The sequence below is a fragment of the Pagrus major genome, chromosome 6 (genome assembly GCF_040436345.1).
Source record: "Pagrus major chromosome 6, Pma_NU_1.0".
Taxonomy (NCBI): Eukaryota; Metazoa; Chordata; class Actinopteri; order Spariformes; family Sparidae; genus Pagrus; species Pagrus major.
The window spans coordinates 28,164,919-28,235,944 of NC_133220.1; the positions used below are offsets into that span (position 1 = coordinate 28,164,919).

At 41.2% G+C, this 71,026-nt stretch overlaps 5 protein-coding genes across 8 annotated transcripts in view; 3 read left to right on the forward strand and 2 right to left on the reverse strand.

Moving 5' to 3' along the window:
* Window positions 1-12,197, forward strand: part of LOC140998448 (inositol hexakisphosphate kinase 2-like) — a 20,640-nt gene extending 8,443 nt beyond the window's left edge. Inside the window, exons 3-7 of one of the 2 annotated variants that reach the window (XM_073468744.1) lie at window positions 6,982-7,459; window positions 8,575-8,809; window positions 9,484-9,665; window positions 10,124-10,299; window positions 10,752-12,197. In XM_073468744.1, coding sequence (XP_073324845.1) covers window positions 7,201-7,459; window positions 8,575-8,809; window positions 9,484-9,665; window positions 10,124-10,299; window positions 10,752-11,399 — 1,500 coding nt within the window. In that variant the 5' untranslated portion in view covers window positions 6,982-7,200 and the 3' untranslated portion in view covers window positions 11,400-12,197. Of the gene's footprint in view, window positions 1-6,752; window positions 7,460-8,574; window positions 8,810-9,483; window positions 9,666-10,123; window positions 10,300-10,751 lie in introns of those variants that run through there. The other variant, XM_073468742.1, reaches the window with a different exon arrangement.
* A 12,000-nt stretch (window positions 12,198-24,197) lies between these two features.
* LOC140998394 (protein transport protein Sec61 subunit alpha-like 1) lies at window positions 24,198-29,756 on the forward strand. Its single transcript, XM_073468675.1, has 12 exons — window positions 24,198-24,303; window positions 25,171-25,238; window positions 25,344-25,409; window positions 25,524-25,602; window positions 25,825-25,956; window positions 26,107-26,216; window positions 26,560-26,713; window positions 27,692-27,852; window positions 27,972-28,169; window positions 28,301-28,492; window positions 28,582-28,658; window positions 28,757-29,756. Exons 1-12 carry the CDS (start codon window positions 24,297-24,299, stop codon window positions 28,941-28,943), a joined length of 1,431 nt encoding a protein of 476 aa, XP_073324776.1. The 5' UTR covers window positions 24,198-24,296; the 3' UTR covers window positions 28,944-29,756.
* Window positions 29,757-30,584: 828 nt separating this feature from the next.
* Window positions 30,585-44,437, reverse strand: LOC140998393 (protein NLRC3-like). Of its 3 annotated transcripts, none has more exons than XM_073468673.1 (11): window positions 44,164-44,437; window positions 43,157-43,306; window positions 42,888-43,007; window positions 41,771-41,973; window positions 39,051-40,899; window positions 37,284-37,454; window positions 36,468-36,641; window positions 35,865-36,038; window positions 33,487-33,660; window positions 32,920-33,086; window positions 30,585-32,089 (listed from the first exon to the last, which is right to left on the reverse strand). In XM_073468673.1, exons 2-10 carry the CDS (start codon window positions 43,285-43,287, stop codon window positions 32,921-32,923), a joined length of 3,162 nt encoding a protein of 1,053 aa, XP_073324774.1. In that variant the 5' UTR covers window positions 43,288-43,306; window positions 44,164-44,437; the 3' UTR covers window positions 30,585-32,089; window position 32,920. The 3 variants fall into 3 exon arrangements, with proteins under 3 accessions (XP_073324774.1, XP_073324772.1, XP_073324775.1); XM_073468671.1 differs by having other exon boundaries at window positions 43,157-43,340; XM_073468674.1 differs by lacking the exon at window positions 42,888-43,007 and having other exon boundaries at window positions 43,157-43,340.
* Window positions 44,438-62,515: 18,078 nt separating this feature from the next.
* chchd4a (coiled-coil-helix-coiled-coil-helix domain containing 4a) lies at window positions 62,516-64,787 on the forward strand. Its single transcript, XM_073468640.1, has 3 exons — window positions 62,516-62,667; window positions 63,143-63,241; window positions 63,581-64,787. The coding sequence occupies exons 1-3, from the start codon at window positions 62,646-62,648 to the stop codon at window positions 63,940-63,942; spliced, it is 483 nt and encodes a 160-aa protein (XP_073324741.1). The 5' UTR covers window positions 62,516-62,645; the 3' UTR covers window positions 63,943-64,787.
* Window positions 64,788-65,542: 755 nt separating this feature from the next.
* The window catches only part of LOC140998592 (netrin-4), a 6,674-nt gene continuing 1,190 nt past the window's right edge, over window positions 65,543-71,026 (reverse strand). The window contains exons 2-10 of the mRNA XM_073468919.1: window positions 70,277-70,767; window positions 69,581-69,901; window positions 69,150-69,276; window positions 68,842-69,030; window positions 68,411-68,627; window positions 68,157-68,284; window positions 66,131-66,199; window positions 65,821-65,991; window positions 65,543-65,679 (exon numbers count right to left, since the gene is read on the reverse strand). Coding sequence (XP_073325020.1) covers window positions 65,543-65,679; window positions 65,821-65,991; window positions 66,131-66,199; window positions 68,157-68,284; window positions 68,411-68,627; window positions 68,842-69,030; window positions 69,150-69,276; window positions 69,581-69,901; window positions 70,277-70,767 — 1,850 coding nt within the window. The remainder of the gene's footprint in view (window positions 65,680-65,820; window positions 65,992-66,130; window positions 66,200-68,156; window positions 68,285-68,410; window positions 68,628-68,841; window positions 69,031-69,149; window positions 69,277-69,580; window positions 69,902-70,276; window positions 70,768-71,026) is intronic.

Genomic DNA, 71,026 nt, shown 5'->3' on the forward strand with positions numbered 1-71,026 from the left:
TTACTGACACCCCCCACCCATACTAAACACGTACACACACATTCTTGTTGACTGTAAGGAAGTCGTCCCCTTTCTCTAGCTGTCAAAGTTTTTTTTTTTTTTTAATTTTTTTTTAATTTTTTTCCCTTATATGCTACTGATCTAGGCATTATTATACATACAGTCCTCGGCAATAGACTCAATTGACAGGAAATAAACAAAATTAACTGTATTTGAAGTAATAATGGAATTACTGGCTCTGAATAGCTCAGCCTTTGAAGGCAAACTTGTTTTGATAGGTGGGACTTTTGTACTCTTTGTTACTGCTTTTATGTGACAACATCTTCTTTCAGCGTCGTTGCATGTTGTTTAGGTATATTCACATGCATAATAGAGACAACAAGCTCAAAAAGTAAACAAACAGGGTTGACACGTCTGTACAGTCATGGGGTCGTTGCAGGTGTAGCCACGATCTGTCACCAAGACTTGACCTATGTGTTCAGCTATGATTTCTATGTCTGCCCTCTTGGCTGCCAGTGAATTGTTTCCCTCCTGTGTGATCCCTGTGTTTATTTGTTTCTGAGTCTGGCATGGAGCAGACTTGGTGTATTAATAGCCACCCCGCAGCCTGAATTGCTGACAGCATGTGGTATTTTTAGGGGGGCTTAGGTGTTTGGTGACCCATGGGGATTTGGTTAGCAGGTTTATCTGGTTTGATGTCATGTGAGTTGATCAGTCTGCAGATCAATAAGATCAGCCTTTTTCCACTGCACCAATGCCAGGTGTTAGGCTTGGAAAAACAGCAGAGGTAGAGTGTGTGTATGTTGTTGTATGTGATTTGTGTGTATTAGTTACTCTGTTCCTGCCTGTCTGCATGTGTGATCATCATGTCTTCTGAGTGTTGTGCGTGCATGAATATGAGTCGATGTGTCATGCACATTTCCCCATGGCGTAAATAAGTCGAGGTAAATCCAAACTGATGCCACCTCACTCAGATTATTTGTCTCACCCTAAATCTTTTAAGGCTCTTGAGGTCGAGAAGGTCAGCAGTACAAAAACACACAACAAACTACTACATGTCTTAAAAACCATGAAAGAAAAACACACATAATATTTTTTGGACACATTTATGTATAAATGATTAGTTGTTTGTGTTGTGTTTACTTGAAGTACTATCCAAATGGATTTGTGTGTGTGCGTGTGCCTTCATGTCCTCCTCTAATGCCTTTATACCTGCATTTGTTTTGTATCAAGATTCACTCAGCACCTCCATGTTAGTCTCCTCCTCCAAGGTGCATAGCCACACAAGGGCAAACACACTAATTAATACAGTCATATGTGCCGATCACATTTCTAGGATGCCTGAACGTGCTGTAAAGCCTTCCGGAGCTGCTGCAGCCTTGATTCAATGAAAGATCGACCCACTTGATAACCTCAGTGACATACCTGCTCTCTCTGTCCCCTTTGCTTCCCCGTTTGTTGTTGATGGATGAAAGCTCCCAGATTAAGTTTGCTAAGTGAGTACTTTGATCTCCGTTAACGTGTTGATCGTGGTGAGGATGGCAGAACAGTTGTCTCCATGACTCTGAATAACTTTGAATGTGGAGCAGAAGGTAATGCCCAGGTCAAAGACGTTTAAGGTAAAATATTGCAGTGGAGGCTTTATGTGCCACAGTCGCTTCACCTTTACAGCAAGGAAGAAGGATTCAGGTTTAATTTCTGGACCTTTTTGTGTGTTTTTTGCGATAAAATCTTGCATCACTGCTGGTGCCCCCAGTGGGGCTACAGTTGCCCCTACAAGACAAAGACATACACGTGTAGTAAACTGTGCATGTGACCTTTAATTTTTAATGCCTCCACACCGGTGACAGCCGCGATAGGAGACATTATGTTTTTGGGTTGTCCATCCGTCCTTTCTATTCTTGTGAACGCAATATCTCAGGATGGAGTTTCTTCAAACTTGAAACAAACATTTGGACTCAAGAATGAACTGATTAGATTTGTATTTTGTCCAAGGTCACTGTGACCTCACAAAACATGTTTTTGGCCTTAAGTCAAGTATTCAAACACTAACTGCAATAGCCCAACAGTCCCTTTTAATTCAGTCAAGCTTAAAATAATGAAGTGATGATATTTAATATCCAAAAGGCCAATGGTCAACTTCACAATGACATCATAATGTATCGCAAAAACACTTTTCAGGCCATTATTCAACGTCATAACTCAGGAACAGAAGGGAAGATTGTGACCATATTTCAATAAGGTCTAATCTTCGGCACCCACCCTAAAAACTGTGGTGATTCTCGAGATCCACTGTGCTGCCAGGTCGAACATGTGTGTGAATCATACACATTTTACAATTTGTAGCTTCTTCACAGCACATCCATATTTGAGGCATTGTAGTCCACTACAAGCTTGTTGGTTTTGCTGATATTGAGCATCTATATGTATAATGTATATATACAATACATATTATGTACATTCTATTCTATATTGAGACCTCTGTACTCTGTAAAAATAGTCTCTAAGTGAAGACAGCATGTTTCACTGAAATCAATAGAATCAATAAAACTTTTAATAAAGTGATAATTTCCATTTTGCCAAAAAAAACAAACACTTTATACCTTTAATTAAATTCCTTCAAAGTCTTCACTACAAATGTGAGTATGGAAAGACATGGATCTAAACTGCAACATAACTGCAACTTCAGGCACTATTTCTAGTTTAGACTGTGTGTAACACACATCATCAATGAACCAACTCTACACTAGTTTGTGTTCCGGTGTTAAGCATAATGTGGAAGTAAGCAGCAAAAACACTGTCTCAAAGCTAATTGAACAGAATGAGTGATACTGTAAACATGTTTGTAGGCTTGTCATTTAGCTATAGCTGCTGTTTCTCTGATAGTTTGTATATTTTCCATGGCCAATGCTATAGGAGAGCGGTAACTGAGATGCTGAGCTTTGAACCTCGGCCTTGCAAACGGCTTTTGATGAAAATGTGATGGTCTGTTGTCGTTATTAATTGACTGGTGACCTTTACAATGGTGAACCATTACTTCTTCCATCTATGACCCTCCATATCATTACATACTGTATGTTTATGAGTACCATATGGACGTGCACTATATCTTGTGTGTTTTGTGGGGATTCAGATTGAGTTTTAAAATTTTTGTAGTGTCAGATACAGATACAGACTCACTTCCTAGTTGTCACAGAAGCAACTAAAATTGTAATTGACTGACCTACAATTACCAGACTGAAGAAGAGAGGACATGATCCAAGGACTTTGAAATCCAATTGTAAAGTCGTGCCTTGACCTCGTTAGACAGATTCAAATCTGTCCCCTCGCTTTTGTCAAGGCTGGAAAAACTCTCATCTTGTCAGGAGGTGTTCTTCTAACGGCACGCCTGTTGTGCTGTGTGTGGAGATGAGGGGCTGGATTCCAACTTCCTGTTGTTGTTTATGACTGGCACACTCCTCACTAGCACTGTGAAGAGCCCCTGCTAACTACCCCGTGCTGCTCTCAGCCCATTTCTTTCAAGGTCATGGCTTTCACTTCCCTGTCTCTCCTCCACTACAGTATGTCATTTCCTCTGCACGGTTCTCAGTTACTTTCCAGTTTGGGCTTCATGTTCCATCATGTGCCTGTTGAATACCTCTTCACACATTTAAAGGTTTATTGCGTATGCTGTAAATCACTTAAATGTTTGATATACATACATTTGTGATTGTTTGTGTTTGTGCCAGCTGGTCTGTGAGCTTGTTTATGTGAATCAGATCAGGGTCTGACCTCTCTGAGCTTCAAATAGTATGTGTCGTATTGCTTTAAATGTGGATGTAAATGACACCCACAGTGGTTGTTGCTATATCACTCTGCTGTCTCCAAGGTTATCCTGATTTCAGTGTAAGCCCCTTGACATTGCCAACTGTCTGTCATTTCCAACAACAATATAGCATGCAATACAGGTGGCGACACTGACATAGCTGTATGTTTACGCTGCAAGACAGGCACATGATCTTAAGCTCGGGATTACTTCTAACCTGGGTTAATAGGTTTTAATTTTCCACAATTAAATTGCAATTTTACACTTGCTGCCTTCTGACAACACAAACAGATTAATCTGTTGATTATTTTCTCGATTCATTGATTGGTTGTTTGGTCTACAACATGCTGAAAAATGTTGATCCTAAAGCCTAAAATGACGTCCTCAAACATCTTGTTTTGTTCAATTAGACAACTAATTGATTTATTGGTCCAGCTCCAGTGTTGGGCTTTCTTGAAACACAAAATGAGGTAATACAGGAAGTCGGTGTGACAATCTTATCTATGTTATCTTGCTGACACCAAGCAGGCATGTTTATCAGAGTGATCTGTCCGTTATGGTGCCCATCACATAGAAAGCTTCAGAGGTGTTTGTACACAACATACGTGCGTTTAAGTGTAACTATGTCTATTTTCTACTTGTTTGTCATGGCCTATTTTCCTCTTGTGTTCCAAGAGGCAGGATTAGAGGCAGATTAGTGCTTGGCTGTCTGACTCTGTTCCCTGCACAACCAGCCATCATCCAACTCTAATGTACAGAAACACGCATGGAAGCAGGCAAACACACATTTGCATGTACACATAAAACATGTGATGATATTTTAACACCCACAAACATGCAGCCATTCACTGATGAACATATACGTATGTTTGTTATAATGCAGCGTGCACTCATTAGTGTGTTTTCCCATTAGCAGTTAACTCACATGAATGGAGCCTGCAGTGAGTGACTGGCTTAATCAGATGTTATTTTGGCTGCTACGATAATCTGTGTCAAGAAGGGCTTGAAGAGTGCGAGATGAGGATTATAGTTTCCACTCTGGCTGCAGCACAAGCTCTCAGCAACCACTTCAGGTCACCCCATCTTATCTTCATAACACCACATCCTGACCACTGTTACTGTTTACATCTCCATATTCTACTACCTCTATTAACCCTTTAAACTCTTACTGAGCTGAATTAACTTTGCTGTGGAGGGTTTGAGTTATGTTTGCTGTGCCATGGCCTTCTGTCCTTGTCTGGAGATTTTTGGTCAGATTCAACTTGTGTAATCTTTGTTTGTTCATGTTTGAATAAGTTCGGTCAGTTTGCCTCCTTTCAGACAGACAAGTGCCCTGACAGGAGGCATAAAGTATGCACATCCATAGCAACACCATCCATAACCCTTCATGCCCAGTATTAGCAGTAACCTCATTCATATTGCCTATATGCAGTGTGTTTTGCTTTCGGACTGTGACCAGATTAAGCTTGCCTAATTGGTAGTGCTTGCCAAAAACCTCAAAGTGACCATCAGTTGCTCCTTTACAGAGATGCAGTCCCTGTAATTGGTATTTTGACATTTTATAAGTGGTGTAACCTTTTCAAGCAGGTTGTAGTACTGCTCTGGTATGACTTGAGAGATCTGTCTTCATTTTCTGGCTTACAACAAAGATGAACTCCTGGGTGTTTTGTTCTTAATAACCACAACTTGCTCTGGATTTTATTACAATATTTCCAATATTTCTGGCATGTTTGAAGATGTCCTGCCACCTTAAAAGACAATCGTACAATTGCTATCTTCTTCACTCTCCAGTTTTAGGTCATTTTTTCACTCAACTGTTTGACCTATCAAGTTTGGTCAACTGTTTTGTTTGAATTTGTCTGATTAGTGTGGCTTTAGTTGTTGATCTTTCCATCAACCGAATAGTATTTTACATATTTACTCCAGTCAGATAAAATATAAAAATTGTTTTGACCCCGTCTCTTCTTGTTCCTACAGTTGAATGTTTGAGCTTCACTGTGTAGATTAATGTATGAGCAGAGTTTGACACTAGAAGGCTGTTTTTTGCTCAAAGTGTCAATTCTATCTGTGCTAATTGAAAATCTGATTTTAAGACGTGGGCCTATGAGCATGATTTGTGACATCACAAATAGTTTGGAAGCCAATCCTGGTCCAATATTCAGCATATATTGTGATGTAGAAACTTGAAGCCTCCAGTGCACAAACAGTGAGAATGGACTTGATAGTGAAGTAGGAGACGTCTTGAGTCCAGCAGACAAACTTTTGAAAAGAAAATTATTTGCATATTCATATTTTCTAGAATTTTTAGTGAGAGAGAAGGACTAAATGCTGTTTTAAGGATTTTAACGTGGTATTGTCAGACACACATTAAATAATTTTCATGTATTTCTTTGTGTGCCTCTACATACTGTAAGTGTGACAACATTAAGATGAAGCCGTCTTTATTTTGCAGTGTAGTCAGTCAGTAACTTTATATGTGACTACTTTGTGTTTGTTTATATTTGACTACCGTGTGTTTTGTGCTGCATGTCAGTTTCTGTGTTTCTATCCCTTACTCGTTCCTACACCTCTCTCTAAATGAGGAACTAATGCTGCTTGTTCTGTCAGGTTGTTCAAACCCTGCTGACACACAGAGAGAGAAGAAATCGCTAGGTTCAGCTTTGCTCTCCCTTCTTGTTTTTATTCTTCTTTCCTCTCTCTCTCTCTCTCTCTCTCTCTCTCTCTCTCTCTCTCTCTCTCTCTCTCTCTCTCTCTCTCTCTCTTCCACCAGACTCCCCCCTCCCACCCAGTCTTTGTTTGCTCGCTCTTTTCCCTCGAAGGGTTACCACCCAACAACCTGCTTTTGGTGCTCCTGATTGGTGGGCTGCTTGTGATGGGGGCGGTCCGAGTGTCGGGCTTGTGAGAGCTTTACCAGTGGTGAGCCAGCTCTCAGCTGTCAGAGAGCATCCAGTCTGCAGTGGAGGCACAAGCAGGATCTGTCTCTGTTTGCATTATCTGCCGCTGCAGCACCTGTCCAAATATCACGTTAAAAAGACTTTCTGTGGCTCTCTGTTTCTACTCAGCTACAACAACTGCCAGACAAGGACTTAAAAGGAATTAAATATCCACTAAATCTTGGCTTTTTATTCTCTTTCTCTTCTATTTCCTCCTTCCTGTCCTTTGTTTTCGACCAGCAGAATCCCTCACAGCACAAGCGACGCAGATCATCATCACAACATCAGCTTCTGAAGACATCGTGGGAATACTTAATGCGAGATACCACAACTAGTCCTCTGTGGATCTGCAGTGTGCGAGTTAGTGTGTGCGCATCCTTGCCAGATCGGGCCCCCACCACATTGTGTGTGCGTGTGTGAGGAGGCTAATGCCCACGGCAGTGTGGTCAGGGCCAGAGGAGGATGGGTCCGGCTGTGGAGGCTCAGGCGCAGAAGGCCATGGATGCAGAGCAAAAGCAAAAGCACCAGCTGCAGGTGCAGCACCAGCAGTGCTACATGGAGAAAGGGGTGATGCTTGAGCCCTTCGTACACCAGGTGGGGGGACATTGCTGCGTCCTGCGCTTCGGGGAGCAGACCGTCTGCAAGCCCCTCATACCCCGAGAACATCAGTTCTACAAGAGTCTGCCTACTGCAATGAGGAAGTTCACCCCCCAGTACAGAGGTAATGCACACTAACCTCTTCTAACCTGTGTATGGCTGTTGTGTTTTGGTGTGTTGTTATGCATCTCTCTTTCTTTATTTCATCATTGTGCATGTGTGCAAGTCAGATCTGAATTGATTTGTTGCAGACCTGCCTTGCATTCTTGCATAGAGTGATTTATGAGATATTTGGAAACTGCCCAAGTGTTGTTGTTTGCCAGCAGCATGTCCAAATTCTGCCACAGGAGGGTGCTGCAGCTGAGACTGCAAGCGAGCCTCCTACAAACAGGCCACCCAGTTGTGATGTGCTCTTTGTAGGAGGCTGTACACAGGTAAGACAGATTCCAGGCGCTGTGGTAGGGATTAACTCATAACATAACATCCACCTTTTCAAAGCCTCAACAAAAACTCATTTTAAATCAGTATCATGTTCTCCATCTTCCCATTCCTTTGCTGTGCCATTTTTACTTTTTTCCCCTGGTCACCTCTTTAGTTTTATTTTTACTACTCTCTCAGTCCTGCTCTCCTCCTTATTTTGGCCTTGTCCCTCAGCCATATGGGAAACCAGGTTGTTTATGGTACAGACAGGCTTTGGGAATCTTCTGGACCTTAGCTTCCACGGGCTGTTATTTATTGTGTTCTGAAGCCTGTCAACTAGCATCGTATCTATTTTTCTGTGCATGTGTGTAGTGGTTTCTGTGTGCTATATATGTATAATGATCATCATTTTGTGTGAGATAAAATTTTTGGTAATAAACTGAACTGACTTAAATTTGGAGCCTTGTGTCATTTGTGTTTGGGCTGCTATTTTCTCTGAGTAGCATGATTTGTTTTCGTGTGTATGGGAAAACAATGCCCGCATATTGATATTGATTTATTTATTGATTGTTCTTTCATTCTGTCCTTTTCTGTGTTGCTTTTACTGCTCAGTATCTCTGCCCCATCCTCTCTCGTCTGTCATAGTTTTGTCTAACTGTGAGTGTAACTGCTGCAAAAAAGCAGAAAGATGGGGATAAGAGATTCTTAGCACTTGAGAGCTTGCTTTATCTTGACAGCTTTATTGTGAGACATATTCTCTTCACTGCTCTCTGACACAAATGTCTAACAGATGTCTTTCTGTCTCCCTCTTGCTCACAGGTGTGGTGTCAGTGAGCTTCGAGGAGGATGAGGAAGGGAACCTTTGCCTCATCGCTTACCCCCTCCAGAGTGACCCAGCAGCAGATCTGGAGAACAAGGACCCCTTGGCTGACTGCGAGCCCAAAAGCGAGATGCTCAAGTGGGGGAAGACAGTGTCATCCTCACTGCTTGTGGACAGCAAGAATTACAGCAAAGATGGACGAAGCCGCAACACCACTAAAGACAAAGAGAAGGGGTAAGATGTGGGAAAATGTCCCAAAAGAGACAGCAGTACACTGAGGGACCTGTTACTCATGATAAAACAGAAGGTGTAGTCGATGCATCAGCAGGCGGGGGCAAAGTGAGTCACTTTCACACTTCCATCGAGGCTCGTGTAAATTGAGTTGGACATGATGCATTGATCACTTCAGAACGATTACACAACCACAATGTATTTAAAGCGATGTTTAGTTTTCCATGAATGGTGAAGCTGTAGTCTGAAGATTGATATGAACTGACTGATGACGCACACGTTGACTTACACATTCAACCTAAGGCAAAATTGGCTCTGAATGCTGTGAGAGGCTGATCATTGGCCTTGGCAGCCAGAGGGAGAGTCACAGCCTCAAGGTTACATAACTGCAGTAGGTGCAAGTCCGTGCATACACACAAACACAAAACTTGGTCGGTGCCTGGCCTAGAGTAGCTAACAACTGGAAGGATGAAAATATGAGGAGGTTGATTTTTTAGTTTTTGATGGATGATAGAAAGTGAAAGACTTTACTCCATTGGCTGCCTCTTTGTATCCAATGTAACAGTTCATCACTGCCCTACTACCCACATACATACTATAACCATGTACACAAGCAGATACTGAGTTTGTTTTTTGTGCCTTCAACTAATGTGTGTCTTCCTCCCTCTGTCGTCCAGTCTTCACAAGCTGCAGGAGGACGTGGAGCTGGAGTGGCTGCGGCAGACCGAGGTGCTATACTACAGACTGGAGCGCAGTCACAGTAACGCTGTGCAGCTCAGACACAACCCCTGGAGCCTCAAGTGTCAACAGCATCACCTGCAGAAGATGAAGGAGAACGCCAAGCATCACAACCAGTACAGTATCCTTTCACTGCCTGAGGACTGCACTGTATTTTTTTAAATTTCTTTCTTGCCAACATTCAGTATCACAGTGGAGAGAGGCAGGATTAGTTGTTCAGTGGTTCCCTGCCAGAGGACATGGCATGTGTCCCAGCCAACTGAGCCACCAGGACACATGGACACCTGCCTAACTACAGGCAGCTGAAACCTATACATGATTATCAGTGATTCCAGCATGTAGCTGATACAATGTCTAGCTATCAATGTCTTTGTCTGGTGGAGTCGTGCTTCCAAAGCACTCCCATTAGTTACATGATATCGCTGTGACTTGCTTGTACCTATTACAATGATAATAACCTTCTATTCATGTGCACTGAAACTACATAGTGTTCTCAATTTAACTTTATCAGTTGTAAGCTGATTAGTCTATAATAGGGCCATGTTTTTTCGACTCTGGCTTCCTTGACTCAGTTTCCAGAATTCATTTTGCTGGAGAACCTAACGTGGCAGCACACAATGCCATGTGTGTTGGACCTGAAGATGGGCACACAGCAGCATGGAGACGATGCCACGGAGGAAAAAAAGGCAGTGAAGATCCGAAAGTGTCAGAGCAGCACAGCGTCCTCTTTAGGAGTCTGCCTTGCTGGCATGCAGGTGAGCTTCAAGCCAAGACTGGCCTCAGTGTTAATGGATTTGTCTTAAAGGAGAATCTCATATCTGTCTGTTGAATATAAGACCACCACCAGCAGCTGGATAGGGTAGATTAGCACAAACACTGGGAACGGGGGGAAAAAGCTTGGTTCTGTTCAAGAGTTACAAAATCGACAGAGCAGTACATCTGAAGCTGTTTAATTAACACATTATATCTTGTCTGTCTTGTTTTTGAACTATCCCTTTAAATACCTGACTACCAAGTATTGTTCAGGAATCTACCTTGTAACAAATGGCAGTGAAAATAGTGGTAACTATTTGAGAAGACATTTGTTGTACAATTAACTGTAAATTGACTATAAAACTTTATTTGGCCAGTCAAGTTTAGGTTCAATATAGTCAAACATATGAAACTAGTCACCATTCCTAATATCCATGTTTCTCTGTCCCTTCAGGTATACCAGTCTGATACGGGCCAGGTGATGTTCATGAGCAAGTTCCATGGCCGCAGGCTGACACTGCCAGACTTCAAGGAGGCTTTGTTCCAGTTCTTCCACAGTGGACGCCGTCTACGGCGTGAACTCCTCTCCCCGGTGCTGCAAAGGCTCAGAGACATGCAAGCTGCCCTGGAAGCCTGTGAATCATACCGCTTCTACTCCAGCTCCCTGCTCATCATCTATGATGGAGCGTCTCACAGGAAACACACTCGCCAGCACACAGAGGACGGTCACTCTGAAGAAGACGAAGAGGAGGAGGAAGAGTATGAGGATGAAGAGCCGGAGGCTGAACCAGAAATGGAAGAGGAAGAGGAGGAGGAGGTGGGTGAAGTAGCAGGTGCACTTGGTTTTCCTCACAGCCCCTCCACATCTAGCGAGGGCAGCAGCAGCAGTGGTGGGAGCTCGGGTGTCGGCCAGGCTCGCTTATCGCGCTCAGAGCCCCGCGGCCCCGTGGTGGATGTGAGGATGATAGATTTTGCCCACACCACCTGCAGACATTACCAAGGAGACACTGTGGTGTACGAGGGCCTGGACAGTGGCTACCTCTTTGGTCTCCAGAACCTGATCACCATTATCTCTGAGCTGGAGAACCACAGCACAGACTGAAAACCTTTGGAAGAGAAGAGCAGGACTGGACTACAGAAGGGGAGAGATATTTTTCCTCTCCCCTTCAAAATTCGACCTTGTTGTAGCTGGCCTTTCATTGGACCCATCCTTGTTTCTGCCATTGGTGCTACTCGATGTTCCTGTCGTGTGTTTCCGTCTTCGGAATATGAAACAGATTTTCACGTAACATAGAAGAGCCATCCGTGTGACTGATGCAGTGATTTACCCATTGCCATCGTTCTCTTTAACCCAGTTAGGACAAAAAAGGGTAGGCAGCAAATAAAAGCAGTTTGAAGCCTTGAGACAGTAGAAATGTTTTCCTTGTGTCCGATTCCAAAGAAAGTATCAGCATTTTGCACACACAAACATGCACTGAAACACATTCTGTTGAGCGTGTGTGTTGACACTGAGACAGGGCTACCTGAGGGAGCAGGAGTCGTATGTGTCTGAGGACAGAGTCGATGGGAGGAGAGGAAGTGAGCTCACACCCTCCATTCTTCTCTTCTGCCTGTTCATTCTGCCATCATTCTCTCCTTGTTCATCTTCACTCAAAGAGACTATATTCATAAGGCTATCAGAGACAGATGATATAGAGTTATTTCTTTATTTGACATGTTTCATAAAATAAACTAAAAGTTCAAAAACGAATGTGAATGGAGAGTACTACATTCCATGTTATTAATGTTACAATAATGATATGGATTAATATTGTTATTTGACATGTTTGGATACCTCTATCTTGTATGTTTGTGTTGTCCACAGTCTGTTGGGGGGAATTAAAGACGTGGGTTTGTGCTAGCATCTGCGTCCTCTTTCTGATTTGGTTTTCAATCATTTGCTTGAAGAAAGAAATCACAGACTTGAAATTTAAATGTTGCAGCAACCAAATTTCATTTAAATATCTGGGATCCTGCTGGAGATACACCACCTGATGTTGTGGAGTGCAGCCAAGACACAAGATTCACTCAAACAAATCGACAGGTTTCGCTCATACTAGTTGCAGGGATGTTAAAATAGAGCCGGGGGGTTGTTCTTGCAGGAGGAGGATGACGCCACCCTGAGCTGCCTCAGCCAGTCCTGGTCAACTCAAACTAGTCTGAGGCAGACAGAGCAGAGCTGAACAGTCTGCTCTCAGAGTCACAAGCTGTGGGTGATGTGAAGAGTACCTTGTGTCAACAGAGAGCACGGGCCATTACCACTTCAGTGTCTGTCTCTCTGGAATGTACCAAACCACTGGCACAGACATCCGTCTGACGCACGGATTTTAAATCAGTATCTGAAATATAAAGCACAGTTTATATTATATATGTTAATAAAGTAATATTCTAATGTTTGATGTTTTAATTTACAGCTACTAACTTTATTATTTTGTTAAATTAAAGCCTAAATATTATCCTGACACAGTTAAAACCAGTTTCACTGCTTTTGCATCCTGATTTTGTTCTCACACATTGGTTAGAGTCATCATATTATGGAGCCTGTGAGCTTGATCCAGCTGCCACATGCTTGCTGGGCTTCGGCCGTGAATAGGTTATCCCATGTGGTCTGACATATACAGACTCATACTGCCCATGAAGCAGTGGTTTGGGAACTGGTGGGTGGGGGGGGGGGGGCTATGCCATAAAAACTAAATAAAAACTGCCATAAGAACACAGGTGTAAACCCAGCATGACGTCACCCAATGGTTTGCAGACTACTTTGGCATTACGGCCGTCACCATCCTTGTTCTTCGGAGCCAGAAGTGACCATTTTTAGACGAGACATTGGAGCTGGGTAGGATATCCTGATTGGATCTGATTGAAAGCTGATGACGTGCCCTGGTGGCGACTTGTTAATCTCAACATAGCCACACAGTAAAGCATACTCTGCTTTATCATCTATTTTACTCTTAATGGGACCATAATGTATGAAATGAACATCATTCTGTATTGGAGAAGACTTGAAAATAACAAATGAGACCATAAACTCATTTGGAAACTGTTGACTGAGGTAATAATTCAAATGACAAGAAGGGTAATTTTCTCATAATCTTACATACAGTCAGACTTTTCACGATAGTAGCAGGTTTAAGGCACTTCTATGTTGGCTTCACTTTTTTAGCCCCGAAAACTTGGTCCATATTTTTATCAAATCAGTGTTAAGGCCCAGAAACAACCTGTTGAATATGGGTAATCAGAACATTGGAAGATTTTAGTATACTGTATGTATACTGAATATGGTATGTATGATGATCTTTGCAGATATCTTTCCCATAAATTATGAAAAAAAGTTTTTATTTGGTTTTATTATTTAAAATAATTGAGATAAAATACTTCTGTCCTGTTGACTGGTCCTGATGCTTAACTGTAACATGTAGGCTCCTGTTTTCTCACTGACCTCATTGGTTGACTGTGAAAACATATGCTCTTTATATAATGTATGTCATTCTCAGCTTGCTCATACTGTAATCCTGCAGTGGTTTAGGACGGTAAGATCAAGGGTCAAACCCTTTAGGCTAACCCACACACTTTAATCTTTAAGAGGATGGGTCAGGGCAGGGTTAAGTGACTTTTTTGAGCACATACTGCATTTACACGCCTCTTTCAGACCACATTTGCCGTGTTTAATAAACTGCCAGTGACCAGCTGCAGAGCCCCAGTCAGTCCTGAAGCAGGACATGCGTGTGATTGATGGAAAAACTGATAGATGAGAGGAGGTGAGACGAAGATGATAAGCTCATCCAGCGCCACTCTGCTGGGAAGAGCAGGAGGGGGTTGCTTTGGCAGCCAATGTTACGTAACAGCCTCAGGGTCAGTGGGCTACTTTTAACCATCTGAATGATCCCATTCTGTCATCATCTTGTGTGCATGTACATGTATATTAAACCACATGCACACTGTAGATTCAGTTATTCTTTACCATAGTGCTCGCATACCACTGTGTGACACGTGTGTGCATGTGCGTCCTCGTTGCCCGTTGCTTTGTGAAGGTTGCCACTGCAAGTGGAGCAGTTGCATAACAGCGGTTAATATCACTATGGCAACAGCAGCCTTTTACTGGGAATGAAATAGTGTCATAGCTTTTTGGTCGACGAGAGTCACATCCCTGTACATCAAAATATTAATACAGTCTGTCACTACTCTGCTCATTCATCATATCTGCTCCACCGCAGCAGTCACTCACTGTACATCACTCACACCTACGTACATATGGAAATACTGGTGCACACTTTCATCCACAGCACATTATGACTGATGTATTTGTCACCTCCAAAAACAAAAATTCCATTAATTTGCATTGCAAAAGTCCTCCAACGTCAGGTTCAAGGTCATGCGAGACACAAAATGAGTTTTCCTTGTTTGTTCACGACCGACTCATTTCCTCGTCTCTCAGCGGTTCACTTATTATCAACAAACTCAGGATTATCTAATAACTGTGAAGCACTTGCACTTATTACACTGTTGACAGGAAGTTGACTGTCTCTGCATGTGGAGAACCTAATTTGTGTTTCACTACCACAGCTCCACTTTCCTCTTGGATATTTCATGTTTATAGGACTTTCCCTTAACAGCCTCTCAAACACACAACAACAAACAGTGATGAGCTTTCTGTTTTTATTTCTGGGTGTTTGCGTTTTGTTTGCGTCAGTTGTTTGTGTATCATACCCTGTGTAAATCTATTTTTCATTTTCTCACACTGTGAATGTTTGCATGATTCCTGATAGATGCTACATAATTTAAGCCTAATTCCTCTTGCATAAACTCGCCCACATCCTCTTTGTTTTTCATATGCTCACACACACAGCACGGCCTAATAATATCACACAGGTCTGCCCTATTTTTTTTTTATAGATGTATTGGATTAAGAAGCGAAATAACCAACCTACATGGTGTGCATGTAACTGCCCTATGCCTCCTACATGTGATCCCCAGCACTGTGTCTCACTGCATCCTCTCACTGCCGTCTGAGAAATGCTCCATTGTCCCGTCACACAATTTGCCAGCGTACAAGCATGCAGTGGATGCTGCTGCCTCAGGCTTGAGGACAGAGTGGGGATTGAAACCAGTCAGCACTGTTGTGGCCAAGGTATGGTGCTATTCAGTTTTCCCTATTTATAGAAGACAGCACCAATCAGGCAAAACAAAAGCACTTCACTGGATGTCTTTTTCTGGGTGTCTTATTTCTGCTGAAAGTCTACCTTTAAATATTGACTGCAGGGATTAAATTTGGCCTCCTCCAATCAAGACACACGTGCCTCCAGTTTTTACACTTGGAATTAAAAAAGAGAATTATGTATGAATGCCAAAATGAGCAGCGTACTGTAGGCAAAGAGACGATGTTGTACATTGTGTGTATATTTAGTTATAAGGAGGAAACTTGCCAACATAAACAGACAACTGCATGAATCATAATTACGGCCATGCATAGTCTGACAGGTGCTAAATTGAGCTTACAGTAGTGACAAGCTCTACAAAGGCAGTTACATAAAGCGGTCGATAATGTAATGAGGGGGAGATGACAGACTGAATGTAGAGAATGCAGCTCGAGCTCATAAAGATTACAAAAGAAAAAAAGGAAAGAAAAAAAGAATTCTCATGTGATTAAGATGGTGATGCCTGAGGGGATTAATCTCCTGACCTGCTTAAAAATCTGGATATGATTTGATTAGAGTTCAGCCACCAGGGAGGTGTGTATGTGTGCACCTGCTCGGGCAAAGTTGGTTTGTAGGTCAGTTTGTGGGAGATTATCAGCAGCTGTGCTTTAGTGTGAGGATGGTGTGATGAGGAGACAGATCCACCCACAACCCTCCACTGTGGTGTGTTTGAGTGGAATATGTAAATACTGCTGGTTTGGTTACTTTCTGTCTTTCAGCATTGAATCAAAGGGGATTTAATGTGGCTTTTTAGGCACTGATCAACAGGAAAAGACCCCTTGATGTCACACAACTGTGCCAAACTCTTTCTGTTTCTTACTCGTTAATTCAACTGGACTCTAAGTGATGTTCAGTGACTTAGTGATGTTCTTGCATCGATCCCCTCACCTGTGCTTTTCAATCAAAATTTGTAGTGTACATATGATTTCATGCTGGAGGTTTTGCCTCAATGCTGCCTTGTTAGAAGTTGGACCTATCATATACAAATAAAGAATTCAAATTAAATTGTAAAAAATGTTTATTACTTCATCTTCAGCCGTAAGACACACCCGAAGCTCTGAGCCCCCCTAATGTAGGAAAACAAGTTTTCCATCCTCTCCCATACACATACAGTACGATGAAAAGTGTTTAACAAAGACATTTAACATACTAATTTTGTACAAAATATCTATTTTTAAGTTCAGCTCTCATTTGCTGCCCTGATTAAACTGCCACCAAGGGTCTTCTAATCAGGCCAACATGTCACAACTCACACAGACATGAGTTACAATTATGAAACAAGGATATGAGGCTACAGTCATGCTAATCTGTGATGCTCTACTTAGACACAGCAGTGCCTTGAGCTAAATGCAAATGTCTTTGCTAACATACTCACAGTGACACTGCTAACATGCTGATGTTTAGCAACTCCTTTGCCACCCTAGTTTACCATCTTAACATGCTAGCATTTGCTAGTTAGCATGAAAGACAATCTACCACTGAGGCTAATGGGACTGTGATTAGTTGTGCAGGTGTTAGCTCATAAAGTACTCAACTGATTGTGACCCTGGTGATGGCGTCAGATGAAAGGTTCATATAAGTTATTACTATTCATCTTAAAGTAAACAGATAAATCTGCAGTGTTCATTCAACCCCAGTGGAGTTAAATTCAACAATTTGAAAGTGTCACTGTTTATTTAACTTTGTTATGTCAATTTTATAATAAAGGTTGATCCTGCTCCTGCTGAAATCACTCACACTTCATGTTTTTCAAAATGTAACTTAAAATGTTTCAGTCTGGTCCAAATGAAAGACGGACCAACTGACACTGTCATCCTTATAGACATGCCGCTTGTGTGACTCAAAACAATTTAACTGGTGGTTTAGAGCTGAGTAAAAAAAATAGTAAGTGGACCTTATGTTATGTTTAAGTTATGTTTTTTCTTTTATTAAATCTTTTTAAGCTGGATAGTGGATCAGTGGACTGGAGAAACGGAGAAAAAAAGGGTCCTCTTCAGTTTCAAAGGATGAGAATTAACTTTCAAGCTGAAGCACCAGTTTAGCTTTAATAAATAAAAAGTGTATTACATAAAGATTTTTTTAAAATGCACTTTAAAAAAACTGAATCATAGGCGATTTACAATGCTACCAGGAATGATTTATGAAACAAATACTGCAACATGATGTAACAGAAACCAATGTTTATTTTTTCACCAGAAGATAAAATCATGCCATTATCCAATTCCAAACTAAATCACCCAGTTCATAAAATCCCTACACTTGATCCCTGCCCTCTCCGATGCTGCAGCCTCTGCAGTTAAACCATGTTAATCCTAACTGGACCTTCATCCAGTAAATATCATCAAATTGACTGTTAATAAGAACAGCAAATGATGACACAGTGTACAGAGGCTTTGTCTGCTTGTCCAGTCACAGAAAGGCAGAAAAATGGACGTCAAGGGCAAGAGAGGGAAAGCAAAATGGAGCCAAGATGTAATTAGAGTGTTACATAAGGGTGGCAGTGACGCTGTTGACCATGCGTCAGGGCTGGAGCTGGCCTGAGGCCTCTGTCGTACCCACGGCATGCCAGCCCAGTCTGTCAAAATAATTTACACTGACCTCTTAATTACTTTAATGAACCATTAGAGGCACAGATTAACACTGAACACACTTTATTCAAGCTCAGCCATGGAGTTCAAATGAAGAAAGGCTTTCTGACCTCTTGAATCGGTCCATGGGTGTTACATTACACTGCCCGGCCTCGATTGGATTAGTTGGGATTACAACAGTTTGGGTTCAGGGTTGAAAAACAGATGAATACAGTGAAAACATAAAGCCATTGTGAAACAGTTTGGCTGCGTGTCTTCCAAGCAGATCATCTGCTGTCCACAGTCTGGCATGGTGTCAGTGATAGACAGGTGCCAGACATGGTGAGAAATTTATTATGAAATCCAAATAGTCGAGCCAAGGATTAACCATAGCTCTGTCCATCCTACCAACTGTCCCCGTCCCCTACTACTTGTGGACATGCCTCTATCGTCATCGTTGGGTTTACCTAAGCGGGTCATACACATAAATAGCATTGTGTGTATGTGTGTTTTAGCCTAGATGTGTGTTAATGCTCATCCCAGCTGCTGAACGGCTCAGGACTGATGTAACCTGGGGAATGCTGATGGGCAGGACTGTGGCATGATTATCTCAGAGTTTTACTCCACACACTTCTAAAAATGTACACAAGCTGTGCATACATATGTTAAGTGTTATGTTAGTAGATTGGTGTCCACTGATAGGCCATTTATTAGACGAGAAGAAAACAAAGGGTGCAGAACACAGATGTGTGATTTTGTTCCTGATAATCTGATCCATATTCTGCTGATACACCTGCCCACTGGCTGACTAAAACTCTCTCATGCCTCCACACCCGCAGGAGCACTTCACTGTTTACATTCACTCATCTCTAAAAATAAGAGAGTAAAAGTCTGACTCATCCGGAAAAGACGCACATTCGCCGACTAGCTGTGCACCATCATCACCGACATCAGCTTCTCACACCTCAGGCTGACTGCATGTCACAACATCACTGCGTGGAGTCATATGTGTCTGGTCGTGTGTAGACGGAGGTCAATTTTGTTTCTAAAAATGAGGTCAGAACACATATGATTGGATGAAATGATATGTGATGTATTTCATGACAGTTTGTGGAGAGAAGTGGCACAAGTTAATTAACACATCAAATGAGTCCTGCTTCTTAAATCTTTTATGCAAATGTAGCGTGTGATTTAAGAAGGCCGTGCCTTTGCTTTCATTGAGAAAGAAGTTTTTGACTCAGTAGCCTTTTAAACACTCTGCTGCGTGTCAGCCACAATGAAAAGAAAGTAGTGGTATCAAAGGGGAGTGTCATTCATTCATTCAGTTTGTTTCAATCATATTTCTAGTTTCTTAATCATGTTTTAGTATCCCTTTGTCTAAAGGTCTTAGTAAGATGAGTAGTTCAAATATCTCAACCACTGTTTTGCTTTTCTTTATAAAACTTTAACATCTTTTGGCCAAGAAACTAAAGATTTGATTTTGTTTTGTTTTTTTTCTTTCGTGTCATGCACATAAAGTGCCCAAACCTCCTGGGTTGACAAGACACCGAAAATGCAGTTGCAGCAGTCAAACAGTTCATTACATTACAATACAAACAAATTACTTTGCAGCCTGGTCTTAAACAAAACATTCTGCCTTCTCTAAAGAAATATAAAGCTAATGCCAAATATTAGCGAGCAAATAACAATAAGCCAAATTCAACAGAAAAAAAAATCCAAATATTTTATTTTTAAAGGAAAAATGCCAAATGTGGTGACTCAGATTCTTAAATTTAAGAATTTGCTGCTTTCCTTTGATTTATATGATCGTAAGATGCATGTCTCTGGTTTTGAACTGCTGGACAGTGATTTTTAAAAAAAAAAAAAGTGGTATACCACCATTTGTGGCTCCAGAGGAAGCTGCATATAATCTGATAAATTCCCTTCTGTGATGTCAGCAGTTGCTAAGTGGCATTGTGGGTAATGTAGGCGCCGGGTTTTGAAAAGGAAGAAGATTTTGTGGAATAATAAAATATGATATCTCTGGTACTGCTGTGTCAATTTTGATCATTTGTTTTTAAACTGTCCATAATGAGTCCAACAGTGTTATAGGAGTGCAATGCTAGAAGAGTGGACTTCTTTTCATAACCTGGTGCCTACATTACCCAGAATGCAACTTAGCGACTGAGTGACATCACTGGAGGAAATTTATCAGATTACGTGCAGCTTCATCTGGAGACACAAAAGGCTTTATACTACTTTTTTCACCTATGCAGTAGTACTACCCAAGACCAGTAAACACACTTTAATGTGTATAAGCGGTGGAGTTACCCTTTAATTTAATTTGACATGTTGAGTTCTATACTGACATTGTGCCGCATTAACTTTACTGAATAATCACCTTGTCATAATTCTCTTTAGCAAAAGAAAAGTTCATTCATCTCATTAGTATGATTGTGATCATATTGAGAATATTTCTAGCATGATTTAAATAGAATCCTTAGAGTTGGCTTAAGGGGAAACTTTATTATATTTAATTTGAAGGACATTGTGCTGACTCATGAGTTCAGACTAAAGTTTTGTCTTAAAGCAGCCGAGCCTGAGGCACAACATGTCCTCATACTTACTCTATGCAAATTCAGAATGTAAATAGTGTAGTCCTGGGTCTGTTTCTATGGCCTGCGGGTCCATGTATTAGGTGTACACTGATTCATTTGTGCGTTTACATAACTGAAGGTTGCAGACAGACACGATGTCCTCAACAGGTAAACACAGGAACAGACATACTGGAGGGGAAACATTATTGAGTCATCAAAGAATCGGATCAGCATTCATGTTTTATTTGCGTGGGTTTTCCTTTTGTATAAAAAGATAATAGATATTTGTCGGAGCATTGCCTCAGACTATTTTTACATTATCTGGCACTGAAGCACTGATTGCACATGGTGTATTTTCTTGTTCAGTTCAATTCAAACCATTATTTAAGCCTCGAGAATCATTGAGGTTTCCCTTATTTGCAAAAAACACGCACAACTAAAACATTTCTAAAGAAAAATACAGAGTGAAAACAATGCACATTATTAGTCTGTTTCATCTTTTTCAGATCATTAAGGCACTGCAGATTAACTGTCGCATGCGTGGCGTCCACTCGGACATTTATGTAACACAAAAACACAAAGTAACACATATTGAAAAAATGTTATTGGTGTTTTTTTTTTCTCCATGTGACTGACAGTGAAGATAAGATCTTGAATATAACTGTCTATTCAAAACTGTGGGAAAGGCAGCAACTGGAGGAGGCCTGTGTGGTATTTGCTTGTCCTCACCTCTGTGTTGGCTCACAGCTCTGTGGTCATTATGTAACCACATGAACAAATATCTCTTTATCTGGGGGCAGATGAGCAGACTCCCAACCATCCTCCTTTACCACTTTGTGTGTGTGTGTGTGTGTGTGTGTGTGTGTGTGTGTGTGTGTGTGTGAGAGAGAGAGTTCTGCTTAAAAACATATCAAGGGATAGATGATAGTAGTCGAAGTTGATCACATGTACAGTACAGATGGCTGAGAGCCCCCAGTCATCATCACGCTGTTGTTTGATTATTATGGGTCAGTGGCTAAGTGTGCCACCAGGACAGTGCGGCCAAATATGCTCATCAGCATTCAGTACAATCACTGCCCCAGAATATGACAATTCCAAGAAATCTCATTACACTTACGTACTTTATTGAGCCTCTAATCCTAGAGTCTGTTATTTGGTTTGTTTTACTTTGTTTTCATCTGATTGAATTCCACTTAACATCATGCATACACACCAACGCCAGCAACACACACACACACACACACACACACAGGGTGAATATCTTTACTGGAACAACACTGAACTCTAGTGGTGAGATGGTAGCATGAGAAAAACCTAAATACATTGTGAAAGTTGGCACCACACTTTAAAAAGTCCATTTAATAGTTATTTTGCTTTCACATTATAATTTAACTTTAAACTGCTTAAACCTTTAACAGTAAATACTTTTCATATGGCCTTTACTGTGCCAACTTCACACTTATTTTAAGTGATAAAGATGCATTTATGTAATATGCGACCTTCAATCCTGAACAAAAAGGAAACTGAATCTAGTGAAACAGACAGGAAACTTGCATCACTGCGGCTCTCTAACAACACAAGCACGAGAACATCCTGTGTGCTATTTTCCACATGTGACACCAGATAGTGTTATGGTTTTTTAATGGTTTTCTTGCTTTTGGAAGAATATTTTATATGACTACCAATGAAAGTAAAAGTCCTGCATCAAAAAATTACAGAACTATTATACGAAGAATTTGCTTAAAGTATCAAAAGTAAAAGGCCTTATAATGCAGAATATTTGCCCCAGTAAATATTATTTTCACTATTTTATACCTCAGTACAGTATGTTTTGTCAATACTGGATTTACAAGATTTTTGCATCAATGTGATGAACTATTTTTATGATGGATATTCCCATCTTTATAAATAGTTATACTCTGCCCCATATGTTATTAAACTGCTGTTGAATACACTCTGATCTCTTCTAGATACATTTGTAATAATGCTAAAAAATAATATATCAACTGCTCCAGACACTGAGTGAATCACCTAAACACACCAGGGTTTACCTCACGTCCACAATATACTCTTGTGTAGTTATTATATAACATCATTTTAACAAGTAGGCTAAACTTTCAACATTTGTATTCACATATGTAAAATAAATGTAGTACTGTAAAAATTACATATATGCTTCTGAAATGTTAAGTAGAAGTAGAAAGTAAAGTATTTGGATAAAAGTACCTAGTTACATCTCACCACTGCATGTGTGCAGGAGGCTTTTTGCAATAATTAAACTTACCCAATTCTCCAGTTACTGCTTCACTGCTGTTGTGACTTGGTAAGCTACACAAATATTTGGACAGTGACCGAATTTTTTCAGTCTCATTGTGTCGTTAATCCACAATGCTCCTGCAGCGCCACAGCTGGAGAGTTGAGATAAGGTTGCTTTTGAGAAAACAAATTACCCCATGGAACAATACCCTATACAGTCATTAAAACCACAGGCATAATGTGATTACAAGCTGTATCTTGATCAAATCATCTAGAGCTAATCTAATGATGCAAGAAGAAGGCAGATAACTGCTGGGTAATGCTGGTCCATTTCTCTTGCAAAAAGACGTGTCCCGGAAAATATAACAAAGCTATTTCCTGTTAATGTAAAATATATGCTAAATGTTGACCCACTTTGCCTCTTTTGTCACCACACAGATGAAACGACAACTCGTTTTTTTAGGGACTGTGCCTTTGTTCAGATTTTTTGGTTTAAATTAGAATTAAAATGTATTTTTATTTATGTATGTTATTCATCTTATTTCCTTATTAGCAAAATTTCATATGCACCAGCAAATTTGCAAAACAGAAACCCAACCTCACTGTCTTCAAATCCTACTTAAAATCCTGCCTGGACACAATAAAATACTGCACTCATTCTAAAGCTGTGAAAACTAGAGCCTTGTGTAATAATGTTGATGTGTAATTAGTTTTATTTTGATTTTGTTTGCTTATTTATTTATCTATTTATTCATCTTTTTATGTTTTTACCTCAAGCAAGCCTTGTTTCTAGTGTTAAATGACGGACTACCTGTTGTTTCTTGCATTGTGTAAAAAAACGTTTCGGATCATCTGGTCTGCTACGAGTAATACAGTATACACACGCCAGCTGTTTTCATCAAATCTCGGCCTTATTCTGTATTGATCCACATTAGATCAAAACATCAGTGGCTCATATTCACACGTTCATAGGTGTTTCTCAGGAGGAAGGAGGGGTCAAGCATGACGCCTGACGTGTCTGCAGTAGAGCGCCCTCTGGAGGATGGGAGGCCTGTGTGTTGCAGGGGGTTGAATTATAAATGCTTAAAATTAAAATCATGCTCTTCCCGAGTTGACATGTTGTGTTAACAAGCTCAAATAACGAGTCTTGATAGATATGACCATGCACGACCTGCAGTGTGTAGTGTGACCGGTGTGTGCATGTGTGCGTGTGTGTCTCAGAGAAGTGACGTGTGTTAGCGGCTTTCTGGTGACGTGTCTCTACTGCTCTCTCTTTTCTTACGGAGAGGCTGGATGGAGCCACACTGACTCCACTGAGCAGTCAAACTGGTACCAGTAACACGGCAGGAGTCGGCCTAAGGACACCATGGGGAGTAAGTGACACTCTTCTCTTGTTTACACGTGTTGAGGGTGAACTAAAATACCTGCTGTCCTTTTTAACCTCGAACAGTTAATGGACAGAAAGCGCTCGTCGGCAAGCTAATTAGCTAACCTTGGTTAGGTTAGGTGGCAAGTTGTAGCTAGCTTATAACGGGAGCTAATTTGAAGTTTCTGTTCTCATCAAGTGTAGTAGTTAACGTCACTGTGATTTGTTTCACAATCAGAGGCCATACCTAACATCCTGCTAGTGTCTGTCAGCTAGGCTTCAAAGCTTCCTGTTTTTAAAGTGATTTCTCACTCGTCTTGTGAGTGAACGCTAGTTAGCACCAAGCTAACGGTAGTTAACGCCATCAGCATGAGCTGCTCATCTCAGAGACTTTACTGTAAAGACTAAGTGAAAGAGCTTTCTCGCTTTCCATGGGAGGACATTGATAGATTCGCCAAATTGTCTAGTCGAGGTCCAGGAACTAATTCAGGTGGCTTTAAATCGCTTTGCTGTCAAAGTCAATTTCAGTGATTGGCACAGCTGATCAACACATAGACCAAACATAAGCAGCAGCGAGGTCATAAGCGGTATAAAATGACTGCACACAGGATAGTATTACGCTCAACCCAGCTCAAGTGTATCGCTGTATGTTCACACACTTTTAGGAAAGTACTCTGCTTGTTGTTGCATTAAGAGTTGACCGCTGGCAGCTGTTCAGCTGATTGTTAGTGATGACGTAGCATGTAAGCTAACCTGGCTTCAGAAGACCAGTAACTCATAATAATACCAACATTGATGAGAAAAGCTGCTGATCTTAAGCGTGATGTAATTGCAGTGTTATTTTTGTCTTTAACCTGTTAATCTCTTTTTGCAGTCAAGTTTTTGGAGGTGATCAAGCCGTTTTGTGCGGTCTTGCCAGAAATCCAGAAACCAGAGAGAAAGGTAAGCTTTAGTCTTTGAACATATGTAATTAAGAAGCAGTATTTTTGCACTGTGTGTGTATGATTGAATATGAATGATATCTTCTTATTTTTTAAATCTTCACAGATTCAATTTAGAGAAAAAGTACTATGGACAGCCATCACACTATTCATCTTCTTGGTGTGCTGCCAGGTAAGATTCTGTTGATGAAGAGACTTCTGAAACAATCGACCCAGTGGTTCTGCTTTTGATGATAGTGGATTGTGACGCTGTTGTATAACTGTTTCTTCTCTCTTTCTAATGTAGATTCCTCTCTTTGGCATCATGTCATCAGACTCAGCAGATCCCTTCTACTGGATGAGAGTAATCCTTGCTTCCAACAGAGGTGCCTGAATTGTACATTTTTTAACAGGCTTGATTAGAGTTATTTATGTCCTCTGCAGCTCCAACAAGGAGAAATAATCTAATTCTAATGTTGTTATCAGGCCTGACCTAATCTCATTATCACCTGTGATAAGCCAAAGGTCGTAGACCCTTGCGCATTGTTTCAGGCACTGCTGCTTTTTTGTACTAACTGACACTAATGCTGTTCACCTTGTACCTCCAGGTACTCTGATGGAGCTGGGTATCTCACCCATCGTCACCTCAGGCCTTATCATGCAGCTGCTGGCTGGTGCCAAGATCATTGAGGTGGGAGACACTCCCAAAGACAGAGCCCTCTTCAACGGAGCTCAGAAATGTAGGTCTACTACTCAGTGCATTTGCTATTTTTAGGTCTTGTCATGAAACTGAAGATGAAACGCATAATACACTGTTAAGATTACAGTAACATCAGCTGTCGCTGTTCCCACAAGGTTGCAAATCATTTTTTTGTTCTGTCTTTCTGCAGTGTTTGGAATGATCATCACCATTGGACAGGCCATTGTATATGTTATGACAGGCATGTATGGAGATCCTTCAGAGATGGGTGCTGGGATATGCTTGCTCATCATCATCCAGGTTAATAAAAACTCTCACTGCTGCTCTCTAGCCTAAACTTGTAATCATGTGTCTGGATATTGCCTGCTAAAATAAGTTATTCGTCAGTCTAGAATATTTAATTTATGCTTTTTATAGTCAAATGTATGAAATAGTAGTGTGTTATCCAATCTGGTTTGAAGGTTTCTTGTGTGGTAGGAAGCAGATAAACTCAGATTAAACTGTTGTCTCCCTTTGTGACATAGGCACAAATAAAATTCAGAAAGTGAATGGTTTATTGTGACTGTCATAATGTTTTGTCATACACATCTGTTTGTCTGCCTGAATCTGCTATATATAAACCTCCTGTCTGTTTCTTCTTCAGCTCTTTGTTGCAGGTCTGATTGTCTTGCTGCTGGATGAGCTGCTCCAGAAGGGCTATGGTCTGGGCTCGGGAATCTCTCTCTTCATTGCAACCAACATCTGCGAGACAATCGTCTGGAAGGCCTTCAGCCCCACCACCGTCAACACTGGCAGAGGTATGGGTACTGGGAACCAGAGGTTGCTTTGACCTAATATTTCCTGTCATTGACTGGCCCTCAGAGTTATAATCTGTCAAAAATGATGAACAAAAATTCATCTACCCAACCGTTAGTAATTCACATGCAACACTGTCAAACCACATGTACATGATGATTGGTCCCTGACAGTATGTTGAAAAGCCATGGACTGGAGGCAATGGAGCATATCTGTGACAAGTACTGCCACAGAGGGGTACAGCTGTGCTCCTGGTAAAGAATTAGTGTATGCTGCGGGATTTCCTCCAGGTGGAGCAAGTACTTTCAGGATCAACCTCAAAACTCTAGTCTAGTGGCACTAGTACTTCCAGTCTCCTGTGTGGCAACAGACCATAAGTTCACAACAAAATTTTAAATGGCCATAAGATGTTGACGCGAAACCTAATGACAATCCCCTCTGCAGCAATTTCCCTGGATGTGTTTGATTGAACTCAAACGAGCACTCAGTTTTAAGTCCATGTGGACCAAGAGAAAGGTTTGAGTTCAAGCTGGGCTACAGCAGGTCAACTGAATTTTTAACTGTAATTAACTAATTCTATAAAATTGTGTCATTCATATTTTCCTGTAAAGGCAGGTGTTTTATAGCCCTTCGCTGTCACTGCAGGAAATAAAAAGTAATTAATCTGCTTCTTGTGGTTGTGACATGAAAACAATAGCTGTCTCTTTTCATTGTTTCTCCCCTTGCCCTCATTTTTAATCCCCTTTAATCGTTACATTGAGTTATTGCAGTCAAGTTGTTTTTAAAATTAAATGCTATTTAAGAAAATCTTCATTAACATTAGAAAAAAAATGAAAAAGACGGGTAATAATAGATTTTTACAACCCTGTCTGTCAAAAAGACGTATGGATTCTGCGCCAGAACAAATACATTTCAGCACTGGTTATGAATCTTCATTTGTATTGTAATGGCTAACCCTGTGACTCCTGTTGCTTATCCAGGTACTGAGTTTGAGGGGGCCATCATTGCTCTCTTCCATCTCCTGGCCACCCGCACGGACAAGGTACGTGCCCTGAGAGAGGCCTTCTACAGACAAAACCTGCCCAACCTCATGAACCTCATCGCCACCGTCTTCGTGTTCGCAGTGGTCATATACTTCCAGGTGAGATGGCAAGATCAAATAAACACAGTCCAGTGTCTTACCTGCTTGTTGCAGTAATTGGACGACATGTTGTGAAACAAATATCTGCTCACTGATTGGCACCATTGTCATCTCACCAGGGATTCAGGGTGGACCTACCCATCAAGTCAGCACGCTACCGTGGTCAGTACAACACCTACCCAATCAAACTATTCTACACCTCCAACATCCCCATCATCCTGCAGTCTGCCCTGGTCTCCAATCTTTACGTCATCTCTCAGATGCTCTCGACGCGTTTTAGCGGCAACTTCCTCGTCAACCTCCTGGGAACCTGGTCTGTAAGTACATGATGGCTGCTTCACCTCTTTGCAACCAGGAGATTGTATTAAGTAGACCATTCATTAAAAGGGTGCAGTCGGGCTCTGTCATGGATATACAGCATCTTGCTAACAAAAACTTATTTGTGTAGGACGCCACGAGTGGCGGACCCGCTCGGGCTTACCCAGTCGGAGGTCTCTGCTACTACCTTTCTCCTCCAGAGTCATTTGGTTCTGTTCTTGATGACCCGGTTCACGCCGTTATCTACATCGTCTTCATGCTGGGCTCCTGCGCCTTCTTCTCAAAGACCTGGATTGAGGTCTCAGGATCTTCTGCCAAAGATGTAAGTTTGTGTTTGTACAGGTATTTGCAACTTGCTTTGTGCCTGTCCCACTTGAAAATAACTTGCATTTTTCACTTTGTGTGTCTCAGGTGGCGAAGCAGCTGAAGGAGCAGCAGATGGTAATGAGGGGACACAGAGAGACCTCCATGGTTCATGAGCTTAACAGGTACAAACTAAAGAGTCTCAGGTTCAATGTTTGTTATCTGCAGCATATTGAAAGTTGTTCGCCTGAATATCAATGTATAATTGATTTTCTACTTGCAGGTACATCCCCACAGCTGCTGCCTTTGGCGGCCTCTGTATAGGAGGGCTGTCCGTTATGGCTGACTTCCTCGGTGCCATTGGTTCGGGTACAGGAATCCTCTTGGCTGTGACCATCATCTACCAGTACTTTGAAATCTTTGTGAAGGAGCAGAGCGAAGTGGGCAGCATGGGAGCACTGCTATTCTAGAAAATACCAAGCTGCTGACACACATCAGACACAAGGCATCCACCCACAATCATTTTATTTACCACCTTTGTTTTCCATCATAAATCTCTAGCATGTCAATGCTGAGAAATTGGTTTTGGTTACTCCCAGGGTTGCGCATTGTATTGTGTCTCTTCAGTCCTTTTACTCCAATAGCAATTACCCATCACTCTGCAGGCTGCCTCAGATCCCAAAGACTGTCTTATCAGCTCAAGAATGCCTAAAAGCACACAAGTGTGAAGTGCTGTCTTTGACTTGCCTCAGGCATTGTTCATCGCAGCAAGTTCACTAAACACAGAGACGGCGACAACATGTTGGTGCTTATTTCAAGCAGAAAGCACTGTGCCTGGACATTTCGGGGGAGTTAAAAGAAAGCCATGTCATATTAATCACAGGTAGCGTCATGCTTGAGGTTTGTAGGGGCCTATAGTAGGATGTGAAAAGTATAAATAAAATATGCTTGTACTCCTGATAAGGTTTCTGGTAATCTCAGACCAGCTGTTGGTGGTTTTTATTTACATTTATTTTGATATTTTAAATGACGGACTATGTTTGTATTCACTCTGGTCTTATGTAGGGCACAGTGTTTGTCCTCTGTCTCTGGGTCCTCAAAGGAAGCTGTTTGTCTGTGTCGTCATGCTCTTTTATTCCCAGACTGAATCGCTGCACAATACTGCCGAGGTGGTCGGGATGAGGGTGGGTTTGATAGGGAAGAAAAGGGGTCTCATTTTGGTTTTTACTTTATGTAACAGACATAATTGTGTTATTAAAAAAAACAGGATTTTTTTCCCAACACACTTGTGTTTCGCTTCCTATCATGTCCTTGCTGTGTTTTGCCCTGGCATGTTCTGTGATGACTACAAGATTTTATTTGGATGACAAATAATGAAGAATAACGTTGCGTAGCGACCACATGGTCTAAAACGAACTGCAACCTGCCTGGACACATTTATCAACTTACTGGGGCTGGTGTATTAAGTTTATGTCTAGGCTGTGGTTTAGTTCAGTTGCTGTATCTTCCACTAGAGGTCACTTTATCTAAGGTTATAGATAAACTTGTTTCAGATAATTCAACAGAGTAAAGTATACATTTATAAGGGGTTATTTAGTTGTGCATATGCCAAAGCCCCTCTGACAGCAACTTATTCATATTACATTAAATGTTTATATCAATGGTTAGTTAATAGAAGTTTGCCTCCAAAAATATGAAGTCACACAACCAAGAAATAAGAAAATGAGTTGATTCTACTGAGGACCTTTTCACACAGAGTGCATTTGTGCATGCTCTTTATAAAGGCAACATTAAGGAGTCATCCATTAATGATTTTTTTTCTTCCCCAAAATGTTATTTTTTGCACAATAGTATTTACTAGTTGGCAAACTTGCTGAACAGTTTGGCAATTAAAAAACAACTGTTCTGAACTGAATAACTGTAACAGCGTTATATTATACAATATTAAACTATTTACTTGAAGACATTTAAGCATGATGAAAGCTTTAAATTCAAAGAGGTTTTAGACACAAGACGCCATCCATATTACAGTCAAAGCAGCCTAAGTAGTCCACTGTGATTAAAGTTGTAAAACAATGAAACATGAAGAAAGTAAAAAGAGCAACAGTGAATTGAAGTATTGTACATAAGCCTTTTTGATGACTGGAATGTATCGTGTCTTTATATTGCTTCAAAGAAAAGTTTATATTGCATTCAAAGGAAAGGCAGTCTTTCCTCAGCATTTGTAATAATCAAAAACAATACATTCAATTGTAACAGTCACAAGATTATATATGATCTTTTTCAAAACACTATTCCAATCCTTTCCACCTCTATCTCATGATACACATAAACTTCTTATATACTTCAACCATTGGTGTGTGTCTTACGTCAAACTAAGGTCAAAACACTTATACACAGATTAGGCTTCAGCAACACCCTTCAGGATGAACTCCTTACCTAAGTTCCTTTATGTTATTTGTCATGGCACATTATACTATATTCAATACATGAATATATCCATTCATATTCTGCAAACTCATAACATCACAAGACAGAACTCATGTAGGAAACACAAACAATAATATGTCACTCTACATGAAGAATAATGTATTAATATTGTTAAGTTTCATATGTAAGATCAATATATTAAAATAAGGGTCATTTGAGAATTTATCTCACAGTACGTACCACATCAAATCTGAAGTACAGGTAAGTGTATATGATTAATTCAGTTCACATTCATCATTATGGTTGATTTTAGACATCAACCATAGTCTGTCTCTCAACTTCAGGTAGATTAGCTGTAAAGTTTGATTCGTAGAGGAAGGAAGGGTTTCCAGGAGTGTCCTGTGGTGCAGTGGGGTTGTAACAGTCTACTTTTTATTTTTAATTTTAAAGATGAAATTAGAATAATGACAAAAATGACTTTAAAAAGATTTGAATGAAAAATTTCTTAAGACCCTCTTGAAGCCTTCTTATAAAGTCTTTCTAAAAGATAATTTTAACCGTTTTTTCTTTTTTTAAATTAACAAGAGAAAGTGTTCAATTACTTACCATTAAGTAAGTCAGGCTTTTATGATTTTTTTGTACTCTTCATTTCTTATACACGTAGAAAGCAGTTTTTAAAATAAATGTGTATATTTTTGGTGTTTCGGTAGATGCTCGGTAACAGAAACAAAGGGCTTTAAGAGGGTCTGGCCCACCCTAACCCTTTACATGGGTATGTGGATATATGTATGACTGTATAAGGTTTTGGACACACAGACAATACATGTTCGGAGGATCAATTCATAGTAGGTTTTGGTCTTGGTCATGGAAGTTGTTCATATAAATAAAGTAAACAAATAAAACTACAGTATATGATATCTCACATCTCAAAAATGTCTTTTCCCATTTCTCCAGTTTCCAACCATGTTTTGCCACCAATTCTCCTCATTATTCCCAGAGGATTCAGATTAAAACCCAGTGTTTTAGTGTAGTGTTTTTTAGTGCAGTGAAGTCATTGTCCTCTTGGTCCCGTTTATCTGGGAACAGGAACTCTTCAGTGTTGAAGTCCTGAGGGTCCATCCAGGACCTTTGGGTTAGTGTCAGACTCAGCATGTTTGGATGAACATGCATAGTTATAATGGTATGTCTGCATGTACATACGAGAAACAAAAACATAAGTTAGAGACAATTATTTTCAACCATGATGAAATTAAAACAACATTATTCAAATGTGAAAAAATGGATGTGCCATGATGCATTTAATTTTGGCCAAATGAAATCAGTCAGAAAGAAAATATTCACATCCCCAGTTCAGTTAAACCACTTTCAGGGGAAACCTGTGGTGGATCTAAAATAGTGTCATTTCATGTACATTGTTAAGTAGTGCATCATGCTGAGTTGTTAGCAGGTTGTTGTTTCATGGTGATCTCAAGATTATCACTACTTAGCAGGTTGTGTCCCCTTAAGTAAAACATCAAGCTACAACAGGCCACAACATTTATTTCTTTAGAGTTCTAAGCTGTTAAAAATCAGTCACACAAGCAGGCCGTACAGTGGCCACCAGTCAGCCAAGAGTTAACCCAATAAACAAGAACTGACCCAAATCTGGGGCCAGTTCTGGTTTATTTGGTCTGCTCCTGGCTGACATGTGGCCCTGGTATGGCCTGCTTTTGGCACAGATCTGGCAAACAGGATTGGACCGCCCAAGTGCCATTATTCCATGCAGTATGTAAACCGGATAAACACATGTCTGGTACAATTTTGCTATCTGAGTGGTTACAAAATGTAATGATGGATCTTTGAAATAAGAGCCAGTGATTTGCAGGCTGCAGTCATACTGATCTTAGTCTGACACCATTCTCCTCTCACAGCTTCACTAAGGGAAAACAAGAAAAACTGGATCTGTGCTTAGTTGCGTAAGTGTTTAAGTACAATACTGCCATAACCAGCATGAACTGACTCCAACCCTCTACTGACCTCAGAATCTCCAGTCCACAGTGTGGACTCTCTCACATAGCAGCTTCACTCCTGACTCCTGGAGGTTGTTTCCTCTCAGCTCCAGCTCTCTCAGATTGGAGGGGTTGGACTTCATAGCTGAGGCCAGAGAAGCACAGCTGATCTCTGACAAACTGCACCGACTTAATCTGTATAAAGAATAAATGATGTAGATAAAAATCCATTTATAATCCAGTCAGATATGAAAATGTGAAATGTTCAGCTCAACATCACTGTGTCCTAATCAACGAGCTTCGCTCTAAAATGAGTTGAGTGACTTTGTCATTGTGTTATTGTGGATCATCATAATGTCAGCCTTCTACATACATCATCCAAATGCCAGCACAACATTCATACACCTGTTCATGTCAACAAAGATGAACCTTTATCATTAACACTTTATCAATTTAAAACAAATATTAGTGCAGAAGATCTTATGTCTACAGATGTGACCATTAATTCCAAACATTAATTTACTTTACAACTAACAGTGAGCTATGTCTTAACACATATTAGGTTCAATTGTTAATTAAGAGTCAGTGAGCTGACCTCAGAGTCTCCAGTCTACAGTGTCGACTCTGCAGAAAATCACACAGCAGCTTCACTCCTGAATCCTGCAGCATGTTGTCACTCAGGTGCAGCGCTCTCAAATAGGAGGGGTTAGACTTCAGAGCTGAGGCCAGAGAAGCACAGCTGACCTCTGACAAACTGCAGCCACTCAGTCTGAATATGAAGAATACATCATGTTACTATAAAAAACAATATTCCTGCTTGAGATCAGTCAAAGTTTAATCTGTTCAGAGCTGAAGAAGAAAATCAAAACTCCAAACACCTGAACCCAACAACACAAAAAGTGAAAAAGAGCTCTAATTAATATTGATGACAAGGTGCTGCTACTTCAATAAAGACATATTGACTTCAGCTCTTTAACTCAGCCAGTTCCACCAGAGGCCCCATTACAAGCTAACAAACTAGCATGTACAAAGTTTTGCCAACTCACTCAAGTATCTGGGTGTTTCAGTAGTCCAACAAAAACTGTCTACTCTTATTCTCAAATGTCCACTTGATCCATTTCAGTAACATATTTAGTACAAAACACAGTATTCCATGATGTGATAGTGACCAAATGGCAAAAAAACGCAATCGCAGATGCTTTTTCATGCTTATATCTGTCAAAAAATCCTCTTATTTTACAGCAGACGCCATTATCCCTCTACACCAGTAATCCTGAGATGGCAGCCGTTTGATTGACAGTTCATTTAAGCAGGTAGCAGCTTCTAAGCCTACCCTAGAGCCTACAATTGCCAACGAATGATCGTGTAGACAAGTGACCCACTCACTCTCCTTTCTCCCCTCTCCTAAGCCAATAACATGCCAGCCTCAGAATGACTGATACATCATGTAGCCAATGAGATTTCAAATTCAGTATTGTATAGTTTATTATAGTTTTTAAATCCTTTAATGTGGACATTAAGCAACTTTATGTAGTTTTATGTGTTTTGCTCTTTGAGTAGGCTGTTTTTCTACCTAAGCACTTGTTTCTGACTATTTCATATGCACAAAGTTAGTGTAAATAAGGAAATAAAGAACAACAATAGGTTTTTGACAGTTACTCTCTATTTTGAGGTCAAAGAATGACATTTTTGCCAGGTGCCTGGATATTTCCTGAGAAAAACAAGTGTTAAATAAGGTTAGAAATAATGATTTCTACTTGTAATAATGTGAAAATGTTTTACTTGATGCTTCTTGAAGCACATCCCGCAGGTTGGATTGGCTTGATGGGCACTTCTTAGGTCAATCTGCTCTCACAACAGCTCAATAGGGTTTAGTTCCTGTTATTGTGTGGCTACAGCTTTAGAGAAGTTGAAAAGAAAGTTCTATTTTTTTCTAGCTATTTAGAGACTATAATCAAAATCACAAATAATGTAGCCAGAAGGCCAATAGGAAGGCCAATTTTATTGTTTCTTTGATCAGCAGTTTTCAGCTGTGCTGAGATGACTGCAGAAGGGTTTTCTATTGATCAATTAGCCTTTTAACACTACAAACTTGAATAAGCTAATGCAACATGCCATTGGACCAAAGTAGTGATGGTTGTTGAAAATGGTCCTCTTTACACCTACAGAGATATTGCATTCAAAATCTGCCACCTCCAGCCTAAATAGTCATTTACCAGATTAAAAATGTCTACACTATTTCTGATCAAGTTAATGAAGCTCTAGCAGAAGTTCAGTCAGGAAGATAACTGTCTTACATGCTTAGCTATAGTCTTTTTTTCATACCTTCCTGTCACTCACTCTCCTACGCATGCGCACTCATTATCTCCTCACTGTAATGTAGATATCTATCTAATAGCGCAACAACATACCTACATTGTTGGCCTTTCACCTTGCGGTTGCTCCTTTTATAAATATGTTTCACTCTGCTTGTAGTTAGTTCATGCTGCTCTTCAGCCTCATCAGCCTACCATTTCTGGCAGAATCTTCAGCCACCACCAGTGTCTGAACTCCATGGGGGGATTCTTCTAGCTGCTGCTAAGTGTAGAGCACACAAATCTCCCCATAGATTCTAAGAACCAAGACTTTCTGTCAAAACTTCATCATCACAGATTATCTGCCATAATAACCATTCTCCTTTCTCATTCACGTCTCACAAACTCCAAATAAGGACATTTCTCAGTCACACCAAACTTTAAAGCGGTAGTGTATATACTTTATATTATCATATTGTAAAAATCAAAAGTTTAAGAGGTTCAGAGTGTGTTATCCGGAGTAGATTTTTCTTGTTATATGAAGGTTTTAAATGTGCAGCTCAACATTGCTCTGCCACAGTGATATCAGTATATTATCAGCCATATGTCTGCAGTTTAGTATCACCTAAATTGTCACATCATGTTAATCTGAGTACAGAAGTAAAAAATGGTGCCTGACCCAAGAGTTTCCAGTCTACAGTGTCGACTCTGCAGGAAATCACACAGCAGCTTCACTCCTGAATCCTGGAGGTTGTTTCCTCTGAGCTCCAGCTCTCTCAAATGAGAGGGGTTGGACTTCAGAGCTGAGGCCAGAAAAGCACAGCTGATCTCCGACAAACTGCATTTCCACAATCTGAATAAGGAAAAAATTATATAACTTTAGAAGACAATATTGCCACTTGCAGTCATTGAGTGTTAAATAATCTGTCCAGAGCTGAAGAGCATTTAAAATGTATAAGTTTAGAAAATAGAAACCCCTGAACCCAAAAGGTTGCAGGTTCAAAACTGTAAAATATATAAAGTGAAAAAAGAGCTCTCATGAATATTAACAACAACATGCTGCTGCTGCTACTACTGCTACTATGCTAGTAGCATATTAATACTACCAAACACAAATAAAAACCCACAGAAACTGATTTAAGTTTGAATTAAAGGGGACTGCTAGGCATTTGTGGAGGTGTGTGCTCTACTGAGTGCCAGTCTAGTTGAAATAGGGAATAATTATTTATTTAATGTTGTATTTGTGTACTTTATATTATAATGCATTTGAAACACAACTGACCTCAGAGTCTCCAGGCCACAGTGTGGACTCTGCAGAAAATCACAAAGGAGCTCCACTCCTGAATCCAGCAGCTTGTTTCCACTCAACTGCAGCTCTCTCAGATGGGAGGGGTTGGACTTCAGAGCTGAGGCCAGAGAAGCACAGCTTATCTCTGACAGACTGCAGACACTCAATCTAAATAAAGAATAAATGATGGAGATAAAAATCCATTTATAAACTGGTTAGATGTGTTCAGGTTTGAAATGTGCAGCTCAACATTACTGTGTCCTAATCAATCAGCTTTTCTCTTAAATGAGTCGAGTGACTTTGTCATTGTGTTATAGTGGATCATCATAATGTCAGCCTTCTACAAATGTCAGTATAACATTCATACACCTGTTCATGTCAACACCGATTAAAAACATGTCAAAAATTAATAATCAAATTAGACATGATGTTACTTTTGCTCCTTTCATTCCTTTCTGTTTATTTGTAGAACAATCATTTGTCATTTTATGAATATTCTGAGGGATGTTTCCTATAGATATACAAAAATCTTTTTTGTAAAGAGTATGTTTTTAAAAAGACATTATTCCTGAAAATGTGAAACTTCATTTTTTTTTTATATATTGATGTCTCATATTTCACAGCACACTGAAGGATAAATCATACAATTTCCTCACGAACACCAATCCAATTTGAGTACAAACTCATTTCTGAACCAAACTTTAAAACTGTTGTGATTTGTGAAGACAACTGAAAGGAATTTAAACCTTCTGTTATGGATTTAAGTTTGGTAGATTTACACTGTACACAAACAAACACACATGAACTGACCTCAGAGTCTCCAGTTTGCAGTGTGGATTCTGTAGTCCAGCTGACAGCAGCTTCACTGAATCCTTGAGGTCGTTTTCACTCAGATCCAGCTCTGTCAGATGGGAGGGGTTCGACTTCAGAGCTGAGGCCACAACCTCACAGTGAGTCTCTGAGAGTCCACAGTTAGAAAGTCTGGGAATACAGATAATAACATTTAAAATATAATAAAATCTAACCCTTTACTATGACAATAAATATGTGCATTTTACATCCAAAAGCACAACATGAGTAGCTATAGCTCAGCTGGTAAGTTGGTCAGCCTGAGCTGGTCAGTAGTTGATCACAAGATTTGTAGTTTGAAAGTTGAGCTCCTCCTGTACACATGTTGACATGTCCTTGAGGAAAATAATTAACCCCAAATTGCTGTTTTTGGACAAAAGTGCTGTAGCTGTAATGTAAGCATGTGTCAGATGTTGATTTACAGCGTGCTGTGATTTGTTTTTGTTAAACTTTAACGTGATGTTCAATGAAAATCACTGCAAAGTCACGGTAGGTTTTAGAACTGTGTATGTATTTACCTCATGCGCTTGTTTGTATTTTGTGCATCTTTGATGGATCTTATTATGTCACTTCATCTGCTTTTTATCTTTTTTGAAATTAGTTTTATTGCCTCCTGATCAGTACAAACTTTTCTCAAGTGGAGTTTAACCGTTTAATATAATTCCTTCTCTGAGCTTGGTGATAATAAAAACCCTCCACAAACGAATGGCACAACACAGGAGGGCCAACTCCTCTGGTCAACACTGTGCTGTCCACTTACATCTGAAGGAGAAAAATCATTCCTTTGAGGACAACAATGTAAACATCTTGGCCAGAGAAGACAGATGGTTTGAAAGAGGAGTAAAATAATCAATCTATGTCAACCTGGAATGACTGTCTTTGAACAGAGGAGGTGGCCTAAGACATTACTTATCACCCACCTACAATACAGTACTTACTGTACTGAGTAGTACTGAGTTCCCTCCCCAGACAGCTTAACAACCATTCACACCTGGGCTCACCTAGCCCTAGCAACCCCCATGAAGGCTGGTTGGGTCAACGACCCACAATTGGCCCTGACAACTCTGTAAGGACACTCCCATACAGGGTTTAAAAGCCTGCAACTCCCCTCCAGTTAGTTAGAACTGAAGAAGCCTCTTGGATGAGAGGTGAAACATCTTCAAGGAACTGAAACACGTCCAGTTGCCTACAATACAGCAATTAGAATCCTCCAGTGAACTGAACCTGCTGAGCTCTCCTTCACTGGCAGAATGACCCTGGAGGCCGTCCCAGGAGCTCACTGTGTCATCAGCTGCTGTCTGAGGAAATCAGCTGCTAAATACACAAAGACTGTGGCTGCAATGAAAACCACAGTGCAAATGTGTGCTGCTGTTTTCTCTGCATATCCTGCCTTTAGTGTTCCTCTTGTGACTGATATATCGATATCTGAAATTCTTTGCTCCCTAGTATTGGTATCGGCTCCAGTTATAGCCACTTGTGCGTTCATATAAGCAGAAAACAGCTTTTTAAGTATATTTCATTAATACAGTCCTACCACTAGTCAAATTATTAGGCTTATTGTTTATAGCCTAATTGTAATTGTAGGCATTTGTAGTTTAACACAAGCATAATTATTTCAACAAGCAGGATTAATTTTCGTTTATGAAAACTTTGATAATGTCAATTTTTTACACTGTGCATGTGTGTCAGTTTAGGTTGCTCTATAATGTTGATCACATCTAGACTTACCGGGCCTTTCTACAGTTCCTCACAGCTGGAATCAGTCTCCGTTGTCCTTCCACTGTTGTGTTGTACTTCTTTAGGTCCAGCTCATCCAGAACCTCCTCTAACATCTGTAGCATGTAGGCCAGAGCTGAGCAGTGGATCTCAGAGAGTTCCTCCTTTAATCTGTTCTTTGACTTCAGAAACTCCTGGATCTTCTGATGTACTGAGTGGTCGTTCATTTCTGTCAGACAGTGGAAGATGTTGATGCTTCTGTCAGGAGAGATCTTAGACATGTTCATCTCTTTCAGGTTGTTGATGGCTTGTCGGATGATTTCTGGGCTGTTGTCTGTCTGACCCAGCAGGCCTCCTAAGAGTCTCTGGTTGGACTTTAGAGAGAGGCCATGAAGGAAGCGAACAAACAGGTCCAGGTGGCCATTTTTACTTTTGAGGGATTTCTCCATGGTGGTCCTAAGAAAGATGTCCAAGGATAAGTTCATTCGTTCGAAGGCTCTCCTAATAATTGAATCCAGAGACTGGCTGCTGTTTTCACTCTCCCTCCAGTCTCCCAGGAAGTTCTCCAGTACCTCTGTGTTTCCTTTGGTGTAACAGCGGTACATGTAGACTGCAGCCAGAAACTCCTGAACGCTCAGATGAACAAAGCAGTAGACTGTTTTCTGGAAGATCACACTCTCTCTTCTGAAGATCTCCGTACAAACTCCTGAGTACACAGAGGCCTCGGTGACATTAAGACCACACCGCTCCAGGTCTTCTTGGTAGAACATGATGTTTCCTTCCTCCAGATGTTCAAACGCCAGCCTCCCCAGCTTCAGAAGAACTTCTCTGTCTGCCATTGTCAGCTCCTGTGGACTCGTCTTATGTCCATTATCATACTTCTGCCTCTTCCTCTTTGTCTGAACCAGCAAGAAGTGTGAGTACATGTCAGTCAGGGTCTTGGGCAGCTCTCCTCTCTGGTCTGTAGTCAACATGTGGTCCAGAACTGTAGCAGTGATCCAGCAGAAGACTGGGATCAGACACATGATGTGGAGGCTCTTGGAGGTCTTGATGTGTGAGATGACCCTGCTGGACAGATCTTTATCACTGAATCTCCTCCTGAAGTACTCCTCCTTCTGGACGTCAGTGAAGCCTCGTACTTCTGTTACCCTGTCAACACATGAAGAAGGGATGTGATTGGCGGCTGCCGGTCTGGAAGTTATCCAGATGAGAGCTGAAGGAAGCAGATTTCCCTGAATGAGATTTGTCAACAGAACATTGACTGATGACTTCTGTGCGACATCAGACACGACCTCATTGTTTTGGAAATCCAATGAAAGTCTGCTTTCATCCAGGCCATCAAAGATGAACAAAGGTTTACAGACAGCGAGCTTCTCTGCTGTCACCTTCTGTAATGTTGGATGGAAAACATGGAGTAGCATGAGAAGACTGTACTGCTCATCTCTGATCAAGTTCAGCTCCCTGAAAGACAGTAGAATCAGCAGACTGACATCTTGGTTTTCCGAGCCCTCTGCCCAGTCCAGGGTGAACTTCTGCACGGAGAAGGTTTTTCCAACGCCAGCAACGCCGTTCGTGAGAACGACTCTGATGGGTCTCTGTTGGTCAGGTAGGGCTTTAAAGATGTCGTGGCACTTGATTGGAGTTTCATTGAAGGTCTTCTTCTTGGCAGCTGTCTCAAGCTGCCTCACCTCATGTTGGGTATTCACCTCTTCACTCTGTCCCTCTGTGATGTAGAGCTCAGTGTAGATCCTGTTGAGGAGGGTTCCAGTTCCTGTTTTATCAGTTCCTTCAGTCACACGTTCACATCTCCTCTTCAGACTGATCTTATGTTCATCTAAAACCTCCCGCAGATCAACATTCACTAAAAAAGAGACACAAGTTTGAGACAAAACAAAGAAAATGTTACAATCCGGTGATTATTTTCATTACTAATAAAAAACAATCCTAAGAATATATAAACATATACAATAAAGAAGTAAAGTGTATAAACTCCAGTTCTGAGGAATCTCACAGCGGAGGCAACATATGTAGTGAAGACTTTATAAAAAAGGTATTAAATGTAGTTCTTGGGGAAATGGAAGTTATCACAGTTATACATTATATTATACTCCAGTAAGAAATATGCTGTCTTCATTTAGAATCTCCCCTTGTTGTCACCTTTCTGTGTTTCCCTCCTGTGTGATTACCTGCCCAGCCCTAATCGATCCCACGTGTGTCTCATCGTCTTCCCTCCCGAGTATTTAGTTTCAGTGTTCCTCTCCCGTGGTGCCAGTTTGCCTTGTTCCCCTGTGAAAGCATCCGACTGATTTCCCTTGTGTGGATCTTTGAGCGAGTGTGAGTGAGTGTTAGTTGCTGACCAGTTGAATTTGAACTTGTCTGTTCCTCAGTTATGGTGTTGAACGATGGCCAAATGTTGTCAGTTCATCATTTTAGCCAATAAGACATTTGTGTGAAATTTTGTCAGAATTAGTGTATGAATTATGAATTGTTACACTGTACATACACATATACTGTGATTATCTGTGCATGTGTGTTGTGGTAACAGCTGTTAATATTCCATAAATATATTCATTTTAAGTGAACATCCTTCCTTTGAGACAGGTTCCTGTTTGGTTATTGGTCCTTGGTTCCAGGATAGTGCCCCATAAGTATTGATTTATAATATTATTTATTATTGTCTTAATAGTCACCATTAGTAATTGTCAACTGCTAAGAACCAAACCTTCCCCTACCAGTGGACAAACATCTGGATCTTTTTCCACACTGAGGACAGGAGGAGTCTCCAGGTGAAGAAAACTGGTCCGAGCATGAAGTGATGCACTGCCTGCAGAACCAGTGTCCACAGCTGGTAGAGACTGGATCCTTCAGGATGTCCTGACACAAAACACAGCAGGACGGCTGCTCCTCCACAGAAACATTACTCCTCTTCCTCCCTCTGTGAAGACATTTCTTTATTACTAAAATGATTTGTCGATTGTTGAAAAATATCAGATGATCACAGAGAACAATAAGTGTCATTCAGCATTCAGGAAAAAAAAAATCATGAAAATGATTGTTTCTTTAATTCCCTTTTACTTCAACTCTCCTGCTTTTATTAACATAATCAACTGCTTTTCCTCTCTGACTGTCTCATTACACATTTAATGATGTACCTGTAGTTTGTATCAATACAAACTCAACACTTTCTGCAGCTTATTCACAGTAAAAGTCCTCGATGAAAGAGAGCTGATTATGTTCTTCACTGTTTCACGGTGAATTAGCCAGCTTTGAACTGAGGTTAGAAGTGGTAAAAAATAATTGTGACAGACAAGCAGTCAAAGCATGAAACAGTGATTTCACCGGTTCAAGTCCAGATGATTTTCTTGTGAAATATGGAAAGTGTTTTTGCAGAAAATGATGTCACAGTGAAGTCAACCTTTGACCTTTAGGATATGAAATGTCATCATTTCATCATTGTATCCTATTAGACATTGTGTACAATTTTGTCAGAATAAGCGTATAATCTGAGGTATGGTCAGAACGATGTTTTTTGAGATCACAGTGACCCAGTGACCATCAAAATCTAATCAGTTGATCCCTGAGTCCAAGTGGACATTTTATGTCAGATCTAAATGTGTATCTGTACACATTCAAAGCAGATTCACTCAGAATAGTTATTAAACTAATTTATATTATTATTGATTATTAATAGTTTTACAACAACTTCAACATAAGGGGAAATATATGAACTTATTCTTAATGTTTAAATTCTGAAATGGTAGTTCTCAGGTGTTTTGATAAAGAAATCAAAATAAACTCCTCAATTCATCATCTTCCATCAGGTCAGTTTAAATTAAACCAGTGTCTTACTTTGTGTCTGAGGGTCCAGGTTCATTGCTGAAGTGTTCAGGTAGATCTTTGGACCAGTCACTCTTCATAGACAGACAGCTGGACACTGGAGACACTGCTCTCTGTCTGTTGCACTGACCTCTGCAAACACCAACATGTTTTTATTCATATAACATGAATCCTTGATAAATTTGCTGATGTACACTCACACTTTCGGGCAACTTGTACAACAGGATGTATGATGTTGTTATCACTCTTGATTATGAAATAGATCTGGTCAGTTTTCTTACTTTGTGTCTGAGGGTCCAGGTTCATTACTGAAGTGTTCAGGTAGATCTTTGGACCAGTCACTCTTCATAGACAGACAGCTGGACACTTGAGACTTTGTTCTGTCCTCCTCTTCCTCCACACTAACACTCATCTTCTGGTCTGAAGTCAGTCTGAGAGGTAACAGTAGAACTGACTGTGAGCTGTCTGAACAGAATGTGTATTAACTCCAGCATTCAACAGGGACGGTCGGAGAGATTACAAACTGCAAGAGGTTGCACCAGATAGCCTAATGAGTCCTGATGACAAGTGCTGGCAGAAAAAAAGTGTCAGAGTTTCAATCAGAAGATACTTTAATAGTTCCATTTATGTTACCTGCATATTAAAATTAGGTAAACGTTAGAGGAAAGTGGGGGTTAAAAAAATCTGTGATTCTAAGATACAGCTATGTTCACAGCAAATTTCAAGGGGCCACAATGCACTCACACTTAGTGCATGTGCCTTGAAATGAATGTGTTTAATCCAAAAACTGTAATTACTGTGAAAATGGACTAAAAATGCCAGTTGTGGGCTCCACCATATATTTCCTAAAGATTTTAGGACATTTATGGTATGTGCACTTTATGATACCTTGAACAAATACACCACTAATCTAACTAAAAAAGAACAGATTTTTAAAACGTGAATTATTCAGTTTGGGCAAACCATGAACCTTTAGCTGACCTATGACACAGAGTTGCTCAGAGCAGCTCAGCTCCGTGTGGAGGTGTTTTCTCCCTCGATACAATTTCTGATAGTTAGCAGTAGTAGTCTGAGATAGTTAAAAATAACTTGTGACTCCCAGATTCCATTTTACATTTTTAAACTTTGAGCACAAAACTATTTGTCAAAAAAAATATCTGTGTATATCTGTGTCACTTTGTGTCACAGATGAATCAACCTGTTGAGTTCACTCTATCATTTCTCTCCTCTACAGTCCACAGGGAGCAAACTGACAGTAAAATAGCACAAATGCTGTATTAACACTCACCTCTCCTCATACTTTTTTCTCCACCGTCTTCCTTGTTTTCTGTACACGCAACATGGAGTCTGACCTGCAGTCTAATAACTTTCGGTTTCAGTTTTACGCCCTGCTCTCCTGGGCCTGTTGGTTCGGATCAAATCAGCTGGAGCGGCGGACACGCAGGTCTTCAGATTCATTTGAGGAGTATGTTTCGGCTGCGGCGGTGCTGACCGCAGGGGGCTCCGAAAAAAAGCAGCCAGCTGCGGCGAAAAAAACGGCATATACCGATCCCTTGAGTGGTATGCCGCTTATTCTACCTACACATGACGGTATGTGCCGCTGGAAGCGTCAGTCACATTTGGGGAGACGCAGCCCGACGTCACGTTGCGGAGGCCAATCACATAATCACGTAAGCTGTCGGCCAAGACTCGCAGCGGGACCGATGCTGCGTTCCATTGCAAGAAGGAAGTCGGAATTTCCGCACTTGCCTCATGTTGAAGCTATTTGGTGGGTTGATTCAAGAGACAACACATCCTCTGCTAACCCACAGACATTAAATGTCAGCAGTCCCCAAATCTTTCACTGAATACATCAGCAAAATGGCATTTGACCGTTAGCCCCTGTGGAAGATTGTCCCAGTTCTGTAAAACATAGCCTACTAATAATCAAAAGTAAACTGCACTAGTGTTGAGAGTGAACTACTTTCACAGTTTATATAAAATAGTTAAAGCTCCCTAAAGGTTCTCCGACAAGAATCCTCGAGGAGGGACCCTCGAATCTCGTGGAATGACCATCAGAGAAGCTTCCTCCCAGAAAATGTTGACTACCAGTTTCAATAACTGATAATCGCAGCTAAAACAACTGTATTATCCATTGCCTATATTAGATATTTATTAGACTGTAGTCCAGTTGTAGGAAACATTTAAAATGTCAGTGGGACAATTTTAATGGAGGTTTTGGGGTTCCCCCTAAGATGTTTTTAATATAGTAGATAAGATATCTTTTCATGTATTCTGGTACTTTTTCTGGATACAGTAGCATAATAAAAATTATGGGTAGGCCTGCTGTGAAATGGCTCATTCTACTGTCCCATACCTTTTCACATGCCCAGATTCCCTACATGTCTGGGAGCAGTCACTGAAATTGGGCTTAGTCAGGCCACCTGTGCCTAGTTGGGCAGGGGGTGGAGCCCTCAATGTTGTTTTGTACAGTGTATTAGCCGTTGTTACATTCTCTGCGATGCAAAACATAACAACATTAAACTATCTGAGAGGTTAGAGGAGGGTCAAACACTCACTATCAGTCAGCTGCTGCAGGTTATGCAGCTTGTCAGTGTTTTGAAATAAATATGGCACAAACAAGCTTTTCAAATCATTATGTTGGTGGTTTAGGAGTTAATAAGGATCCACTGGGCTCATCCAACAACAGTGGAGACACAAGAAGTAGGTTGAACCACAGTTCGACCATCTGCAGCCTGTGAAGGCTCCAGATGGTCTCCGGTGATGATGCTCTGTGTGTTTAATCATTGTGGACAAACGAGGTGCTGAAGGAGACTGTGTCATTTCTGACTGTCAATAAAGTGAATGGACGATCACAGCTACACATCAACAAGTGGACACAAAAGTTAGACAGCTCATATCATCTGCTGGTCTTTTAAATCTCTCCCTGCACTCTCATAGTACTGTCAAAGCAGGCTCTATAATGTTTTGAATTAAACTAGTAGTTAAACTACATTTTGCTGCAGTTCAAGTACATTTATATTCAAGCAGTTAAATTACTATAATGCCACTTTTTGGAGAGTTCATGTCCTGACACTCCACACATTGTAGTGACATTGTTGGAAGAAATGAAGCCCATTTTTTAGACCAGTGCTCAAGTCAGTCAAACGGTCAAAAAAGGTTGAATATTTTTTCTTTATTGTTCTAGTAGTAATCAGATACAATACAATACCAAATCCACATTTGTTTACAGCAAAAATATAACATTTCTTGCAGTGCTGTCCTCATGAACAGGCCAGATGGGATTGTTTTGTTGAGGACTGGTTTAGGTCTCAGGGGGATCCCAGGAAGCTGGATTGTCAGCTCACCTGTAACATCATATTTGGCTGTAGTTTTTATGTTTTCAGTCTGATTAGATTCTGATTGAATCTGATTAGAAATACGGTTCAGGTGAGTTCAAGGTTCATTCCTCATCCTACAACACAGGGTTGTACAATGAAATGCAAGTTGATGTCCCTCTATGTTACACAAGAAAAACTAATAATAATGACAATAATAATAAGAGACAATAATGAGTTATAACCTAACAATTTGGTGTGCACAGAGGTTAGTGTACTTATTTAGGAGAGGCCCTGTTGTGAGTTGTGCATGATTTAATCAGTGCAGCCATGGGTCACTGTAACTCCCGTTCAGTCAATCATGACACAAGGTGTTCCTCTCACAGGCATTTATTGTCTTCAGTCGAGGAATTTCAATAAAAGTCCACATGTCGACGAATGTCGTAAGAACTAAACAAACAAACATAAACATCCAATTAAATTTACGTAACACAGAGCGAGTTACAAAGCACAATATAAACCATAATTATACATCAACATACCTCATTGGCCTTCTCAACTAAACGGAGTTAAGGACACTTTATTCTTCTTCTTTCCTCTGCTTCTCTCATACCGGACTTATTGACCGCTGCTCACCTCAAGCATGGTGAAGATAAAGTGCGTCAACACAAAACAACGACGTGAGAGCACTGACACCAGCGAACATTGGTTCCGCTACAACAACAGTTCTCTTTAGTTACAATTATATCCAAATGAAACAACAGAATGTATTCCCTTATTTAAACATGAATGCTTGAATTGTTCATATTTTCAACAACCAATTATTATTAATTATGTAAATTAACTTAAATAGTATAACTGACTTTGATGGCAGCTACACTCCCACCAAATCACTGGTGATTTCTCTAATGAACTTAAGATAAAGATTCAAATAATAATTCAGATAATGTTTATGATATTTGGTGTGAGGAAAGACAGTGAGACAACAAGGCTGCATTACTCAGCTTCAAGCAGGGTGACTGTCTTGTGGATTGGCCTGACTAGGTAGACCGGCTTGTTGAGTCGCTTTCCTTGGTCATCTAAAGCTGAGTCACTGATCAGCACTTGCAGCTTCCTCACACGACCATCTTCACCAGGGTACACTTCAGTGACCTTGGCGAGTTTCCACTCATTTCGTGGTGCAAGGTCATCTTGTATTATCACTACATCGTTGACTCTTGCATTCCGATGTGTCTTGTTCCATTTTTGTCTCTGTTGCAGGTTTAACAGGTACTCTTTTTTCCATCTCGACCAGAACTCATTTGCCAAATGTTGCACTTTCCGCCATCTTTTGCGAAGATAAAGGTCTTCTTTCACAAACTCTCCCGGTGGTGGCAGGATTATGGAAGACTTCATCGTCAGGATGTGATTGGGCGTGAGAGGCTGCGGCCCAGTTGGATCATTGAGTAAATGTGCTGTTAAAGGTCGGCTATTTATGATCGCCATGACTTCATACAGGTAAGTTCTCAAAGATGAACTGTCAAGTCTTTGGGAGGACTGATCCAGAATGGATGTCAACACACTTCTTATTGTCCTGATTTGCCTTTCCCAGGCTCCCCCCATATGGCTGGCGGATGGAGGATTCATGACAAACTCGCAGCCAAGTTGCTTGAAGCTCTCTTGCTTCATCTCCTTCACAGCTTCCAGGAACTCACGTTTCGCACCAATAAAATTGGTTCCTTGGTCGGATCGAAGTTGTCGCACACTTCCACGTACAGCGATGAAGGTCCGAAGCGCATTAATAAAAGCGTCAGTCGTCATGTCATCAAGTAGTTCAATGTGCACAGCACGAGAACACATACAAGTGAACAACAAACCGTAGCGTTTCAGCTCTCTCCGTCCTTCCTTGACATAGAATGGCCCAAAACAGTCCATCCCACAATAAGTAAAGGGCGGAGTTGTTTCCATGCGTTCACGAGGTAAATCTGACATTTTCTGTTCTTCTGTAGAACGTCTGAATTTTCTACAGTTCACACATTTGTAAATGTAGGACGACACAGCATGATTACATCCAATTATCCAGATGCCGTTTGATCGTAGTGCATTCATTGTTATGCCACGCCCTTGGTGGTGCACTTGCTGATGATAGTGCTTGATCAGTAAGTTCGATATGTGGCTAGACTTCGGCAAGAGTGCTGGATGCTTGATGTGAGGATGTAAAGCTGCATGTTCAAGTCGACCTCCCACTCTGAGGATGCTCCGTTCATCCAAGAAAGGATCCAGTCGGTGCAGCTTGCTGGTCTTATCCTTAGCTGTGATCTCCTTCCTGGATTGAAGATTTTGTATTTCCTCTGAGAAAGCTGCCCGTTGGACAATGCCGATGATGGTAAGTTCTGCCTCCCTTCTCTCTTCGAGACTTGTGGCTTCATTGGTTCTGGATACCAGCCCTTTAAGCTCCTTCACCCACCGCACAAGCCTGGCGATGGCTTGGACTAACCTCGTCCAGCTGGAGAACTTAAGGAAGCGATCGAGCAGTGAATCTTCTGTTGTTAAGGTCTTGTACACAAAAGCCTTACGCACTTCCTGGGTCTTCAACTGCGATTTCTCCCACCTTAATATCTCCACTGGGAAGCTCGTCACACCAGAGAAAGCTTGGACCCGTGAACCAGTTGGAAGCAATAAGCTCCTTTGACTTCAGACCCCGAGATGCGTGGTCTGCGGGATTTTCTTCAGAGGCCACATATCTCCATTGACTTGGATCGGTACTTTCCTTGATTCGCTGAATGCGATTTGCCACAAATACGTGGAATCTTCTGGCCTCGTTGTTGACATATCCAAGTACGACTCTTGAGTCCGTCCAGAAGATTTCCTGGGCTCCTTCTAGCTCCAACTCCTTTCTGAGCAAATCACTGGTGCGAACAGCAACAACAGCTGCTGAAAGCTCGAGTCTTGGTACTGTAGTGACCTTCGTGGGGGCCACTCTGGCCTTACCCATGACCAGCGAACAGTGGATTTGTCCTGTTGCACTAACTGCTCTCAGGTAAGTGCATTCTCCATATCCAGTGACACTCGCGTCCGAGAAATGATGGAGTTCGTGTCTTTGGACTTCACCGAAACTTACTGGGAGGTAACATCTTTGAATCTTAACATCCGCTAGATTCTGTAGGTCCAACAACCAAGATTCCCACTGCGACCGAAGATCATCAGATAGTGGTTCATCCCATCCGGTTTTCTCTCGACACATCTGCTGAAGTATTTGCTTCCCAACAAGAATGAAAGGCGCTACAAAGCCGAGTGGGTCGTAAACAGACGCTACCGTTGACAAGATGCCTCTTCTAGAAAGCGGGCGTTCACTCACCACTACTCTGAAGAGGAACTGATCTGAAGAGATGCACCACTTAACACCTAGGGCTCTCTCAATCAGTGGCTCACTCAAGGCTAAGTCTTGATGTCTTGCCCTTTCCGCACATTCTTCTCTGGGAATTGATGCAAGTACCTCTTGACGATTGGAAATGAACTTGTGAATGCGTAGCTTGCCAGCGCTGCAGAGCTGCCTGGCCTCTCTGATCAGCTGTATCGCTTCATCATTTGATGACACACTCGTCAGGCCGTCATCCACATAAAAGTTCCTTTCAACAAAGCGGATGCTTGCTTCACTGAAACGACCCTGTCCTTGAGCTGCAATGTGCTTGAGGCCGTAGTTTGCACAGCCCGGTGATGAGGCGGCCCCAAACAGGTGCACTCTCATACGATAGACTGATGGTTGTACTTGAAAGTTTCCATCGTCCCACCAGAGGAATCTCAAATAGTCCTGGTCTTCTGTTCTGACATGAAACTGATGGAACATACGTTCAATATCGCACATCACTGCTACAGGACCCTTGCGAAACCGGCAGAGGACACCAATCAAATTGTTCGTCAGTTCTGGCCCAGTAAGCAGATGGTCGTTCAATGATACGCCTTCAAACTTCGCTGAACAGTCAAACACGACTCTTATCTTCCCTGGTTTCTGTGGGTGGTACACCCCATGGTGCGGGATGTACCAAGCAGGGTTATTATTGACATCTTCCATTGAAACCTTCTCAGCGTCTCCGCGAGATATTGTTTCACTCATGAAGGCTACGTAGTCCTTATGGTATTGTTTGTCCTTTTCAAATCTTCTTCTCAAACATTTCAGACGATGCTCTGCACATTTCCTGTTGTCTGGCAGATTCGGCCTGCCTTCTTTAAATGGCAAGGGCATCTCGCAGTGACCGTCTGCTTTGATTCTGATTCCTTCCTCCATTATTGAAAGGAAGCGGAGATCCTCTTGAGAGATGTGAGCATCTTCTACACCTCTTTCATTGAAGTCAGACTCAAGTGCCTTTATCACATCTGGTGGAGTGATGACTTCCTTTACTTGTGTTCGACATATGTACCGGACTTCACTGGTCAGATTAGCAGGCGACTGATGATAAGGTGTCACTTGTCTCACAACGACCGCGTGGCTGCTTCCGAGCGCATCACCATAGTCGACACAGGGATTCACACAGCCGACGATACTCCAGCCAAGGTCCGTTCTTTGGGCAAATGGCTCATTGTCTTTGCCAGCCACAACCTCTCTAGGTAGCAGTGCTTGAGAACAATTGTAACCTATAAGCAGGCCAACGTCACATTCAATTAAAGGAGCAATCTCTTCGGCAAGGTGCTCTAGGTGAGGCCATGCTCTTGCTGTTTTAGGTGTGGGGATATGACTTAGATTGACAGGAATAAACTCTCTTGTGTAAGTTATTGGGAGAGGGATTTTCTTTGATGAATAAAAGCCTCTAACTTGCAACCCAGTTAGCTTCTGACTTGGAATGACTGTACTTCTGGATGCTAGCGTTGAGAGTTTCAGTTGCACAGGCTCCTTTTGTGTATCCAGAGTATCAGCCTTTTCTTGCAAAACAAAGGTGGTGTCACTTTGATTGTCCAGAAGTGCATATAAAAGAATTTCACTGTCTGGGTTACTTGTTGTGGATAACCATACTGGCATAACCGAGGAGGTATGAGTGCTCTTCATATCTTGTACGACCCGGTGAGAAGTTGCCTCACTCAACGTTGCATCAGTTGGTTTAGACTCTGTTCTTTCTTTTGACCTTTCTTTCTCCTTTGAATGTTTCACACTGTCCTTTCTTTCGTCGTCCCGATGTTCTTTCTTTCTGTCCTCCTTAGCTCGATCTTCGTGTAAGCATGTTGGATGCTTCCTTTTGCATGTGTCGCAGACACTCCTCTTTTCACAGTTCTTTGAAAGGTGTCCTGTTTTCAAACATCCAAAACACATTTTATTTGTTTGCACAAACTTGACTCTTTCTGTAAGTGACTTGTCCATAAATCTTCGACATGTGTGAATGCTATGGTTTGACTTCTCACAAAACACACAACCCTTAACATCTGGGTTCTCTTCAGAGTTGCTTGTCAGCACCTTTACACCAACGCTTCGTGTCTTTGGTGTCTTCATCTTTTCAACATCATTAGACTTCAGAGCATGAAGAGAGGTCACAGGGCTACAGGCTATCTTAGCTTCCTTTGCGACAAACTCAACAAACTGACTGAAGCTGGGAAATGTCTTAGCTTCTTCTTCAAACTCAATTACCTTTCTGTTCCATCTGGCTGTCAACCAGTCAGGCAGTTTGGTAAGTATTCTTTGGTTTTCACCACAGTCATTTAAGACTTGGAGACCTTTAACCTCAGACATTGCTGCTTCACAGCCTCGAAGAAAGTCTGAGAACTCTCTGAGTTCAACACTCTCCTTGGGTCCTATCTTTGGCCATGAGGTGAGCTTATCTCTGAAAGCTTTAGCAATCATGAATGAGCTTCCATATCTTTCTTCCAGGACGTCCCACGCTGAATGGTAAGCTGCATCCGTGCCTATCAGAAAATAACTCTCAATGGCTTTCTTTGCAGGTCCGCCGACATACTTACGGAGGTAGTAGACCTTCTCATTCACTGGAATGTGTTTCCTGCCTATCAGAGTTTGAAAAGACATCTTCCAGTCTTTATACCTTAGCGGGTCTCCATTGAAGACAGCAGGCTCTGGTACAGGCAGACGGCTTGCATTGATTGACTCTGCTATTGCACTGGCAAGTGATGTAGTACTATGCTCTTGATGGGCGTTAATAGCAGGCTGCTCCCTTGTGACAGGTTGTGTTAACACAGCAGGTTGTACATGAGCACCTGTCTCTTTTATATGATGCACTGGGAGACTTCTTGATTTATGTACACGTTTCTCTTGCCTAGGCTTGCAGTCGTGGAGCAAATCTGATATCTCTTGATCTGAGTCTACTTCTTGTTGATAGACTTGCAGTCTTGCCTTTGCAGCATTCATTTTCTTGACTGTCTTTAAGCGCTCTATCTGCATACGCTTCTCTTCTAAAGCATTTTGTCTTGCAGCATTTTCAGCTTCTTGTAATGCAAGTCTCTGTCTGTTCTCATTTTCAAGTGTTTCAAGCTCTTGTTTCTCACGTTCCATTTCTTGTAAAACTTCCAAAGTGGCTTGAGTTGCAGCTAACTCCGCTGCAGCTTCTTTTACCTTTGTAGAGGACAGACTTGAACGTTTTGAACTTAAGCTTGAACTCTTTGTAGACTTGACTCCTTGAGAGTCCACTTCAGATCTCTGGGATGCTGCAGATGAAAACACTGAGCCATTCTCAACCCAGTATGCTTGATCACTTTTAGAACCTTGCTCTTTATCTGTCTCTTCGCTCAGATCCCATTGCAAGATCTTTCTTGTGAGAGCATCACATGTGTCTACTCGACGACGTGTCTCTCCATCAGGTGCCTTGTAAAGACGCAAGTCTTCATAGGCTTGTTTTACATCTGTTGAAGCATGGTGGACCTTAGTCATGTGGTCTTGCAGTATCTCATTGGGAAGGGATCCGTCATGTGCTCTTTTAGCCTCCCTCACGAGAGATTTCCATTTCTTGTATGCAGTTGTAAAACTGTTCAAAAGCTTTTTAGATTTGTTATCTTGGAGTTCTTGACCCTTTTCAGTCAGTGTTCGGGTTCTCTGACTTCTTCTTGGTCCTTCTTGTGCAGCAGCTTGTTTCTCAATGCCAACCTCACTCTCTTGTAATGCATTAGTGTTTACATTTGCTTCAACAAGATTTTTAGACTGCTGTTGTACTTCTATAGCTTCAGTATTACCAGGATACACAGCCATGTTCAGATTGTTTTTGAGTTAACCTTACTTGTATTTTTTAGTGTAATTACCCTTTAAATGTAACTGAAACTAGTTAAGTTGACTAGTTTAGCTTGAAGATTACTAGTTAGTAGAGCTGTTAAATTGCAATAAAATACAAATTTCAACTAACCTAACCCTTTTAACCTTCAAATTTAACCAACCATTTTTTACAGTGTCTTAATGTTTCAAAATTCGCTTTCACAATACAAATGAACTTATTTCCACTTGCAAAGAATTATATCACTTATTTTTAGCTTGAACAGTACCAAAGAATGATTCTTTGAATGTCAAAACACTTAAATGGTTAAATAATAAACGAATATGATGAAATCAGAAATGACTTGGTTGTTATGGTAACACCAGAAAACTTGTCTCTTCAGCACTTATAGAGTCCCTTATAGCAGTTGATAAGCTATACCTCTTAACATTCAACTTGTTTTAAATGTATTACTTGTTGTAAGCTTGATCACTTGATGCTCTTGGACTCTGCTTGCTTGGGTTACCGGTGTTTCGGATTAACGCGGGGCTATGTTAACTGGCGACCATGAGCCGAATGCGTCAGTGGTTGCTGTAGCCACAGCAGATGTTGAAAACGGGAAGAGAAGACGAAGCTGTCCGCGGATATGCCTCTGTGTTCAGATTGTCTCTGTGCAAAACATACCCGATCCGTGGTGGGCTCCTGTTTGAGTAAACGTGCTTAATCCTCAATCGCTGTATCAACGTTGTTGGTTGTCACGGAAGACGTTGTAAACAGGAAAAGGGAGAGTTGCTCTTCCTGTGAATGTTAATCTCTAATAAATCTTCATTAAATACACTCACTCCTCTTCGCTTCATATTTGAGTAAACATGCATCACACAGAAGAACTATGGAACCCTTTTAAACGAAAAAAGACAACAGAAAGAAAAAAAATACGGGACTCGAACTCACATTGATTGAGGGAAAATAAAGGACGCTAAGGCAGTAATTAGCACACCACACCAACAAAGCCACACAGGTGACTGGCGGTACAGCCTATTTCACTCTTCACAGCACACACAGGGCCACCTTTTGGACGCAAGGTAGCCAGATCAACTTGTGACCGCAGTGTCTATTCACCATGTCGGTACTGTGATGGTCCAATAACAAATAAGCAGCTGTTTGAAAGCAGTTAATTCAAAACTAATTGGGTTGTCACAAATTCTTGATGTAATCATCTGGAAATAGTGAAGTTCAAAGAACCCCCATCGGCCCCAAAATAACACCAAAAACTAGTCCACTGACAGCCCTGGCAAGAAGACATAGGCGTCAAACTGTTGTGTTTTAAAGTCAGCACAGGCCATAATCAAATACTGAATAAAAGATTAGCAAAATACATCAGAATATAAAAAGATCGTGATGAACAAATTTACAGATATGGAGAGTAAAACACTAATCCTACACATTTACAGTGGCCTATAACATGATCTTACAGACACTAAAATGAATTGATTATATTTTTTGGGAAGCACCCAACCCCAGCACATCCCCACTTTGTCTATTTATTCTATTTACATGGACTTTCTTAACTACCTCAGTACCAACTTGCACCTTATGTAAATACTGCATATATCTTTTTTTATTCTATTCATAGCTTTTTATTTCTCTATTATAATCTTATTTTTATTTTATTATTTAATATTTTTTTGTATATTTCAAATTTTTTTTTTTTAAACTAGCTGACTGTTCTGTGAATGTTGTGTTATGTTGTGTATAACTGCTCGACGTGCCTTGCCTTGAATTGTCCCCCCCGGTTTCTTTAATTTAAATTTAGACACTGCGGTCACAAGTTGATCTGGCTACCTTGCGTCCAAAAGGTGGCCCTGTGTGTGCTGTGAAGAGTGAAATAGGCTGTACCGCCAGTCACCTGTGTGGCTTTGTTGGTGTGGTGTGCTAATTACTGCCTTAGCGTCCTTTATTTTCCCTCAATCAATGTGAGTTCGAGTCCCGTATTTTTTTTCTTTCTGTTGTCTTTTTTCGTTTAAAAGGGTTCCATAGTTCTTCTGTGTGATGCATGTTTACTCAAATATGAAGCGAAGAGGAGTGAGTGTATTTAATGAAGATTTATTAGAGATTAACATTCACAGGAAGAGCAACTCTCCCTTTTCCTGTTTACAACGTCTTCCGTGACAACCAACAACGTTGATACAGCGATTGAGGATTAAGCACGTTTACTCAAACAGGAGCCCACCACGGATCGGGTACGTTTTGCGCAGAGACAATCTGAACACAGAGGCATATCCGCGGACAGCTTCGTCTTCTCTTCCCGTTTTCAACATCTGCTGTGGCTACAGCAACCACTGACGCATTCGGCTCATGGTCGCCAGTTAACATAGCCCCGCGTTAATCCGAAACACCGGTATGTGAACAGTCTTATTTTTTCGGGGCTGGCGTGCGTTGCAACTTCCTTGCAGCTCCGTCCACGGCGGGCGCACACATCGTCTTTCCACCTCACGTCGGACAGGCTGAGTTCTTACTGTAACTCCCGTTCAGTCAATCATGACACAAGGTGTTCCTCTCACAGGCATTTATTGTCTTCAGTCGAGGAATTTCAATAAAAGTCCACATGTCGACGAATGTCGTAAGAACTAAACAAACAAACATAAACATCCAATTAAATTTACGTAACACAGAGCGAGTTACAAAGCACAATATAAACCATAATTATACATCAACATACCTCATTGGCCTTCTCAACTAAACGGAGTTAAGGACACTTTATTCTTCTTCTTTCCTCTGCTTCTCTCATACCGGACTTATTGACCGCTGCTCACCTCAAGCATGGTGAAGATAAAGTGCGTCAACACAAAACAACGACGTGAGAGCACTGACACCAGCGAACATTGGTTCCGCTACAACAACAGTTCTCTTTAGTTACAATTATATCCAAATGAAACAACAGAATGTATTCCCTTATTTAAACATGAATGCTTGAATTGTTCATATTTTCAACAACCAATTATTATTAATTATGTAAATTAACTTAAATAGTATAACTGACTTTGATGGCAGCTACAGTCACTGTGCGAAATGACGCATGTAGTGCAATGCGCGTCTAGGAAGTTGTATGATATTAACCTAGCTCCTCCTGCGTTGTCTTATTTCCCCTGTTGTCAAGTTTTCTTGTTGCTTGAATTTTCGTCCAAAGAAAAGCGGAAAGATCCGTGCGTAAAAACGCGCAGCTCCTCCTCTCCTCGCGCAGCAATTATAAAGCGTTATTCACGTATATCACGAGGTTACCCTTGAACGCAGCACGAAATGCTTCTCATTGTGTTCAGAATAACAGAAACAGAACTGCACAATATTTAATATTACTGTGAAAAGAGCCCCTTGTATGTTGGTGGCTGTATTACGGTCGTAGTTAGTATGAGGCTAGATTGTTCTTTCTAACTTTGATGGAATTGATGCTTATTTAATCCTAAATATTTAATGTTATAAGAGATGTTTTAGGTGCTTGAACTTGTTCCCCCTCAGCTGGAATCCCCATCTGGATTCCCAACAGGGACGGAGAAGACATCTCCCCTGATGAGGAAGAGGTAAGTGAGGTTGAGGTAGGTATTGTAGATGAGGGTGAAGGCATCCCCCCATTCCTCCCTGATGACATGTTTGAGTTTGATCAAGATGTTAGTCTGATCATGGCACTGGACTATGAGGATGAGGACTGTATTGGAGGTGAAGGTGAAGACATCCCCCCATTCCCCTCTGATGTCGAGGATGAGTTTGACGAAGATGCGGGACCACCTCCAGAAGGTCTACCCTCAGAAGAGTCTGCTAACCTCGGGCCTCATCTCCTCCACAAAGAGAAGCAGGGAAGAGGACGACACAGAGCAGGTAAGTATGAAGAGAGCATGGCTGCAGTGTGTGCTGCCATGCTGTTTATGGTAATAGAATGAGCAATGTAACTGATTACTTTTGACACCCAGTAATAAGTACAGTAATATTATCACTTTTAATGGAGTAATAAGTAAAAAGTAACTTATTACAATTACACTGCTTATTTAATAGATGATAGATTATTAATGTAACAGAGTTACATGTATTTCTCTTTAGAAGGTATAGATGGTTACATCTTACTCACCAGTAATTCACTGATTGTTTATTTGACTCACTCTGTTATAATATGTCTTAACATACGCTACATCAACCTGTCTGCAAGAGCCGACGACGTGGAAGACTGAGAAACTACATCTGGGATTTCCATGACAACATAGAAGATACGGAGCAGATGAGAAGGATGGAGGACGACAGGACCAGCTGGTGGTGGTCAGCTTTCTTTCAGTGGGCCGAGTAAGTGATCTCCTCACCGAGGCTGTAAAAGTCCCCGCAGTGACATAACATGTTGACAAGCTACAGTTAACATCGTATATGTGTATTATATTTCATAGGAACCTTGTTGAATATTATTCCATTTTACAAATTCAACAATAAAACTGTCAATAATGTAAATGTTGTATATTTATGTCCAAATTGATTCATGAACTGTGTTTCTGTTTCAGGGCAGGACCACTCTGTGTTCTTTGGTGTTCCTGGAGCAGCTGAGAGTGGAGGTTTACCATCCAGTTGTAGCAGGAAGATCCAGCAGACCACCGAGCCACTCTCAGCCCCCTACGCACTTCCAGGCACCAGAGCACTGTCTGAAGACCCAGTGAGTGCATCACCACCAAATTGATTGACTGCCCTTCAACCCCCCAGCACCACCCTCCTCAGCCACCAGTCCAGATAATGAGGAGCTCCCCGGCCCGACCAGCACAGAGGATGTTGTTATTATCATCTACTGTGTACTATATGTGCAGTCTGGATAATGCAATATATATAACACAAACTTTTTATTCAACAATATTCAATGTTTGACATCTTAAATCAAATAAAGACTATGAAAATGAGGATTTAGTGATTTTGATGTTCCTTTAACTCAAAGACTTTACTGGTACAAGTGTAGTTGTGAACTGTGGGATTTTAAATCATTTGATAAATGTACAATAAGTATTTTACTGTATATAATACACGCATTAATAAGTACTTATTACTGCTCATGGCACAATTTTGTATACCACCAGGTTTATTATAGTTGTTGGTTGTTGAAAAACAGAGACAATTAAAGGATAACTCCACCAATTTTACACATTACAGGTTTTGGGGAGTGCTATTTTTTTTTGTCTCCGCCCCTCAGACAGCATCAGTTCACCACTGTTGGCTCAGACACAAAAAAGCAACATTTCATCTTCAACAGATTACCTACAGTCGATCTGTAAAGGCTCAATCACATTCATAATTTTATTTTGGGTTACTACTAGAATAGGTTTATATGCTTTAATGCTCAAAAAACACAACAGTCTGTTATAGCTCCTGCACACTTTAGCTGTGCTGCTTCACACCACAGTGTGCAGGTACCATGCCAACAGGAAAAAGACTTGAAGGATAATGGTAAGAGTTACTAGCTCAGTGCAGTAAAGTGTCTGTGATGTGCTCACATACCCCAACATGGACAAGAAGACAGAGCTGATGTATGTAGTCGTGTCAGCACTTTGTCATGGTGTAAAAATAATAAAGGGTGCCATGTTTGGCGATGCCGCCTGAGGGCTGACTAAAAATACTCTGAATCAATCCAGCCAAACAGGGAGGTAGACTGAATCAGTGAACCTGTTAATGTTGCTGAGGTGTCATTTAAAGAGTGTCTCTTCAACCTGCCCTGAACTGTATGAATGTTTATGAGACTCCTCTTAAAACAGAACGTTTATGAAAAAAGAAAAAGTGAGAGTATCTGAGAGAATCTATTCACCTGTCGACCCAGATCAGTGAATGAAAAAGTACTTCACTTTGGGTTCAGCAACAGTATGTGTCACCTTTTAAAAAAGAAAGCTCCACACTGCGCGGATGATAGATCAGTTTTGGCTCTTGTATCAGTTTTCACCAGTTACCATAACTGTCTATCCATCCATCAGCACCATGACCACGATGGTCAGAATGTTAGATGGTTGTTAATCATATACAAACAAAGCTTTATGATTAGACAACTAATTTGTATTGCTCTTGCATCTGGTTGAAGCTATATTTGCTGGTTTGATGCAACAGTCAATACAACCTCTGCTTACCCACAGGCAGTCCCAAAGCCTTCACTGAATACATCAAAATTATAATTGCCCGTTAGCCCCTGTAGAAGTGTGTTCCAGTTCTATAAAACATACTAACAATCAAAAATAAACTCTGCACTAATATTGAGAGTGAACTACTTTTGTAGTTAATATACAATAATGATAGTTCCCTAAAGGTTATGGTTTCACGAAAATACTTCAGAGAACCCTCAGGGAACATTCTCTAAAGGATCTCTGAGGGTTACAAAAAAAAACTTTAGACAACCTTTGGGGAAGGTTCTGTGAAAATGGTAAAATAATTAAATAAATAAATAACCTGCAGAGAACCTTTAGGGAATGTTCCTAGAACATAGAAACATCCTTTAGGGAACGATCCCTGAAGGTTACCCGTTTGCTGGGAATTGTTTTTTAAGTTATTTAGTTTGTTATGTAGTTATCGGTGGGTTAAGTAGTTGTATTTATTTATTTTTTTCAAGTATTTCTGGTGTCAGCTTAGTATTTTGTAAAGTTACGGATCTTATCTGCAGCAGCAGCAGCAGCAGCAGCAGCAACAACAACAACAACAACAACAACAACATGACACTTTTTTTTTTCTTTTTTTTTTTTTCTTTTTTTCCAACATATTTTTATTGAACAAGTTTTACAAAGCACATAAAAGACAGAAACGGACAAGTACACCACCGAAACAATACAAGGCAAAAACAGGCAGCTAAAAACAATAAGAAATGAGACCAACATTAAAATCAAATAAGAAACGGACAAACTAACAAAAAGGCAAAAATAAATAAATAAATAAAACAAGAGTTTCAGGGAGCATGTAGTGGAAAGCGGACTCCACATCTGGGATGCCGTATATACGCATCATCAACAAGACAGGTGATGCTATTTCCCACCCCCCCTCCAGGCCAAATCCATCAGTCCTGATTTCATCCTCTGGGCTTTAGCAGCTCCCAAGTAGTCAAAGAAAGAGTCCCAAATCCTGTAGAATGTGAAGGGTTTGTCCTTTAAGGCTGTAGAATAGGCTTCAAAAGGGATGATGTTTGTAACTGTACACAACCACTGATTTAGGGTTGGGGCTTTATCAGTGATCCACGTGAGTAGAATACACTTCCGGGCACAGTGTAACAGAATATGCAATAGTTTTGTGTTACGAAGATCGGCAGGTAACTCAGCAGTCAGACCCAGCAAACAAGTCCTGGCGCCCAGATGTAAAGGGCGCTTAAAGATCTTATCAAGCTGTTGAGCAATTATGATCCAAAACTGCTGGACATGGGGGCAGCTCCACAAACAATGAAAAAATGAGCCAACGGCAGACTGACATTTAGTACAAAGATCTGATATGGCAGGATTCATTCTGTGTCTGACCTCAGGAGTAATATATAGTCGATGTAAAATCTTGAATTGCCTCTCCCAGGCTGAATTAGATGCTAAGACATTGGTTGGCTGGTTAAACAGGGCATCCCAGTCCTCCGGTTCTATTGTAGTACCTAGGTCAGATTCCCATTTGCCTTTCACTTTATAGGAGTTGTCCTCCTTGAAGCCGCACAGTATGCCATAAAGCCGTTTGGTAAAGAATTTAAGCTGTAAATTATCCACCAATAGAGTCTCTATAGGAGAGATGGCAAGTCCCCCAGAGAACACTTTTGACTTGGACAGGATAAAATTCCGAACCTGCAGATATTTAAGAAAGTCACCATTGGTGACACCAAACTTGTTTTTAACTTGCTGAAATGAGAGGATCGAGCCACCCTGAACCATGTCCCTAACTACTTTGATGCCTCTGCGGCTCCAATCAGCGAGACCAGCCCGAAGGCCAGGTGGGAAGTCTGGGTTATCATGAAGAGGGGTTAATAACGAAAAACAATTATTGTACCCTTCTAATTTCCTGACCTGCCTCCAAATATTTAACATATTCTTTAAAACCAAATTGTCATTTATCAATAACGATACTTTTTCTGGGGAAATATATAACAGGTTGCGCAGGGGGATTCTATCTAAAGAGGCTGATTCACAACTGAGCCAAGTAGAGTTAGGGTCCTGTATGAACCATTCCACAAGATATTTAAACTGTGCGGCCAATTGGTACAATGAAAATGACGGAGCTGCTAATCCACCACGTTTGGCAGGCAAACAACATGACACTTACCACAGAGAAACACTTTTAAACTTCAGCAGGCGAGCACTAATCACAGACGAGACTCCTTCCTGAGGAAAAGGAGGAAAAAGAGAGGCTCCCCTTAAATCTTGAATCTTGTGGAATGACAATGTGGGGCTTTCTTTCTTGTTGTGACCAGTTAATGAAATGTCTTAAGGTGTGTTAATGGTCAGCCTTGAAAGTAATGAAACATGCAGCTTTTTCATTGATTACAAAAAACGTTAGTTTTAGGCTCATGTTGTTGCAAACGCCAGAGGACAGAAAACATGGGCACCACCACCATGTTGGCCTTATCCTCACTATGATCAATAAGCACCTGTGAGGTCCATAACAAGTCCACTGCCAGCAGATGGCAGTACATCTTACATTCAACAAAAATCTGTCTGTTCATATATATACATTATATATATATATTAGTTGATCTACTGCTGCTCTACCATGAAAGTCACATACTTTACAAAGGAACATAAACCTCAATTAATCCATGTAGTTCAGGTTTTATTTGTTGAGACTCATCCTGACACTCACACGCTGTGATGATCATCGCTCTGAAACATTTTTAAAGACTCAAAAGCAACATAATTTCTTGTGTTTTTTCAATTGGAACAAATAATTTCATTTAAGATTATTCTCAAACACAATGCATTTTAATTTCCCCCCTTTTAAAACACATACAGTATATACATAAAACACGTACAAGTGCGGAAATTATTGTAGACATTTTATGGTTTAATTAAACGGAAAACATTCTTATTACACTTTAAAGGCGGTTATGATATATATGTTGTCTTGTTTTTAATATATTTTAATTTTTAATTTTACTTTTTACAAAAGAGCGGGTGACGTCACTATTGTGCGCCCACATGTGGACAGGTCAGAGGGGATAACGGGGCTGTTGGACGCCGGGTAGCCTGTCAAATGAAATCCTCGCAGTTGTTGAGTAATTTCTGTCAGACTGGTCATCTTTTACCGCGGAGTACGAGGCTCGACGTACAGCAACACCGGCAGACATGTCATACTGCAGGCAAGAAGGTAATGACGGTCTTATTTCATTCATTTTTACTCCATGGCAGAGCAATGTCACCGAGCGAGCCACCATGCTAGGCTAACTCTCTAGAAACAGCGTTAATTTAGATAACAGTAGGTTAGCCACCGGGCTAGGTGCGGGAAGACTAAGCCTCCAGCAATAGCAAACATAGGTATATAATAGCGTCTGGCTTTGTAAAGGCTTAATACACAGGTCCTGCAGTATTTTGAGACGTATTTTAAGTCACTAGCATTGTTGAGACTGTCAGGGCTAGCTAACGCAGAGCAGGTTAACCCAAGTTAAGGGTGCTTGTATACTGCGCCCCCCGGGGTCACTGACAAGCAAACAGTACAGCTATACTTTACTTGTGGTATTAGAAGTAAATAAGCATTATACATGAAATCCTGCACCGGGTTTTCGGGGTGTGTACTTTGACAATGTATTATAATCCATGTTGTTGTTGTGGTTTTTGTCATTTAGGTAAAGATCGCATCATCTTTGTGACCAAGGAAGACCATGAGACACCCAGCAACGCTGAGCTCATTGCAGAGGACCCAGATGACCCTTATGAGGAACAAGGTCAGTCATTTAGTCTGTGTGGGAAAAAGTAGATCTGACCCATATCTCGGTTGGCCAATATCTGCCTGTCACAGATAGATCAGTATCAGCATATATGTTGTCCAATATGTGTCAGTAAGAAAACTGACAGTGAAGTTTCCTGTTTCAGTGCACTGATGTCATTTTGGACAACAAGTTTATTACTGAACTTTATTCCTGCCTAGATGACATGTGTATCTTTTTCACAAATGTTCTATAATCAAATTGGAAGGATCATTACAAAAAATCATTTTGGCTCTGTTCCTTATCTCATAAATGTATTCTGTTAATTTACTTCTGTCTGGCTTCCTGTTTCTTTAGGTCTGATCCTGCCAAATGGAGACATCAACTGGAACTGCCCGTGCCTGGGCGGCATGGCCAGCGGACCTTGTGGCTCTCAGTTCAAAGAGGCCTTTTCCTGCTTCCACTACAGTAAGGAAGAGGTGAAGGGCTCAGAGTGCATTGACAACTTCCGTAATATGCAGGAGTGCATGCAGAGGTACCCAGAGCTCTATCCTCAGGAGGAAGATAAAGCAGAGTCCAACTCTGGTTCTGCCTCCGGCGCCCCCACTGAGGGCTCTGCCTTACCCCCTGAAACTGACTCTATCCCAGCCTCTTCAGCACCTGAGTTGGCTGTCTCATCTGACAGCACGTTGCCTACAGATGACCAGACTGCCAGCTAAGCTCACTCATTTCTCATCCAGGCTCTTGTTCTCTGAGTACAAGCACTGCCCAGCATAAAGACTCTCCTTGATGAGTTCTGTTTGGTCTCTTCTCCTGTTTAAGCCAACGTAGAGGGTTTACTGACATAGCTTTGACCCTCAGGGGCAAGGACTTTGTGAACGCAGAGAAATGTAGTACAAACGTATAGGCTGCTTTGTTTGCTGCACAGTTAAATATCATCGAATAATATATTTTAATGACAGCGGGCCAAGCTATTTGCTGCAGGGACATTAGCTGAAAGATTCACTCTATATGCAATAGAAATTTAATTTAATTTGCGTGTTCTCATATCAAACAGGAGAGCTGTTAACAATCATTATGTGTGTTGTCCTGTTAATGTCAACTTAGCACTGATTTGTCACTAATAATTGCATTTGTCAGAGATCTTAAGACTCTACCTTGACTCAGTTTTGACTCTTACAGTAGAATCTCTTTGCTTTCCATCACTTGAAAGACCAAAACACAGATCATTTGGAAGAAAACAAAGCTACTGTCACAGCTTCTGTTCAGTGAACATTGCATTGATAGTAACACGTTTGTAACTGTGTTTGTCGAAACTTCAGGGTCTCCATCTGCATCTGTTGCCGTATGAACAATGGTCGTTGTTTATATTAATTATCTCTGTATCTGGCCTAGACCAAAGTGGTTTGTCACTGCATAAATGTTGTCTTAACACTGTCTACTGTCTATGATTTGGTGCTGTCGTCACCATTCGGTGTCATTCAGGCCTTAAAAGACTTGATGGGTTTTTCTCAAACCACTGTCCAACAATGTCCAGATTAAAATGACCGTCGAACAATCTCAACTTCTCTCTCACTTTTGTCCTTTTACAGTCAAAGCATGACACCCTCTTATGCCATCAATTTTTGTCTTCACACATTGACAGTCTCAGTTTTATGAAAGCTTGAATCACTACAATTGGCAAGAAGATTTACCAGTTGAGGGAAATGAGTGACTGAGCCACACCATCATGTTTTACAGCCTTGTGTCATTACATTGCTTGTATATTTGGAATGTAAGCATTTTATTGAACCCAAATTATATAGATTTACTTTTCAAAAAGTGATATATTTACAATTTATAACACAAATATATGATATTGAAAGAACTGAACTGAAAATCTGGCCGGTCCCATATTTAATCTTTTGTACATTGCTTTTCGCCAGTAAAAATAAAAAATAAAACATTGATGAAGAAATTTGTTAGACACCAATCTTGATAAATCGAGGTATTTACCAACATGGAACTAGACCTGAACTTAGAATGCTTATCAGCTTTAAATGCCCTGGAAAATAAATCTGAAGTGCAAATAAAGCCTTTAATGTCAGGTACACCTTATTAAATATGACCACACAATCTGTCTTTATTTTGTGTTGCACACCCACACATTGTGGGTACCTTGACTCATCAAGAGTGTGACTCTTGGATAATTCCCCCTGATGATTCAACATGTTGTCCAGTGGTTTTTTTTTGTCCCTTTTCTGTATTTGTTTTGCACTGATGCCTACATTTCCATGTGAAATCCTCTGAAGTGCGAGCTGCCTTTTTGGATTATATAATTCATGGACATCCATTCCTCAGGCCCTCTGATATAAGTAGACCCAGTCTTGGTGTCCATGGGACCACCACACTCTGCATGGTGACCAGCAGACGGCCTGTCCTGGCCTCCTCTGGGCCTGCTAGCAGGTAGTCCATACCTAGTGAGAAAGGTAAGACATTTTAAATTGATTTAAACCTAATTCTGAATGTATCCCTTTAGTGTTAGTATGATATATTCTAACTTTGTTGGGTTGGCTCAAAATCTGTGCATATATCACAAACTTTGGAACATGTCTTACCTGGGTTTAGAATAGGACAGGTGCAGCCACGGCTGGTCCAGGACAAAGGATAGATGCTGACGGTCCCCAGGTTGAGCGCCACTTGTCCTGATTGAAGGACTTTACGGACTTTTACCTGCACTTCTGCGTGGCTGCCTTTGTCATGAGCAGACAGCACACTGGCCTTGATTACTGTCATGGGCAACACAGAAAGACAGACAGCAGATTGAGAAGGTAATTAGAGGCAATAGCCCCGGCAATCTTAAATATAATTTATGTTAATTTATAAAAACTGTTTTTAAACAAGTGAAAATTGTACTTTTTTTCTCACCATAATCATGTTTGGTCTTACAGAGGTCAGACACACTTCGCAGCTTCTTCTCCTTACAGCTACACTTTCCTGTGTACAGACACTGAGTTATGCTCTCATCCATAATTGCACTGTATGAAACACAGTGATCCCACAGTTTGAGGGCTTGCAAATCAGATTGCCATCACAGGTAATGGACGACACAGCAGTACGATAATTACGTTATAGACGTATCATACATATGTTATCGTATGTATATGATATATGGACATGACCTCGGACATGGCCCAAGGGAAAGTGGCACAAACTGGTTTGGCAGTACAGTTAACAGTTACAGTTTGCTTGTTAAGAAAGACTATACACATGTGCCAAATGTTTAATATTTATAGTTAGGGATATAGGGATAGTTCGGATTTTTTGACATGAAGTTGTATGACATCCTCACCATCAGTGTCGTGCATCAGCAGTGACTTTTCCCCCACTGCGTCCTGTGAGCCGAGGTCTGTCCCACTGTTGTTGATGAAGAAAGTAGTTACGGCTAGTTTGCGGGGCCACGAAGATAAAGCGTTTTGCTTCAAAAAACAATATCCGTTCAAAAGAGTAAAACATTTGCATCACAAAATCGTTTACGACAAAAAAGTCAGACCTCACGATCACCTGGCACTATTTCCCCTCCCTTCGTATCACTGCGCGCTTCCGCCTGTTGACACACGGCACCGCTCCGTCAGCTGTTTCACGGTGTTTACATGCTCGGATGTGCGAGAGAGCTAACGTGAGAGCTAACGTGAGTACTAGTGAGATTATTAGACAAGAGGATATATAAAAATGGTGCGGATTTGCGATTATCCGGGTTGCAACAACAAAGATCACACCAAGTCGCCGTATATATTTCACCGCTTTCCTGTCACGGACATTGCTATTAGGCAACTTTGGCTTCTTGCCATAGGCTTGAACATTGAAGCGAGACTGCCAAGGGTGAAAAAGCTTCGTGTGTGTAGTGCACACTTCAGCAAGGACGATTATGTTCCTACACGCCCAGGAAAGAGGAAGAAACATGTTTTGAAGAGCGCTGCTGTGCCACGACCCCAGGTAATAACAACTATCTACAAGCTAAAGATGGTGCCTTTTTATATGATGACTGTTATTATTATTGTCAGCAACTATGTACTGTCTGTACAGGTCCAACTTCAGCTTGGACCGCTTCTCTGTCTCTCTCCTCTCTCTCTGCCCGTTCTAACTCTATTTGACGAAGCTCGGTGTCTGTGTATTCGGGTTCATAAAGATATCCCTTTGGCTCTGTGGTAAAAGGAATGTCTTCATCACTCGTTTCGTAGTCAGACATATTTACGTTTACCATCCGAGCGTGTAAACACCTTGAAACAGCTGACGGAGCGGTGCCGTGTGTCAACAGGCGGAAGCGCGCAGTGATACGAAGGGAGGGGAAATAGTGCCAGGTGATCGTGAGGTCTGACTTTTTTGTCGTAAACGATTTTTTGATGCAAATGTTTTACTCTTTTGAACGGATATTGTTTTTTGAAGCAACACGCTTTATCTTCGTGACCCCGCAAACTAGCCATAACTACTTTCTTCAGCAACAACAGCGGGACAGACCTCGGCTCACAGGACGCAGTGGGGGAAAAGTCACTGCTGATGCACGACACTGATGGTGAGGATGTCATACAACTTCATGTCAAAAAATCCGAACTATCCCTTTAAGTGCAATATGTGTTAATAAAGCCAGAGAGTCCATTTTATTTATTGTGTTGGTTGTGTGTTTTTATTTTATTTATGTTTTTCTGTTGTTGTTTCAAATTTTTTAATGTTTTATACATTCTTATTCCAATATCTGGATATTCTAAAAAATTTAAAGTTGATTGCTCTTTGAAAGGATGTACGTATTATGAAGATTATATTACTATACTATTATGTTATCATTATATCAGTGTTATAAAATGGTCTTAAAGTGACAATAATATTGTTTATCGCAATTATTGTTCAAAAAAAGTAATTATCCTGACAGACCTAAGTGTATTGTTACAGCACTCACCTGTGTAATGCAGAGCAGAGACTGCAAGCTCCTTTGACCACTGTACCTCTTCTTCAATTGTGAACATGTGATCCAGATCAGGGATTTTTCCACCGATGGGCACATTGAACACCTGATTATTTGAGTAGCTGCAAAAGCAGAATGGAACCCATCAGGTCAAAGTTCACTGTTAGTAATTAACTACACTGAGTTTAATTTTTAGCCTCTGTGTTGATGTGTTAAGAATTTGGCTGTGGATTAAGCAAATAACTAACCTGTCCAAACACTGCCCAGTGGTTGGATCACAGCTGTGAGGGCAGGCACAGGGTTTACAGCCCTCATCCCCTAAACCCCAATAGCCAGGCAGGCAGTGGCTGCAGGCTGTGCCCCCTACACCAGATTTGCAGTGGCACTGCCCGCTCCTAGGGTGGCACCAGGGTCCCTCCTCTCCAGCACGAGGAGGCAAAGATCCCTGTGGATCACACCAGCAGCCTGAGAAACAGAGAGTTAAGACATTAGATTTTCTCCTCTTTTATTTTCAAATTATGACTTTACAAACATATTCCAGCAGATGGAGCTATAAGACATTATGGTTCTGTTTCATTTTCCCTAACTTTGAATTATTTGGAAGCCCCTTCATTTTGCTTTTCTGACCCATTGAAAACACATTAGCCAATCCAGGCCTCTCTCCTGTTTTGTGTCTTACGTGTGCAGGCGTGGGGGGAGTTGAGGGGCAGGGATGGGTAGCGGTAGTAGCCTTGGCGACAGCGCTGGCACCTGCGCCCGACAGTGTTGTGCCTGCAGTCATCGCAAACGCCCCCACTGGTGCCACCGGAGGAAAGCCATGCCCGCTGAGAGAAGTGACAGCTATCTGCGTGACCGTGGCACTGGCACCCTGAAATCACAGAGGAGTGACATCACAGCAGTCAGAGAGAGGAGAGAGAGACAAAGTGAGGCCATCGGGGTGAGGAGGAGCGATGAGTCAGCAACATGAGTATCCACTGACTCACTTACTCTGACACGGCTTGGACTCCCCACTGCTGCTGTTGGCAGGCCTCCAGGGACGATCGTTGTAGAGCGGGGCACACTTCTCGCAGTGCTCCCCTGCTGTGTGGTGAGTACACAGACACCTGCCAGACACCTGGAAGACACATCTGGGGCTGCTCAGTTACTTCACCTACATTAGCAGACATTACAGACACCTGCTGTCTAGATCTATAAATCTAAAATAGATCCAGCAGGTCAATCAAAAGCCCTTTAAGTGGTGACTTTTCCATTAGTAAGTACATTTTACATCTGCACCTGACATCCTGACACGTGTTTTACAAGGCTGTAATAGAACACAGGCCAAAGGAAACTGACAGAGACTTTCACTCAGAGTCTCTTTATCACTGACTGTTGTTCTTTAACTTAGAAGCACACCTACACACACAAAAAACACTCACCATGTTACTGTCCTTCATTGTGTCTTGGCTGTTGTTGTGTGGTACACAATACTCTGCATGTCCATGACACAGGCAGGTCCCTCTAGCCAGTAAAGTGTAAATAGCGTAAGGTGCTGAGGCTGGGCTTTCTGTGGTGGATGTGGTGGTCAGATCTGAGGGTGTGGGGCTCGTCTGCTCTACAGGGAGGTTTACAGGTGCCGGACATGTTTGAGCTTTTAGCAGTCTGATGCGGAGGTTAGTGAGGGTGAGGCGGGCGAGGACCTCCGGACTGTACAGGTCCAGTGTTTTAACACTGATGGGGTCCAATGTCCGTAATATTACCTGGGAGGAGAAAAAGAGTAGATTTGCAATGATTTATTGATTATTTGTGAATCACCAACTATTCTGACAATCGATTTAAGTAAAAAAAAAAAGTCCAAGTTCTCTGATTTTAGCTTTTTAAACTTGAATATTATCTGGTCTCTTTACTCCTCTATGACAGTAAACTGAATATATTTGGGTTGTGGACAAAACAAGACATTTGTGGACATCATCTTGGGCATTTTTCAACATTTTCTGACATTTTTGAGACCAAATAACAAATTGATTAATGAGAAAGAAATGTGCGGATTAATCAAAAATAAAGAGCACTTATCAGCACTATATCAAACACTGAAGATAATAAATTGCATCTTTCTGCATATTCTCTTACTGTACCTCTCCCCCACTGCAGGGTGTAGCGCTGGTGTATCTGGTTGTACACAAAGAGCCTGGCTGAGTAAAATCATTAGGTAGACCAAACTCCATGCTGCAATTGTGCGCAAAGAGCTTAAGGGCCTCCCAGGTCTTCCCAAAGTCAGCTGAACGTTCGACAGCCATGGCAGCAGGCCGAGGTGACCTGAACACCAAAACAACATGGGACAGACAGAACTGTGTTTCCAGGTCCAACCGGATCTCATCCTGCTGCTCCCGCGTGGTGGTGCCTGCACCTGATGCCCACCAGGTATCCGGATGCAAGAAAGGGTCGTCAGTCATGTGAGCTGGAGGGTGGGTGTCCTCGGAACAGAGGTGGGGGGTCACAGAAGGATGGAGGCCAGAGCTCCTGTTGGAGGAGCTGTTCCCACAGCAGCTAGAGAGGGTGAAGAGGGTCCTGCCACTCGCCAGGTTCCCTATGGGTGGACTACAGGCATGGTCCACACATCTGGAAACTGATGCAGAGGGTGATGTTAGAGAAAATATCTGCATTCAGATCAGTGTTTTACCAGTTTTATTGCAGGTGACATAAAAAGGCTTCTAAAACAAGCACTTTCCAGCACTTACATCGTGGCAGACTCGAGCAGTAATGGAATATAACTTCAAGTACATTCCCTCAAGTACTGTACTTAAATCCAATTTTGAGGAATTTGTACTTTACTTACTTACTTTCTGCTACTTTATACTTCCACTCCACTAAATTTTGGAGGCAAA

Bases quoted from the DNA above. Each gene is read 5' to 3' on its own strand.
- LOC140998393 (XM_073468671.1), bottom strand. The intron at 40,900-41,770 runs GTAGGGGAAGGT...TCTCTTTTTTAG, and splicing joins ATCCAGATGTTTGTCCACTG to TGAATGTTGATCTGCGGGAG. The intron at 36,039-36,467 runs GTCAGTTGTGTT...TTCCTTATTCAG, and splicing joins TGTGGCCTGGAGACTCTGAG to ATTGTGGAAATGCAGTTTGT.
- LOC140998394 (XM_073468675.1), top strand. The intron at 25,957-26,106 runs GTAGGTCTACTA...GTCTTTCTGCAG, and splicing joins CTTCAACGGAGCTCAGAAAT to TGTTTGGAATGATCATCACC. The intron at 28,170-28,300 runs GTAAGTACATGA...TTATTTGTGTAG, and splicing joins ACCTCCTGGGAACCTGGTCT to GACGCCACGAGTGGCGGACC.
- chchd4a (XM_073468640.1), top strand. From the start codon at position 62,646: ATGTCATACTGCAGGCAAGAAG. The intron at 62,668-63,142 runs GTAATGACGGTC...TTTGTCATTTAG, and splicing joins GTCATACTGCAGGCAAGAAG to GTAAAGATCGCATCATCTTT. The intron at 63,242-63,580 runs GTCAGTCATTTA...CTGTTTCTTTAG, and splicing joins TGACCCTTATGAGGAACAAG to GTCTGATCCTGCCAAATGGA.